Source organism: Pogona vitticeps, chromosome 4 (genome assembly GCF_051106095.1).
Source record: "Pogona vitticeps strain Pit_001003342236 chromosome 4, PviZW2.1, whole genome shotgun sequence".
Lineage (NCBI taxonomy): Eukaryota > Metazoa > Chordata > Lepidosauria > Squamata > Agamidae > Pogona > Pogona vitticeps.
The window spans coordinates 205372558-205444646 of NC_135786.1; the positions used below are offsets into that span (position 1 = coordinate 205372558).

At 40.5% G+C, this 72089-nt stretch overlaps 1 protein-coding gene across 4 annotated transcripts; it reads right to left on the reverse strand.

Moving 5' to 3' along the window:
* Nucleotides 1–24337: 24337 nt before the first annotated feature.
* PEX2 (peroxisomal biogenesis factor 2) lies at nucleotides 24338–47965 on the reverse strand. Of its 4 annotated transcripts, none has more exons than XM_020787568.3 (3): nucleotides 37081–47965; nucleotides 26508–26663; nucleotides 24338–25478 (listed from the first exon to the last, which is right to left on the reverse strand). In XM_020787568.3, the coding sequence occupies exon 3, from the start codon at nucleotides 25459–25461 to the stop codon at nucleotides 24544–24546; it is 918 nt and encodes a 305-aa protein (XP_020643227.2). In that variant the 5' UTR covers nucleotides 25462–25478; nucleotides 26508–26663; nucleotides 37081–47965; the 3' UTR covers nucleotides 24338–24543. The 4 variants fall into 4 exon arrangements, with proteins under 4 accessions (XP_020643227.2, XP_020643228.2, XP_020643229.2 ...); XM_020787569.3 differs by having other exon boundaries at nucleotides 37068–47965; XM_020787570.3 differs by lacking the exon at nucleotides 26508–26663.
* Between the last annotated feature and the right edge of the window lie 24124 nt (nucleotides 47966–72089).

A 72089-nucleotide genomic window follows, 5' to 3' on the forward strand; every position in this document is an offset into this window, starting at 1 on the left:
GCTCCAGAAAACACAGTAGGTCTTATTTTCAGGGGATGTTTTTTTTCTTATGTACAACAACCTTTGTTGTTGTTTAGTTGTTAAGTCATGTTAGACTCTTCGTGACCCCATGGACCAGAGCACGCCAGGCCCTCCTGTCTTCCACTGCCTCCCAGAGTCTGGTCAAATTCATGTTCGTAGCTTTGATGACACTGTCCAACCATCTCGTCCTCTGTCATTCCCTTCTCCTCTTGTCCTCACACTTTCCCAACATCAATGTCTTTTCCAGGGAGTCTTCTCTTCTCAGGAGATGGCCAAAGTATTGGAGCCTCACCTTCAGGATCTGTCCTTCTAGTGAGCACTCAGGGTTGATTTCCTTCAAAATGGATAGGTTTGTTCTCTTTGCAGTCCAGGGGACTCTCAAGAGTCTCCTCCAGCACCATAATTCAAAAGCATCAATTCTTCAGCAGTCTGCCTTCTTTGGTCCAGCTCTCACTTCCATACATCACTACTGGAAAAACCATAGCTTTGACTATGCAGACCTTTCTTGGCAAGGTGATGTCTCTGCTTTTTAAGATTCTGTCTAGGTTTGTCATTGCTTTCCTCCCAAGAAGCAGGTGTCTTTTAATTTCGTGGCTGCTGTCACCATCTGCAGTAAATGATCTACATTTATTCAAATACAGTCATGTCATCTTCTGGTTGGTGCAGAATGCTGCACAATGGTGGAGGGTGGGGTTTTACTCAACTAAGGCCTATTTTTGGGGTAGGGCTTATATTACAAGCATCATGAAAAATCATATGAGGACTTATTTTCAGGTTAGGTCTTATTTTCAGGGAAACAGGGTAATAGAATCACACCCTAAATATTAAACATATTTGAGCAAAATCTATGTAAACAGCATCACAGCAGATAGGAATTGGAAGGAGAGTTCCACATTTTCTTCAGTATTAAAGATCTAAGGGGGCAGATATCCATGGCCTTCTAAAAGGAGTTTTGTTGAATAGATTATTTTTTCTTAGATGTGAGGCAATCAAGTAACCACTATCAGGGAAGTTCTGCTATTGGTAAGAGACCACTAAAAGACCTTTTGACCTGAAAACAGAGATATCTAAAACACTGTCAGATACTCCAGACCACATCGGGCTCTTCATGCCAGAAGCTTGAATCAGAAACTAATAACCAGCAGAATTATTTTTGTACTTCTACTGTGTATCATCTTGTCCAGACTTGTTTTCAAGGGTAGCCCCCATAAACTGCATCATAGTATTCAAGTGCTTTTACAAACATGCTGAAATATTCATTAGATCAAGATAGGATATCTCAGGGGCATCTTCCTATTTTTTAATTCATTGTTTCAAAACCAATACTCATATCACAAGCCAATAATTTGAACCACATCACTCTGTATGAAGAGAAAGAATGACAACTGGGTAGCAAATCACATGAACCATTTCCAATTATTGTCCAACTAGGCAGCGGAACAACCGCCATGTCAGCTCATCCATGTTGGTGTATTATTAACTCAGTAATGATGGGTGGCTTCTGCACTCAGTTGGGGGATACTACCTCCATCATTTCAAGGTGTGGTTCCCCCCAAATCCACTGAGAAAGACCTTCAGCTTATCTAGAAGCAAATTTTGAGACAGCTCTTCTTAAAATTAGCTTCCAATCAGCCACTGACAGATCATTTGTGGTGTCACAGAACATTCAGGAACAGTCTTGCTGTCCAGGAGTAAATTGTCACTGTACTGTCTACGCTTATTAAGATGAGATAGATAAAAATGATTATGATGACAGCTAGATTCCTGGTGTATTTTCTGCTTTGTCAGGAGTATTCATTTCCTGGTGGCTGGCTTTATTAGAGAATATCTGAATAGAGGTCTGTTTTGAAAAGCTTTTCAGTAGCCATGTCTGTCTGAATTGTGAAGGAGTATAGAGAAGTGTTGAGACTGAATGAAACATAAATGTTTCTTGAAATGTTGACCGGCTTTTGTTATTTACTGTTCATCATATGTGTTAAAGAGCACTAAAAGTACTTGATATTTTAAGCAAAACTAAAAATTGTCTGTGTCCAAAAGGCCCTACAGTCTGCTAATACACAAACTAAGTAATACAGTACTAAGAGGAATCTTCAACAAAATGGAGGCTCAAAAAACAATTAAGGTCCATTTCAATCAAATTTAATAAAACTGAGAAAGCAGATCTGGGGTACAGACAACCTTCCACACAGGGAATAATTTGTTTCCAAGCAGTTTTACTTTACAGCAGTGGCAGTCGAAAAAAAATGTATTAGAGGGAATGGGAGGCTTCTTCATAACCCCAAACCTCCATTGTTTTGTAATGAACAAACAGGGCCAGCCACTGAAAACTACGAGTTCCAGTGTTCTAGTCATAACACGGAGGTTCCTGAACAATGCAGCAGCAATTGTATTTCTCATCTCTAACATGCATTAGTTGCCAAGGGCATCCACAAGATTTTTTTTCCAAGGCCAAGTTACAATGTAGCATGTTAACATAATTTGCATCCATAGCAAACACTACCACAACATGGTGCATGTGCACATTAAAAGACTAAATAAACATGGGCTCCAGGAAGAACTACACACATGCACCTCCCCAAGCACTTACATTAGTTGCTCACCATGTAAACTCTTAGAAGATGAATAACAGTAGCACACACTGCTGACACTGGTGGCCGTGTAAAGACTCTTCATGTAATAAGGTCAGTCCATTGAGCAAATATTACATTGCAGCATCCCCAGAATAATTTTTCTCAGTGTATCAATGACAACATTGACATCAGCACTAAGGTCCATTGTCATGCTAGAAATACATGATTCAAACATGGTAAACCATACATTTTCCTAGATAGACCAGCCCTCCATCTGGACAATACCCCCTCTTCCAAGTTATGGTCAGAGACTTGCTGTACTGAAGCACACATAGATATTCCCTCCATTGACTCAAGTATGGTCTTGTATATTAACCATATTTCCCCTGGTCTTCCACTGTGCCTTGCTGAAAAATCAGTGAAATTTTCAAAAAATAAGACTGCTGGGCCAACTTGGAAGTCTGGAGGAAGGGACATTCTTTCTATATTTGGCAACCAATGCCTCCATTGCCTTCTGCTTGTCACAGCCCTAGTGACAAGTGATTTATGTGAAACATTTACAAGATGTGGGAGGCAAAATTGCAATACTACACAGGGAATGATGGAAACTAGCAAGGCTCTTGAGAAAGGATTGTTTTGGTAGATGGAGTGCCCATGAAAAATCAGTGTGTCAATGAAAATTCATCAGTCAGACCAACTTTTGCAGACTGTAACATTGTAAGGCCTCTCCTGCTCCACTATCAGTATGAATTGTTTTTCCCCTGGGTTACCAGCTGCATTTGATGAGCTCATCTTTCGAAAAAGTTGTTGAATGGAACCCATTATCCTTGAACAGTGGTTTTGTTGTCGAGACTGATAGGGGTTGGAGTACAGTAACATTTAGAGGAGCTTGGATTCTTCACTTCTGATATTCTATTAGACAATCCCATGATTGAATTTTAATTGAAGTGTGTGCTGCTACACATTGCCCTCCATAGTCCAAAGACTCTGTAACTCTCCTTTCCATGTAGAATGTAGCTTTTGGTAAACTAGGACAAAAGTTGAATTAAAATTTTGCACTCAGAAGAGTGAAGAGGTCCTTCAGTCTGCAGATGATCTCAAATCCTGCTAGTGAAAAATGCCAGAGGTGACTTCTACAAATTCCTACTCCATTTGCAGCCACTAAAGCCACCTTCACATAGCTCCAGAGCAAAGCTGGGAAATGTTACATAACTCCCACAATCTCTCAAGGAGAACAGCCATTGGTCAATTTGGCTGGGGGATTCTAAGAGTTGTAATTCACACATAACTGTCCATGCTGTGCTCCTGAAACATAATTTATTTCTTTTTGGAATTCTCATTAATGTCTCTTTTACACCACCACAGCTCTTTTAGAAACACTGTGAAGTCATTCTGTCTCACCAGAGTAGCTGTGCATTGGTTGCACTAAGATTTCTCCCTCCTGGAGATGAACCAACAAAGAGCTCCAAAACATACCTGGAATCCTGTGAAATGGCTTCCACATGCAGCAGGGTGATACAAGCTACACAACTGCATTTTCTCAATACTGAGTAGTTTCTAAATTAATATTCTACAGTAAACAACTTTGACCCAGTGTTACCATTTCCAGACATAAGATGAAATCCTGTAGTCATAACTGCACCTGCAGAATGTTGACATTACAGCAGAGAGTAGTATTGGTAACTAAAAATTTCTTGCTAATGTCCCATGTAATGCCTTTCATCACATGCAAGCCATGGGAACCATGAGACAGGAGGAGGAAGTTTTTAATCATAAAAAATCAATGAAGTTGGACAACATTACCACTTGGGGGAGATGGCTGGTAAAAGACTCTCCTGTCTTACAACTCCCACAGTTTCTGCATGATGAAGGCATTCCATGACAGAAAAGTCATGGAACAAAGCAGGAAGTTTTTAATTACTGAAAATCCCCCCATGCTAGAGACATCAACACTCTTCCACAGTAAGTGGAAGGAAGTTAAACAACAGGATTTCCACCAGTTTCTTACCTTGTGTATGTTTTAAAAATGAAACCAAGAGATGTGGACAGTGATTTTTTTCCCATTTCAATTCTTTCAAAAAATACCTCTTTTGTTTTTGTATTGTGTATGCATTGGTCCTTTATTTTACATGAAAGTGAAAGCCTCTTCTGGGTTTATCATCCATGAGTTTCCCCATTTATGTTTTCTGGCACTCAAAAAGCCCTACAGAACCCTTAAAAACTATCCCTAAAAACCAGAAGCAAGGGAATAGACAATCTACCCCAAAAGCAGGCAACAGTACTTGAGAAAGAAAAATTATCATAATATACAGGCATTAGTTTATATTTTCACATTCATCATCCAAACAAAGCTAGTCCTAAGCAAGGAGTAAAAGATACATCACTTGTCCACCAAACAATTAAAAAACCTCAAAAAATTGAAAACAAGTGTATGAGTGCCACCCACCCAACACAACAGACCCTGTGGGTGTGAACAGTGCAATGGGAAAAAAAGGAAAGGAAGCAGCCAACTAACTAGGCACTGCCTGCCTGGTATGCAGAGACACCGACTCACCAAAGCAACCGACTAAAACAACACCAAGAACAGGACAGAAATGCCTGAAATTGTGCCCAACCACTACCATCAATGACCACAGCCCAGTAGCACACTGGCAAAGTCACAAAGTCCGCCCTCCTCATACACAAAGAAAAGCCCAACCTTATAATACCAAACAAAACAGTCTCCCCGCCAAAAAAAGGTAAAGGTAAAGGTTCCCCTTGACAATTTTTGTCCAGTCGTGTTCGACTCTAGGGGGCGGTGCTCATCCCCGTTTCCAAGCCATAGAGCCAGCGTTTTGTCGGAAGACAATCTTCCGTGGTCACGTGGCCAGTGTGACTTAGAGACGGAACGCTGTTACCTTCCCACCGAAGTGGTCCCTATTTATCTACTTGCATTTGCATGCTTTCGAACCGCTAGGTTGGCGGGAGCTGGGACAAGCGACGGGAGCTCACTCCGTCACGTGGATTCGATCTTACGACTGCTTGGTCTTCTGACCCTGCAGCACAGGCTTCTGCGGTTTAGCCCGCAGCGCCACCACGTCCCTCCGCCAAAAAAAACCCTTCACCAAAATATATGCAATGAATTTTAAAAAAAAGAACAAATTTTAAAAATCAGTCAAAACACACACACACACACACACACACACACAAACACACACGGGGGGGGGGCAAAATAAAAAGCATTCATTCAGATCTTTCTCCCTAAAACCAAGAAAAGCAAGCAAGAACATAAAGGGGGAAAGTAATAAACACCAACCTCCAAAATAATACCACCTGATGTGGCAGCAGCAGAAATAATCCAAAAATAATTGAAAGAAAAGGAACAAAACAAACAAGCAAAATAAAAAAAAAAACCTGGAAGAGAGGGAAAGTCCTCAAAGAAACCAGGAGGAAAAAAAGATTCAAAAATGATCTCACAGAGGCCTGGGCAGGCTGGGCAGCAGCAAAAATAAACCAAAGAAATAGGGGGAAGCACCCACCAATTAAGGCAAAAGAGAGAGAACATTTTCAAAATGGGAGGACAGCAGACAGACAGGAAGAAAGGCAGCAATCCATGATGGAGTGCACTAGGAGTTCGATGCAAAGTAATCCCACAAGAAATGTCTGAAGCAAAGAGCACTCCTCACAGGATTCCAGGCCCTTTTACAGATTCAAAATTCTTTTTCCCTCCTCCAGACATTCTGGTTGGATGTAGACAGCTCACACAATGCTGCTGAATGAAGAATTTCTCAGGCAATTTGAGTTAACAAACTACGTATTGCAGAGTTTTGGTTAAATTTTTAAGTTCAATCCCTAACATTACAAGGATTTTGCAAGAAAAGATTCCTGCCTGAAACGTCTTGCCTTTTATATCTTAATTTCTTCACATCCATCTCACTTCCTGTGTATGGCTAGAGTAACATTCCCTTTCCATAGTTTGTACGGTAGCATCACAGCCATTTTTGCTGGACATACACTTAATTAAAAAGGCTGGATTTACACTGGGAAATATTTAATTAACTATTAGTTGCAGATATTAATGGAAACCCATTAGCTTAAATATGACATTATTGAAAGCCTTCAAGATAGATAGATATGGGAGAAGGCAACTGGTTTGTACCCAACCTTTTTAGGCCTATCTCCATAGACATTATAAGTTGCATACCAAGTCGTGCAAGTCAGCATGCAACAGATAATGTCTATAAGATTTCTTACCTTGAGGCAATTCACCACTTCTTCTTACTCAGCTTATGAAATGCAAGGGCAGAAACCACTGCTAGGCTTTCCTAGTACCTTAATTGTGCTTCATCCTCGCCCCTTCCTCCTTCAGCAGAACACCACACACACACACACACACACACACACACACACACACACACACACACACACACACACACACACACACACACACACACACACACACACACACACACACACACACACGAAGTTGGATGAGGAAAAGGGAGAAAAGCAAAGTTTGCCAAGCAGCCCAATAAGTGAGTTGCAGGATGCCTCCTTTTCTGGGTTTTAATTGACACCTTGCACATACATATGAAGACTGGGACATAGAAGCCAATCAACACCCAACCCAAGCTAATCAGGTAGATATGTAGGTAGGCAGGCAGTCAGGAAGGCAAAGAAGGAGAGGGTCTTGGATAAAGTGGGAGGTGGGATGAGATTCCTCCCCCCAACCAAAGGGGTAAGCAGTCTGAAGTAAGGGGTGAAGCACACACACACACCCTCCAAAGGCGACAGGATTACACTAGTGGTTGTCAGTGATGATTGATGGAATTTCCTAGTTCTGACAAGTGAATGAGGTGATAATGTGGCTTAGCATAGAGGAGGAATGGGCAATATGTTCATATGTTGTGTGAATGTACATCATTCCTCAACCAGAACTTGAAACAGTTACTTTTTAGACTATATATCCCAGAACCCCCCTGAATTCTTGCATGTGTAAGAAATAGGAGAAAATGGTGCCTGTTTACATATCTCCCTGAAGGTGAGTGTTTTGGCTGGACTCTTAGTACTGTGCAAAATGTTTGTTTGTTTGCTTTATTTGGATAACATTACTGTCTCTACAACTGAGCAAACATTTTAAGTTTAGCAAATGAACCTAGTTTTCAAGTACTTATCTTTGTTTTCATACATCCAAAGGCAAAACACTGATTTTTTAAAAAATAGTCTTGCTGTTTATAATTTTTTCATTGCTTCTTGATAAACACCCCATTAAATGGCTGCAACAAATAAATAAAATAAAATATTTATCTATTGAGAGTGCAAGCTTTGTTTTTGAAATTGATGAGGGATCTGTAATTAACAGGGAAGATCAAGTACATTTGCTTTAAGCAAAATAATTTGTAACTCTGAATTTATGCATTCTTTTATTGGCATTTGAAGCAATGTTTATTTTGGTTTTTATTTCAGTGATGTTTATTTATTTATTCCCTTGATTCTCATCCCTTGTGTCTTTCCCCCCCCCCTCTAACTGCCCTTCTTTCTTCTTAATAAAGCTGAAGACAAATTGGCTAAGAGACTGCCATTTGTACAGTGCACAGATTCATAATGCAAATATTACATTAATCACTTAACAGTTCAAAAACTAAGACAACAACTGGAGCACTGGGCACCTTCCCCCATCTCTCTCTCCACATTTAATACTATTCCAAACTACTATGCAAAAATGATTCAATTTTGTCAGATAAAAATGAACAGAGAAAAAGAGCTTGGGTAGATTTAACAGGTTTAATGTGACCAAAAGAAGCAGCTTGGAAGCACAAAAAGACTAGAACTGTTTTTATAATGAATCTTTTAAGTAAGTTCTCAGTAGCTCCTTCATCAGTACATGGTCTTAGATACACTGAAGAAAGTTCACAGAAGACATTTCCTGTCCCATTCTCTTCCTGTGGTTGTCCATGACCCCTGAAGATCTCTCTAGAAAATTCAGAGCCCACTTTTCAACAATCATGACTAGGGACTGGGAAACCAGATCCCCCAAAATAGATAGCTTCACCCTGGAAAGGGGAACAATTCCCTTCTCTTCCAGTAATTCCTATGCCCTATTCCATATTAATCAGAAAGGGCTCCTGATGGCCCCAAGATGGGTTTTTCAAAGGTACATGTAAATGAAGCCCGACACAGAACACAAGACAGGTTTATTCTGTGAACTTTCTTTACTACACATATCCTAAGATCCAAACCATCGGTTTGAAATTTTTAATTGATTAGTTAATTAGCCTGAGCAGTTTTTAAAAAGCAACCTTTCAGTCAGTGGAAATGTTGCACTGGTCAATTGGGCAAAAAGGGATTATACAAACTATAGGTGGCAGGCAGTATCATAGAAGAGGTATTCCCCTTCTCTCAAAGAGAAAGAATGCTTCTTCTAAGAGGATGCCTGCTGTTGACATAGAGTGATCATCTCAGACAAGTGTAGTATGCTCCTTGTTTAATGAATGTCTTTATGTGCATGACAGTGTAATTGATATAGTATATCACAGAAATGAGTGTATCCCCTCACATTTTATAAATATTTTAGTATATCTTTTCATATGACAACACTGAAGAAATGACACTTTGCTACAATGTAAAGCAGTGAGTATACTGCTTGTATAACAGTGTAAATGTGCTGTTAGCTTTGGGAAATAGATGTATGAGTGCTGCCAGCATTGCTGCAGAGGTTGAAGGGGTGGAGTGGGGGTCAGACTGTCAGTGTTCAGACCATACACCACAGGGGGTGGGGCGGGGATATTTACTTTAATAACCCTTCATGGGGGCAACTTCGTGCTTCATGAATCGTCAACTTTCGACAACTCACGAAGCGGGACGACTCGCTAAAATGGTGGGTCGTCCCCATCTCTGTTGGAAATTGTTCTTAAGATACTGGTATTCCATTCTCTAAAAATGGACTCATCTTGTAAAGCCAGCAGTACTTTAGAGAGAATTTCTGTATATTTACAAGAGAAAGGGAGAGCGACTGGGTGCAATCTAGTAGAGTCTTTATATTTAATTGCACAACTACAGTAGTGAACACCTCTTTGATGCCTACACTTGGAATTTTATGTATTATTTATTTATTTACTTATTTATTTATTTAAAATATTTTTATCCTGCTTTTCTCCTAAAAGTCTAAGTTTTCTTTTTTGGGAGCAGGGGAGCAGTAGCCATAAGATCCTCCAGTCCATACTATGACTGCACTGTGGTTGTTGTTGTTGTTGTTGTTGTTGTTGTTGTTGTTGTTGTTGTTGTTGTTGTTGTTGTTGTTGTTGTTGTTATTATTATTATTATTATTATTATTAATAATAATAATAATAATAATAATAATAATAATAATAATAATAATAATAATAATAATAATAATAATAATAATAATAATAATAATAATAATAATAATAATAATAATAATAATAATAATAATAATACCCCGCCTATCTGGGTGACTTGTCCACTCTTGGCATAGGCATTACTGTTCATTAGAAAGGAGAAGGAAACTATTATTGGTGAAGTCATGGTGAGGGCTCTTCTACTCTTAGGCTGAAAAGTTGTTCTGACTCAGTTTGCATTAAAGGACATCCATGTTTTTACAAAATGAGTTATAACGTTGCAATTACAATGGTGCCTTGACTTACGAACTTAATCAGTATTGGAACGGTGGGCCGTAAGTCAAAATGTTTGTAAGTCAAAGCACCGTTTCCCATAGGAATGCATTGAAAACCGATTAATCCATTATGGCTGAAGAAAAAAAATAAAACAAACAAACAAACAAAAAACCCTGCAAGTCCCATGCTGGGACTGCAAAATAATAATAATAATAAATAAATCACCAAAAACCAAACAAAGCACAGAAACATACCCCCCGAGCCCAAACCTACCCTCCAAAACACACCTAGAATAACTTTTTTTAAAAGAAAAAAAGCAGCACCTTACTGGTCCGAAGCCTCTCAGGGGTCCCCTGCTGCTGCTGATTGCCACCTTCAGAGGTCTCCCAGGGCTTCTCTGCCGCCATGGGAGACCTCCCAGGGGTCTCCCGCCACCGCCAGTTTTCAGGGGATCCCCAGGAGGTCTCCCATGGCAGCGATCAGCAGTGGCAGGGGACCCCCAGGAGGTTTCCCATGGTGGCGGGGAAGCTCTGGGAGACCTCCAAAGGCGGTGATCAGCGGTGGCGGGGGACCCCCAGGAGGTCTCCCATGGAGGTGGGGAATCCCGGGGAAACCTCCAAAGGTGGCGATCGATGGCGGCGCCGGAAGCCTGGGAGGCTGAGCCTCCTTTCCTTAACCGTTGGGGCGATAGAGCTACAAAGAACCAACGGTTAGGTTTTTTGAATTTCCCACCTTTTTTCCCTGCCTTTTTCCTTTCGCAGGTCAAAGCTCCGGCCGCAAGTCAACGCAAAATTATGCAGCCGGAGCTGTTCGTAAGTAAAAATGTTCATAGGTCAGGGCATTCATACGTCAAGGCACCACTGTATAGTTATATTTTAATCTTGCAAAATGAAACAAAACAATAATGACAAGGAGCCAAATTACTTGAAAATGCCTAGTACATCTTTCCACCCTGTTGGTGTGGATTTCCCCCTCTCCATCCACCCACATTGGCTCCAAGGACCTGAGCAGTTTGATCAGTCTGAAAACAGGAAGAATAAACCCAAGGAGCAGAGCAGGAAAACACTAACCAACCAACCAAAACCATGTTTTGTTCCTATCACAGATGGCTGCCACTTCTACCACTAGAGGTTAACATATTGTCTGTCTGTTTTTAATAGAAACATTCTTCATGCATTCTAACAAATCACATATCTTTAAATTCTGCATATAAAGTTGCAATTCCATCAAGGGCTTGTAATGACATTGATAAATGATGTCACTGAAACCCCTTGCTTGAAATACAGCTTTAATTATGGACACCTGGGTCCTTATTATTCCTTATATTATTTCTGTCATAGCACTATCTTGTCTTACTAGCTGGGCTCCATAGCAATTTGCTTTATCAGCAGCTCTAGTAATGCAGTCTAGGACAGCAGCCTTTTCCATGTTAATATGCTATGCCCAAGGTAATGCAGATTTGTAGGGTTTAAAAAATAATGCAGAGCTGAAACCGTAAATATCACATGTAAGTTGAAACTTTGCCAGATGCTCCCCTCGCCACCCCGACCCAATTGTTAGTGTATTGTTTCTGAAAACTAGTCATGGATGCTGTGAGCATGGACAAAGGAAGGAGGAACTAAAATTTCCTGCTCTTGCCCTTTACCAGTTCAAATCACTCCCCCAGCTAATTTCCTACTTGTTGGTGAAGATACTGAAATCCCATCAGTAGGCAGCAATAGGGGATCCAATTTTGAGCAGACAAGAAAGAGCTAAGCAACCCTCTCCTTAGAAAGAAAGAAAGAAAGAAAGAAAGAAAGAAAGAAAGAAAGAAAGAAAGAAAGAAAGAAAGAAAGAAAGAAAGAAAGAAAGAAAGAAAGAAAGAAAGTAAGTAAGTAAGTAAGTAAGTAAGTAAGTAAGTAAAAGAAAGAAAGAAAGAAAGAAAGAAAGAAAGAAAGAAAGAAAGAAAGAAAGAAAGAAAGAAAGAAAGAAAGAAAGAAAAAAAGAGAGAGAGAGAGAGAGATTTGAAATGCATCTTCTGGGGACTTCAAAGAGAGTGCAACACTTAATTCAAAATGATGCATTTCTAAGAAAGATTTGCATCCATTTTGAAAAAAGCAAAGGGAAAATTATGCATGCATTTCCATGCAAGGAGAGGGGAATCCTCACAAATTGATTAGATGAGGGGCATTATGGGAAATTAAAATGTAGCTAGATCTATCTGTCACTCTTTATATTGCTGGGCTAGCTTGCCCACCCCAAAGTAACAGGAGTAAAGAAATCATCAGGAGGGCCCTTGTTATAGGTGCCCAAGGGCTATAAGTACGGATTCTAGATGTGCATTTAGTCTAAGGAGAAGTATTGTGATTTGAAATATTTGTTAGACATGGAACTTGGATTTTTTTCCCAAATGACAACTTCCAGAAACATTCACCAGCATGGCCACTGGCTGTGCTAACTGGAGATTCTGGATGCTGTAGTCCAGAAAAGTAACTTGTCCAAGCTTCAGTCAGGTTGCTCTAAAATTGGGATGTTATCACTGATCACAAGAGAAAGATATACTAAGCTTATGATGGAACATTTAACATATTACATGCTGCACACTTAGGTCCATCCCTAAAAGTACAGTGGACCCTCGACTTACAGACGGCTCGACTTACAGACTTTTTGAGTTACAGACTTCTCTGGCCGCAAAATTTAGGTTCGACTTGCAGCCGGAGAATCGACCTACAGACCAGAATAAAACAAAATGGAACAAAAATGGAACAAAAACGGCCTGTTACGGGATTAATTGGTTTTCAATGCATTGTAGGTCAATGGAGACTCAACCTACAGACTTTTCGACCTGCAGCCACCGTTCCAATATGAATTAATTCCGTAAGTAGAGGGTCCACTGTATCTGAAAGTTAATTCATGGCAACTGGACTTCTTCCTTATTAAGTTGAAACGTTTCGCGACTCATCTGAACAGGGGTGGAGGCTTTAGACACAATCTGTCTCCTATTTATCATACTGCCCTTTCACCTGTCCCCAGAAAGATCAGGACCACACCCACCTGAAAACCCACTGTTCATTCAACACCCCCCCTCCCGTTCATTGTCCATCTAATGAGCCTATTCAGACCAGAAGGAAGTGAAGCCAGTGGGAAGGATATATCAGGAGTCTCCTACCAACTCTCCTCAGACTGAAGAAGCTATTTGGATGAGTAGTGAAACATTTTAACTTAATAAGGAAGAAGTCCAGTTGCCATGACTCATCTTCCAGATAACCTCACCTGTATGACTGAGAATCTTCACAGATATATCCCTAAAAGTAGTTTCTTTGCATACAGCAACAACTCTTTGGGTTGATCATGGGAGATGTTCTGCTTAAGCCTAGAATACTTTTGTAGGATACCAGTACACGTTTCTGCACTTACACTTTGGCTGTATAACTGAAAATCTGTGGCCATCTTCAGTTATTAGGATTTAGCATGTATGAACTCAGCTTCAGTTCCTGATTTGTTTACAAGCACAAAGTGTGAATTAGAGGTTGAAGTGAACTGGGGAAAAATTGAAGTTGATGGGATAGCTCAGTGAGTTATTTGGCTACCGAATCAGAGGTTGAGAGTTGAGTTCCACACTGTGCCTCCCAGATGAACAAGCCTGAGTAGCCTTGGAAAGCTGCACAATTCCAGGATGCCCCAAAAGAAAGGAATGGTAAACCACTTCTGAATAGTCTCTTCCTAGAAAACCCTGGAAAGGGTTACCATAAGTCAGAATTAATGGCACACAATTATTATTTTAGTCCAGTCATTAGCATGGTTGACCCTTGTTCTGTCCAGGAATAATGATAATACAAGGTAATACCTGAAAACTATTATTGTACTACTAGAGTTGTTATTTCTTGTGGCAGTTCTACAATGAAGGAGAGGTACCTGTAAGTGGTTAAAAACTATCAGTATGAAATGCCCTGGAAATAACTATTTATAAAGGTAGATAAGAGTGTTTGCACACACCGGAGCACATATAAAGATAACCATGAGGTAAGCTGTGAATTCTATAAACAAGATTTCTTACGTATGAACCTCCTGCAATTCTTCAAAATTTACAGAACCTCTTTGAACACAGATTCTTGTGGGATTGAAAAATACCCCAAGTGTAATTTTCAGTACACTATAGTTAAAAGTGCCTACAGTACTGATACAAGTGAAATTCTTATGATAGGAGACCCAGCAATCAAAGAGGCTGCAATGTGGACGGAAATCATATACTGCAGAGATGGGTTTGAATATAGTGTAAATAGAATTCAGCGCTGTAATAGTTCTGCCAGCAGGCCTATCTGTGGACAACTGTAGCTCTATCATACCTCCTTCAAATCACTGAAATGCTATGGTCTGCTGAGGATACCGTAACTCCAGTCACACTGAGGTCAAAGCTGGGGGTGGGGGAACTAAGGTGTGGAGCTGGAGAAATATAGCTTTGTTCAATTCCCATGTGGCCAAGATGCCAGATGATTTGTAGGATATTTGAATGCACACTAAAAGCACATTAGATGAGTTAAGTGCAACATAACTAGAAAAAGATGAGCAAAGTGAGATCATGTGAATGTCTGGTGATTCTTTTAAATCCTCTTTCCCCCAGGTAGGAAACAGGGTGATGTCAAGTGAAAATCTGTTCTTTTTCATGCCATATGAAGTTCACTTAACTACTAGCTTGAATAAATGGAGCTAGATTACTGCTTATGAGCCTGCAAATGCTAAGACATCATTGAGCTTGACATTTTTTTAAGGATGAGCTAGGCCATCAAGTTCCATGTTACCATGGTTCTGAAGAGATGTTAGAAAAAGTAGATACATGGATTTAGATAATGGTAATTAGTAAGATGTTCACAACTCAGATTCAGAGCAAGTCTTAAAATTACTAGGGAATTATCCTTTCACTCCTAGGTCAGTAGTTCAAATGTATGCAGGAAGAGCAGTAATGGAAAAGTGGTGTCTGTTATTTTGCCATTAAGAGACCCAATAGATAATAATCTATTCCACCTTTTTTAGGTGTTTACATACAACAAAACCCAACTAAAAAGCATTTGGGTAGCTACTCCCTTGCTATATATTATGAAAATAGGTATGGTTAAGAACAATTCCCTGCAGTCATTCTCAGTCTGAGAGATGATTTCTCCCAGTTGTAGTTCTAAGGAGAAATAAGCCCATGTTTTGGACCATTTGTGGCACAGTTTGGTGCAAGCTGTTTTTCCAGTCATCAGATAATGTACAAAATATTACAAACCTGCGTGATCCTGCTCCATTCCAAAGCCAGATCGTTTTGGTCCAACAGCTGGGCTAATCTTTTTTTCCCAGCTGGGCTGAAGTGATTCCTGTATGCACAGAAGGGTCACATCTAGGGAGATCATGCTCAGAAAAGTGACTCTTTCTAGCACCATCAGATGCAATACCAGACCACCATCTGATCACATCCTAGGGTGCAATCCTTAAAATAACCAAGCAAAAATACTTTCAATAATAGTGCAATTTGGGAGATGAGGAGACTCTGTGGAAGTCAAACCTTCTTATGCTCTGCTGGGCCTTCAAAAGAGCAAAAGCATTGGCTGGAGCTTTGCTTCTGCCCCCTTTGTCTCTGTCCACAGGCACTGCAGGATTGTCCTAAAGTAATGGAAACTTTCAACAAGAAACCTTAGTCACTCTACTGGCTAGAATCTCATGTTATTTTACAGTAATCCTCTCCCTCTTGTGTTCTGACATCTTGCCCTGAGATCCCATTGTGGCCAGGAAGACATCCCCAGTGCTCGTAGCTTTCCTCTTCACTCCTTGCTTCACTCAAAGGATTGCTCAGGCTCGCATACACCCCGCATTGCCATGGCAACAGAGTGGACCAATAGGACATGTGCCTCTTCAGCTTCTGGCCACACCAAAGAAAGAAAGACCAGAGGTGCAATTATTATGCCCACCAGTAAGTCTGTGGAAGTGAGAAGGCAGTCACTATGTGCTGCATTATTATTATTATTATTATTATTTTCTTTTTGACAAGGAGAGATCACCTGAAGGAAGGCTGTTCTGTGCACTCTTCATTCCTTCCTCACATTTGTAACTGCTTTCCTTCACTTGACACCTCCCTGCTTCTTCCAGCCTTTGCCTTGCCTTGCCTCATATCCCCAGGCCCTTCCTTCATTTTTTTTTCTGTTACCCCTCCCCTAGCTTTCCACTCTAAACTTTGTATCAGTCCAAACATCCTACCTTTCATGGCAAGGCTATTACATCATGGTACTTTACTGGCCACCCTCCCCCCACAACGTCCTCGTAATATTCTTTATTCCTCTCTTGACTGGCTCTTGTTCTCAATCCATTTCCAAATTTCACATTCAATTCCAGTTGGTCAAGTCCTGAAGGCATTCAATAAAATCACATTTAAGCTAATGAATTTCCATTAATATCTGCAAGTGGAAATTAATTTAATGTTTTAAAGTGTAAATTACTTCCAGGCTCTTTTAATAAATGTATGTTCAGCAGGAGTGGCAGTGATCCCGGTGCGCAAACCATGGCAGGAAATTTTCGTCTGGATATATACAGAAAGTGAGAAGGATGCGAAGAACCAAGCCTTTTCATGCATGCTCAGTTCCTATATCAACAGTCTTATTCTATACCACAAGTAGGGGCAACTTCCTCAAGTTAGGGGCCCGTATGGAAGAACCTGCCAACCACTGGGGATGGCACGGGCACTACATGTGCTACCACTGCTGCCATTTGGTGGTGGTGGCTGATCCGGACACACTACAGCACTCAAGGCCTAATTTCAACAGGAGCAGCCTGAAATTAGGAAAAGCAGGAAAAGCAGAAACAGCAGGAAAAGCAGAAACAGCATGCATGTGAGACATATTGAGCCACAACAGAAATCAGATTTTTTTTTTTAAAAAAAAAAGGGACACAGGATATGGTTAGTGCATTTTCAGAAAGGTGTTTGTGTCGAACAGATAATATTATTCTGACCAGTTATGAGGAGATTTGGCATCTGCCTTTTAGGCTATCTGGGGAGAGGGCCTGTGTGTTCCTGCTGCCATCAATTTCAGTAGTTTGAGCAGTGTTGTGGAGGCAAACCATGATTTTAGTTCTTGCCTCCCCCTTTTTTCCTGCATGCTCTGCCCACTCCCCTACAACACTTCTAAATGTAATTAAAAAGGTAAATTAAAGAAGCCTTTGCCAGATGCCCTTCTCTACTAGGCTACACTAAATGAGGCAAGTGGTTGATGCCCACCTCCTGCTTACATTATGATATGTTTGGTTCCAGGTGGATTTTCTTCTACTTCTCTTTTCTCCTGAGCATTTAATGAGTGCTGTGTTTTTTTAGGTGGTGTTGAAAATTCATAGTATTTTATTCTAGAATCTTAGAACTGCAGCGCTGGAAGGTATCCTATGGATCATCGAGTCCAACTGCTGCCAAGGAGGCACAGTGGAGAATCGTACTCCCAACCTTTGTCTCCATGACCAGAGACCTAAACCACTGAGCTAACCAGCAATTCCTAATAGTGTTTTCAGTTTTGGCTCTCTCACCTGTTGTGGTTTCATCTTCATGGTTTTATTTATTCTGTTTTTCTGTTTCTTGTTCAATTGTCATTGTTTTGTTGCTACTTTATTTTTTGTTTTCATATGAAAAGTATCTAGAGAAACTTTGGTTGTTGAGTGGCTTAAAGTGTACAAATAAAGAACTACACAAACAAATCTGTTTAACCCAGTGCACCCTCACACACAGAGGATCTCCACTTTGTTAAGGATGGGAATCAGATATTAGAAACTGTTTATGAGAAATTTAATTCTTCGCCATATTAATCCAGTATCAATCAAGAATTCACAAAGACCTCTCAGGAGCTCATATGAACAGAAACCCTTTGGGTTATATCCTAAAGCATCAATGTTAATAATAATTTTAAAATTTAATTTTGAGATCTAGAAACCCTTGTATTTGGCCAGACATTGCAGATTTTTGTTTCTCTCTCCCAACACCGGTCACTCTCCAGTGCCCTTCCTTCTACAGGACTGGAAAGCTCACCTGTTATTCAGATTTCACTGTTCTTGAGATTCCACAGCACAACTCAGGGTGTCATCCTATACTTATGCACCTGGAAGGAAGCCCAATTTAATTCAGCACCAGGAGTGCACACTTCCGAAAAGACAGTCTATGACCCTCCAGGCAAATGTGAATTACAAGTGGAAGGGATAAGACGGCAGTTTGAGATTAATAGACGAAGAGTCAAGGAATACCTTACTAATTTAATTGAGTTCAAATCCCCAAATGAACTACATCCAAAAGTATAGAAGGAAATGGTTGAAGAACTCTCAGAACAACTTTCCATTATTTTCTTGAAGTGTGAGATGATTGGAGGAAGGCTAATGTTATCCCTATATTCAAAAAGGACAAAAAAGAGGAACCTGGCAAATGTATATCAGTCAGTCTGATATCAGTCCCAGGAAAATTGTCACTCTGCAAGCATCTTGAAAACAATGCAGTAAAAACTAGAAGTCAATATGGATTTGTCAAGAACAAATCCTGCCAGGGTAATCTGATCTCATTTTTTGATTCAGTAACTGCCCTGATAGACAGAGGGAATGCTGCAGGCATAGTGTATCTTGACTTCAGCAAAGTTTTTGACAAAGTGCCCCATGATATTCTGATTAGCAAGATACCTAGGTGTGGGCTGGATAGAACAACTGTCAGGTGGATACACAGTTGGCTACAGAATCATACTCAGAGGGTGATATTTAATGGCTTCTTCTGAAACTGGGTGGCAATAACAAGTGGGGTACACAAAGCTCAGTCTGGGGCCTGGTGCTCTTAAACATTTTTCTTAATGAGTTGGATGAGAGAGTGCAGGGAATACTTATCAAATTTTCAGATGGCACAAAATTGACTAATACCATGGAAGACAGAAACAAAATTCAAAAATATTTTGATACGCTTGAGGACAGGACAATAGAATGAAACAGGGACAAGTAAAAAGTTTGACACCTAGGAAAAATAAATCAAATGCAGAGTTTAAAAATGTGGCATGTTTGGCACAGTTATACTATGAATGGAAAGGATCTTGAAATTTTAAATCACAAGCTGAATATGAGCTAACAAGTGTGATGCAGCTGCAAAAAAGGCCAGTGCTGTTTTAGACTGCATTAACAGAAGTATAGTCTCCAAATCCTATGAAGTATTAGTTCCCCTCTATTTGGAACTGGTTTGGTCTCATCTTGAGTACTGTGTCCAGTTATGGTCACTGCACTTTAAGAAGAATGTCACCAAATTGGAACAAGTTCATAGGAAGGCAACAAGGATGAGCAGGGGCTGGAAACCAAGCCTTGTGAGGAAAGACTGAAAGAACTGTGTATGTTTAGCCTTCAGAAAAGAGCACTGTGAGGAGATACCGTATGATAGCACTTTTCAAATACTTAAAAGATACAGAGGAAGGGTAGAATCTCTTCTTGATCATTCCAGCATGCAGAACATGTAATAATGGACTCAAGTTACAGGAAGCTAGATTTCAGTTGAATACCAGGAAAAACTTTCGAACTGCTACAGCAGCGCAACCATGGAACCAATTACCTTGGGAGGTAGTGAGTGTACCAACTTTGGTGGCATTCAAGAGAAAACTAGACAACCATCCGTCATATATACTTTGATTTGGATTTATGTATTGAGCAGGGGTTTGGAGCTGATTGGCCTTTCAATGGAGCCCTTTCAACTCCATTGATTGACTGACTGACTGACTGACTGACTGATTGATTGATTGATTGATTGATTGACTGACTGAATTTGTACACTGCCCGTTTAGTCAACTGACTACTCTGGGCGGCTAACAACGTATAAAATAAATAATTTAAAATATAAGAACAAGTAATGCCTCTAAAGACAAAAACTCAAGATGGAGGAACAAAATAAATTATCCTAGATTCTATGATTCCGAGAGAAATACAGACATATTACAGTGTGAGTGGACCGCAAGATATTTTGCACTTCTACTGATTTATTAATTGGATCAATATATGGCAGTCATATTGCTTTATGATTATTTCAGAGGGGCGGACCTCATGAATCAGCAAAAGATATTCAATCCTATTCAAAAGTTTAAGTGTGCACAGACACATCTTGGCACATACATGCCTTCGAAAAGCCCTGTATTGCTTGCACTGGGATTGGTTGATATGACTCTAACATTCAAGAAGAATTAAAATTACAGAACATCTGCAATGAAATTGGTTTTCTGCGGAAAATAGATGAATCACTTACTGCCAATGACTGGAAGGAAAAATACTCATTTATGACCTTATGTAATGAATTTATATGAGGTGAAAACATCACACGCACACACGCACACGCACACATAGAACACTATCTGCTACCAAACACCCAAACAGACATGTTACTGTTATAATGACATTAACATTTTCCATCCACCCTTGTTATGATTATATCGGGTGGTACAAAAAGGAGCATAAGCCACATTCCAGCTCAAAGAGAAAAGCAGTTAGGCATGCATATTTTTTAAGTTTCAAAATGTTTTTTTTCCCTGCTGGAAAAAAAGGTGAGCTGGACAGGAGGGGGACTAAAGCATTCCAAAAGAATGAAGTATCATTTCTCAGCAATTTCTCAAAATCAAAAGCCAACAGTTTAAACAGTTGAAAAGCTCTCTGCAATCATATGTATGAAACAAATTCTGCATGAATCTTTTCTTTCTTTCTTTCTTTCTTTCTTTCTTTCTTTCTTTCTTTCTTTCTTTCTTTCTTTCTTTCTTTCTTTCTTTCTTTCTTTCTTTCTTTCTTTCTTTCTTCAACTTCTGTAATACCCCATTAGTATTATCACTTTACTGGCTTTCACAACATATAGGAAAACTGGTTTTCAGGTAGATGGCCTTAAGCCTGAAGGTCCTTAACACTTATGGACCCATGCTCCTATTTGGAAGATGTATCCATCACCTCCTCAGTGCCATATGCCAAATTCACAGTGATTTTCAACTGAAAGAGCTGATATTCAGATACCCCCCTTTTTTGAACATAACAAAATAACCCTTGCAATGTCAGCCATAACAGAGCTGTAGCTGTTAACAGTTGAAACAACTTCATTCTCTCTAAAGATGGCACAACTTTAAAGAGGAGCAGAAATTAACTCATGTTCTTGCTTGTGGCTAAGGTGGGGAGACAGTAGCACTGTGCCAAGCTGACGGTTGAACTAATGATTACAACAGCTTAATTACTCTCAGTATGCTTAATATCAACCCCCTACGGATTCCTGTCAAGAGTGCAAACTGTAATTCTAAACCTCATTTGCCAATTGCTTGGGGAAAATTAATTCACTTAGGTTGTGAGGTGTATGTACATAATGCAGACTTTCTAACTTTCTCACTTTTGAACTTTTCATTTTCCACATTGGATTTTTGTTTATGCACTTTCTTTCTGGAAGAAAATAAGACTACTGAAATCAAAGTCCTTCTGATGTACTGAACGACATATCCCACCATCCTAGCAAAGGATGGTCAATGGTCATGCTAGCTGGGGATGGTGGCAGTAATATTGCAATGCCTCTTGTGTGCGTAAAGGCAAAGGCCACCTATATGATGATGTGGGTGTCGTATCCACCCATGCATTGAGTGCACACTACAGCTCAGTTATCTGCATTGATGCATGGATGCCTTTGTGATGGTGTCTTAAAAGTTCTCTCCATGACACCATGCTACAATTCAGCCTGCGTGTTACGTATTTCAACATAAGGCAGCATTGCCCCACAGCTCCCTGGTGTTTGCTATACATCTATCAGCATTGTGACACTAGAGAATTATGTCATGGCAGACAGATTTGAGGAGACTCCAAAATATTTGTGAATCAGCATGATATAGACATATGGCTAACCCAATTACAATGTACTCAAGTCTCTGCAGCATTATCTGGCAAGTAAAAGCATAATGGGGGCTACCACATAATGGCCAAAATCCTGTTGCATAGCACAGTAAATTGTTCTAGGACTTTTTATGCTGAAGTAAATCACAGTTAGAAGAGGCTCCTTTGAATCAATGCAACTGATGGAAAGCCGACTCATCAAAAACAAAGCAAAACAAACACACACAAAAACCACCCACCAGGTAAAACAGTGTTTTGGCTTTAATTTGGCTGAAATTGGCTGTTCCTAGTGGTTTAATTCAATTTTCATCCCATCTCCGATGGAGGCTGGCCATGCTTCTGTTACCCTGCTGATTTTCTCCTGCTAAACAGAAACTCTTCGAGTTTCAAATGAAGACAGAAAGGGGGAGAGGAAGGGGGGAAATCAGATTGCTGGCCGTCTTTTGTTTAGAGAGATGGATCATAAATTCCAAACCAGTGTCTCTTGCAGACTGCAAACCACAGCTATCTCCATCTAAGAAGCTGTGCCTGACCCCCAACAGCAGCCATGAAACTTTTGGTACTTTGATAAACATATTATTTTGGAATTGCTCATGAGAACTTGGTGCAGAGCCTAAGAAAAGTAAATTATCATTGAAAGCTCACTCTATTTTTTTGTTTTATTTTCTTAAAGTTCCAATCAAGGTATCACCTATTCCTGCATTTGTATTGTTTTGAGGATCATACGGCTTTATCCTGATTTTTCTTTCTTTCTTCAAAATCCCATTATTCTTATGGTCCTCATAGGAATAATGGAGTTTTTGTGAGTTAGCTTCTCCATAAATTGCATTGATTCAAAGCAGCCTACGCTGTGACTTACTTTAGCATAAACAGTTGTAGTTAGAATAAGCCCATTTGAATCAATGCAACATACCAAATCCCCATTGTTTCAATGGGCCTGCTCTAGTGTGGTTTCCTATGCAAAACAACTGGATTTTGGCCATTTTGTGACAAGTTTATTCTTACAATATTTTGTTGTACCCATTATATTCTACATTGATGGGTACACATCCTGGGTGGTCTCATCGTAAGGTATAAAGCATTCACAAGTGATTTACTGTTGCCTATGTCTGTGCAGTACTTAGGTAAGTTAGCTTATGTGTCCCTATCAGTATCTACAACCAAAGTTGGACATTTGCCATTATCCAAGGACTGCACCAAGTTGAGAATGACATCTCCCCCCCCCCCCTCCACTGTATAATACTCCTAATATGGCTGGAACTGACTGCAACTTACCCTAGTGTGTAATCAAAATGTTATCTCAAACTTGTCTGACATGGGATCTGCTTCTATGAGGCACTGCTCCACACAAGCATAAGCCATGTGCTTCAATAGAAGGGTGCATGTGCTAAATGACCGGTAGCTGTTTTGTCTACCAAGATTAGGAAGCATGAGGAAATCTACATCACCTGGTATGAAACCTGCTACTCCCGAGTCTACAATGGTAAGCCCTATTTGAAATTTGCTTTAAGCAAGAAAGCCTGGCCCATACATTTGGCTGTGATTTGAGGAACTATACTGTTTTTCCACATTGCCTCCAGCTCTGTAAGATTCAGCCAGATGAAGAGTTCTGCAGAACTCAAAAGCTACCACCTGTTTGTGAGATTTTAGTGGTCTAATACAGTGGGCCCCAACTTTTTTCCCAACCGTGGACTGGTTGAGGGGGCAGGGTTGTGTGCACGGGGGCCTGTCCCACTCATGGGTGGGCCTGGCAAACTCACGCACATGCATGTGGGGGCGTAGCATGCTCGTGTGGGGTGCAGTGTGGTCATAAGGTCGGCATGGCATGTTTGCACACATGGCCTGGTGCCCTCACAGGGGCACTTGTGGGAGGGGGAGATGATCTGTGTCTGCGGGCCGGTCCTGCCTAGGCCACAGACCGATGCCAGGTTGTGGACCAGGGGTTGAGGACCCCTGGTCTAATAGACGTATCACACCCTTTTGTTTTCCAATTGTCAATGAAAAACTGTCAGTATCACCTTCCACTACTGCTGCCATCCAGTAGCTGGCCTTCAATAATTTCTCTACTACATCAACACTGAAATGACCAATTCTCTGATGATGATGCAACCATTACTTCCAGGAGAGCATCATGTTGTTGTAAGTCAGAAGCAATTTGATAGCACAAAACTCCACCACCCATGTTTGGCTGTCACACTTGTCAATCAAGCTTCAGCCACTTTCAAACAGGTTCACTTTTAATGCCTTTTGTTATTGCAGCATAAATAAAATGGGACAAAATAACCATGATTTCATTTAAAACTTATATTTTTATTACACTTTTATCCTTATTTCTTTAGAGTTGCTAAGCATTTATATAGCAAGGAAAACACAAAAAAGCACAAACTAAACCAACAGAAAGAAAAAGGTCCAAATAATTATAGCTAAAGATGAATTTAAACATTACTATAGATGGACAGATCTCACATGTTACACTTTTCAAAACCTCTGACAGTCTACTGTGTATGTACCTCCTCCATTTCTATCTTATATTTTAAAGGCTGCAGATCTTGCACTTCTATGCCACATTTAGGACATGTAAAATACATATCAAGCAAATAGTTACTTTTAATACAATAATAACAAAAAACATGTGAACAGCCTATGGTATGAGGCATAGTAGGCCATTCCCCACAGAGAGAACATTCCTTATAACATATCACTGAAGTATTTTCATTCCTGGCACATCCTGCCACAGGTAAAGACCAAGAAGCAACTCTGAGTTTGAGTTTTTGTATATTAATAAGTGGTAAAAGAAAAATCAGAAATTCTGCAAATCCATGCCATAAGAGTTCCCTGTTCATGTACTCAAATCCAATATGACGAACTCCTTGTGGCTGGCAGAACACTGATCTGATTCGTAAAATACGTTCCGTGAGAGTTGCAAACTTTCCTTTCTGAAGGAAAATCAGGAAGTTCAGCAACTCTCCAAGTTTGAGGAACCCGACTACTAAGTTAATAAAATACTTAGTCTTTTGGAATGACTCCAGTGGCCGGTTACTGAATAAATCATAACACCTTTCTTCTACCCATTTTCCACCAGTGGTGCAAATCAGATACCATAACTTCTGTTGTTTGCTCAATGTCTGATATGTATCCACCTGGGATAAGTCATTACTATACTGGATGTTCAGAATAGCTTGCCCCACTGTTGCATTCTTGGAATAGATGGTGAATCTCCACAAAAAGAGCCAGAGAAATGCTTTAACTTCTGGTTCAAAGTGAGCCAAGAGTCCAGGTTTAAATCCATGAAAACAGCGAGTACACTGGGACCAGACCAGCTGCTCCAGAGCTTTGTTCAGTTCAAGCGCATCAAGCTGACTTACTCTAAGCACTGGGGTCACTTTCTTGCTGTCATCATCCCGGGATGCCATGGTCAACAAAGAGCTTTCTGTGATAAAGAATACTATTATCAACATAATTTCTACTACATTTTGAGGATTTAAAAGTAATTATTCTGTTCACCTTAATAACAACTAGGCACGTCAGAACATTTCAGAGGAAATCAAGATGAAAGAATGTCACTTACCCAGTCAGTCATAGCAAGCAGAGATTTAAACCTAAATGATTTTACCTGTGCCTACCAGTTTATATATTTACCTTTTAAAAGAGTGGCACTCATAATAGTCTTTATTGGTGATAGTAACCTGACAACTGAAAGTCAATCTGTACTCTGTCAATGTGGTTATAACATGCAGAACATCCCCCCCTCAAACAATATTTTATTTTAAAATGTATCATTTGCTATTCAAATTATTTTGCAGGGGGAAAAAGGTGGTGGCTTACTCCAACTTTAAAAAATAAAATACCACTTCAGTGTTCTACATGTTATGTGTTAGGTTTCCATGTCTACAGCTGAATTAATAATCAAATATGAAAATTAAGAAGCTGCTAAAAAGAGAGAACATTAGTAACTTTCGAGAATTTAAATGTGACTTAACTAAATCAAGCATATAAGCCAAAGTTGCTGCCCTGCAAGCAACTATTAAAGAATGTTCATTGGCTGTGGGCAGGGAAGGATGGCATAGGGAGGTAACCAGGTGGTCAACTTTCCTATCTTAGATAAAGACTTCCCACATCTATTTCATTTATTAAGAACCCCTGTTCATTCCAATGATTCTGAAGCTTTCTGGCCACTAATGGTACTCCGCACAATCTGTGAGCCCAAGCAATTCTTCCTGTTCTAAGGGACAATTTGTTAACCCTAGGAAAACTGTTTTTGAAGCAACATCTTCCTTTTTCATCAGTCTGCTCATTCAAGACACACTGCTAATTGTGTCAAGGAATTCAAGGGTTCTCTGTAACATACATTGAGAACTAGAGGATTTAAGACAGCTGGGCTGTACTGTGCCAAACAATGGATTAGTTTCTTTCAAAACGTAACAGTATTGTACTTTAGTAATTACGTGATAGATCTTGCCTGTATCAGCTGGAAAGATGTATCAGGTGTTGGGCAGCTTGTACCCTTGCAGTATTCTGGCGTAGCCTTTTAACACTTCTTTAGAAGTTACACATTTCAGGCAGTTGTGTCCCACTTTCTCTTTCTGTTCAAGTACAACTCCCTGCTGTCATTCACCTATCAGTTCCAATACAGTATGGGATATGTGTTAATATATGTAATATTAGCAGGAATTTAGCAACTCCAGTAGCTTAGTCAGATCACTGATAATTAGATTGTCAAATCAAAGCTCTATGAATTATTGTCAATAATAATATTCTCCAAAAGCCACAATCAAGCAAAATATGAATTCATAATTGAAATATTATAGATTTTAAACAAAATGTTAGTGTATTTAAGGTACGAATTATAGATCACATGATCTAGGTCTTAAATTTATTTTAAATATTGTTAACCAGTGTTTTAACGTAACATCACATTGCTTTCTCTTTCAGACAATAAAGTGTAATTCATTTTTTCTATATGTTTAATAGTTCTATTACATAAACTAATATAGCATCCATTTTTATTTTAATTAAACTAGGAGTGTTTAATTTTAAGAAAACTTGCAAGAAAACAAACAGTGGGATATCACCAATAAAATAGGTATTTGTTCTGATATACTTTAGCATTGCTTACTGAGTATTGTACAAATTATGAATGAATATATTTTATTTAGAAATGCATTATTGACAGAAATCTATCAATAGTAAAGTGGCCATTGTCAAGGGCCTGTCAATATTAATGTAATTATGATTAAGAGGATAACATGGATTTTAGCTTTAATACCAAATAACATCTCCTACATTGCTGCTATCAATATAAGCATTATTGACCTGTTCTGAGGCTCAGAAGTAGATGTATTACCATTAGGCATATTTGTCAATGCATTCTGCCTACAAAAATTCTACATTTAAATTTACAGGCTTGTAAACTTTGGCAGCAGAAATGTATGTGTCTGAGCAATCTCTAGGGTGTCATTCCTTCTCCCCCATAATTCTGCTACAATAAACTAATTTATGTCAATTCGATGTCATTGCCACCTCACTCCCATTCTTTTTTAAAGCATAATTAGCAGAAAACAAATGACATTTTCCTAATGGAGGGTCATAGACACTCATACTTATGTAAGCTGGCCTTGCATATCTTCAGAATCTAAAGCTCAAGCAAAAAAGATAACAATGTCTAAACCCCTAACATAAGAAGCACAGCTACTGAAATCCATTAATTGCATTCATGGTTTATGCAACATCTTATTAGTGAAACTCTCCATAAACAACACTGCAACTCATTCAAAGTTCTTATTATCCAAGTGCCTGCCTTCCTAAGGCCATTTACATCAATGTGATTCTGTTGTAATATGCAAGCGATAATCAGTAATCACTCATCACAGTAAAAATTGTTTCCAGCTGCCAATCAATGCCACCACATATCCTGCTGGTCACACTGTCTTGCAGAAACATTTCTAGAATCTGGACACCGTAGTTAGAAAGTTTAGGAATATAACAGTCTTCTAGCAACCTTGAAGATTAACAAATCTATTTGGCATAAGCTTTCACAGATTATAGCCCACTTCTTCAGATATAGTTAGAAACACAGTGTCACTTTACAGCATGACCTATTTCTATGTCAGCTCTGCTTGCCCAGAATATGGCAGTACTAGTTGTTTTTCAAATCAAGATTAACATAAATATTAGTACAGTGGTGCCCCGCTTAACGATTACCCCGCTCCATGATGAATCTGCTCCACAACGATGTTTTTGTGATTGCTTTTGCGATCGCAAAACAATGTTTTAATAGGAAAAATAGCTTGACAATGATCGGTTCCCTGCTTCGGGAACCGATTTTTCGCTTTACGCCGATCTAAAAACAGCTGATCGTCGGGTTTCAAAATGGCCACCTGCTGTGCAAAATGGCTCCCCGCTGTTTTCAAGACTGCTTTTTCACTTTACAAGCACCAGAAAATGGTCGCTGGACAATCAGGTATTTCACCCATTAGAACGGATTAACCGGTTTCTAATGCATTCTAATGGGCTTTTTACTTTCGCTTGACGACGATTTCATTCTATAGTGATTTTGCTGGAACGGATTATCGTCGTCAAGCGGGCCACCACTGTACATATTTAGTGGACACAGACACTAAACCTCGGTTCAGGGCAACACATCAGATCTTCCTATCATAGGCAGTGGCAAATAAGATGCAGGGAGTGGAGTTTAGAATGCTTATTTTCCAGTAAATGAAGTCCAGTTCTACATGAGAGGAGTACAGGCATAATTTTGATATTAAACAAAGATTAATATTGTAAATAGACTATATGCACCTTGTGGAGGAAAGAATAAAACTGTATGCATTTTTTGTGGAGCCAGGTGTAAAATACTTGAATTGTTACAACTCGATAACCCAAGTTAACAAGCTTGGGGAGGGGCTCAGAAAACCACTTGCATCATACGGTCCATCTCAGACCTGGCTTATAGGCTAGCCACAGTGTTATATTCCTCACCTCCTGCCTTGGTCCACTACTGGGAAACAAGGAGATGTGTTCCATTGATTTCAATGGCCTACTTTCTCTAGTGGGTACCCAGGCTGAGAAGACAGGACAACCCAGGATGTGGCACCACAGTAAAGCAGACAGGGAGAAACTGGTGGCCACAAAGGCCACCAGGCAACTCCATGCACGAACCAAAGTAAGAACAGTGGACTGTTAAGTATTGCCTTGGCGGGAAATTCAAATTTCTAACAGTAGGTGGCGACGAGGCTGCTTCTTTGTAGCTCTTTTGCCTCAGCAGTTAGAGAGTGTGCGATCGGAGAAGGCTGCCTGGTAAGGTAAGGTGCTCTTTTTTGCTTTTTAAAAACTGTTCTGGGTGTTTTTGCAGCATGGTTTTGGGCTGGAGGGGTTATGTTTCTGTGCTGTGATGGGTCTTGGGGGGTTTGTTTTTTGTTTTCCCCCATTTCTGATGGGTCTTGGGGGTTTGGTTGCTTTTTGGAGTGTTTTCCCCCCATTTCTGATGGGTCTTGCGGGTTTGTTTGTTGGTCTTTGCTTTTTCCCCATTTCTGATCTGTCTTGCATGCTTCGCTTGCTTTTTGCATTGCTCTTTCCCCATTTCCAATCTGTCTTTCATGCTTCATTTGCTTTTTCAATTGCTTTCCCCCCATTTCTGATCTGTCTTGCATGCTTCGCTTGCTTTTTGAATTGCTCTTTCCTTATTTTTGATCTGTCTTGCATGCTTCGTTTGCTTTTTGCATTGGTTTCCCCCATTTCCATCTGTCTCGCATGCTCTGCTTGCTTTTCTCACCCCCCCCCCTTCGGCCAGAAGGGATTAATCACGTTTCCGATGGGTGTGATTTTTTCCCTTCGGCCAGAACGGATTAATTGCATTTCAATGGGAAATGGTGCTTCGATTTACGCCCATCTTCCGGAACAGATTAAGTTCGTAAGTCAAGGCACCACCGTATAGAAAAATCCCTGAATTATGGTATTCAACATGAAGACTCAGGAGTGCAGTTTAACAAATGTTGAAGTAGCTTCAGAGATTTACCTTATTTGTAGTCTTAAAATGTATTGGATACTGTTTACATGTCTCTCAATAAGCATTCTAAGAAGTGTAGATCCTATGGCTAAAGGTTAGACCTATGACCTCTGCTGAAAAAAAATCCATACTCATCACCATACTCTGAACAAAGCAAAAAAAAAATTGAACACAAATATTGTTCTTACTATTCATGGCAAACTGCACTTTTATGGAAGATGATGGATAAATATTCCTAGTTCCTTATGTGAATAATTTCATTGAATGTTGAAGTTTGATTAAACCTCCACAGGAATTTAATCAGATACAAGAAAGTACAGAAACAGATGGAAGGAAATACATTTAATAAGCAAATGGACCTAATCCTGTAGCTCCAGTTGTCCACAATGTTCCACATAAATTGAGACTTTGATTCTGTGGAATAATGTTTTGACATTTAAATCTAAGAGAACTCATTGTATGATTGCATACAGTGCTCTTGATCATCCAATTATAATGAACTCAACTACCAAAACCACATCACCCTATATTTTATGCACTCCATAAAAACAGATTCTATAGTAATGCGTGTCAATGAAACAGTTGTTAGCCCATGCTCGCTGTCTTTCTTCACACCCATATACATGCACATGTGTGATTCTAATGACCTAACAGTATTTTGATTCAGACATAGAGATGTGCACAAAATTACTTAACTTTTGTGACTGACACAACATAAGAAAGATGTTCTCACCCCCCCCCCTTTTTTAATAAGGATAACAGGGCTTATGGGAGGCTTATATTGTACACTTTTTAGCTCACTCAAATCTTTATCTTAAGGAAATAATTTAAGGGAAGTACCATGGGCTTTGAAAGGAAATTAAAATGTGCCTACTAATGTAGCATTAATTTCCTTATAGCATTTTTGCTTGGATCAAGACTGAGCACTGTGCAGTGGGCATGCTTGGAATATGTTATTTCAAACTGGTATTTCCTTTCTTGCATATGTTACCACATTTAACGGTTCTGAGATATTCCTTCTGAGAAATGAATGAAACAGGTGTGCAACATACACACATATATGAAGACCAGCTCTTTGGGTATCACTGAGTTTTCAGAATGTATGCGTGTGTTAATGGTGCATCCTAGTAAACAATATGCAGTGGAATACTAATTTTCCACACTATAACTAGATATATAAAGTTCTATTCAACACATGAATGAGGCATCCACTTTATTGTTTATCACCACTAACATCAATAAAGGCTCCTGCTAAGGTTTCTGTTTGGATGTACTGGGGGAAAACCAGTCTTACAAACATCCTTTTGCCTTCCTCAGCCAACTCTCCCAGATCCACACTGGACCATCCAGAGTCAATGGTGACTCTAATCAACCTGAGTGCTTGTTCACAAGGGGATGGCACACACCCATTTCTCCCAGCCTGTGTCTGCTCAATAGAACTGGACTGTGTAAGAAGTCCCTCAAATGGCCTCATGGCTATTGCTCAACTCACTTTTTGTATATCTACTGTGACATTCTTAAACATGATCTGAATCTGTGAGTATAGTTCTCACCTTCACTTACTGGCTTTTTGCTATAAACAAGACTTCAAAACAACAACAACAACAACAGTGATCTCTTATGGACATTCACTAAAAGAAAGAAAAATCTTTGACAACACAATCCCATGCATCTCTACTAAAAGTCCCAATGATCTGTACATATCCACTGAGGTCCCAAAGAGTTCATGAAGTATACTCCTATGTAAGTGGGTTTACGATGGTAGCCTAAACAGCTGTTAAATTCTTCTTCCTCGTGTATCCCAACTTTCTTCAGATTAGAAGCAGAAAATCAACTTCCTCATAGTTATTTTGGTGCGAGGTAAAACAGTTCTTCTCCAAAGTTTTCAAAAATCTGTGGTATCAATATTTAGAACAAATGTATCTGATTTTTTTTAGTTAGGGTTTATTTTAGTTATTTTATACCAGAATTTTTAATGCCCTGTTCTTTTATGATGTTTTCCAATTGTTTCCAATGCTTCCACTGCTCCTTTAGGATGGTGGAAAAAAAATACAGACATACTGCTAATACCTCAGTCCAAGACTTTGGAGAACTCCTCCCAACAGTTTCACGGAGATGTTCAAAAGCATGGGGGTCAAGACAGAACTGTTGAGTTTATACAAAGGGGTAGAACAGTGTTACCTTCTGAGTTTATCCTGTTCCTCAAAGCACTGGAGCCAAGAAAAAACTTCTGCCAACACGTCCCACCTCAGTATGCAGAAAAAACTAGAAGTTATGGTATCAAATAGGACTGAGAACATCAGAAAAACCAATATGGTCAAATTCACTGTGATCCACACATTCACAAGTGATCTATCAAGGTGGCCAAGACAATTTCTACTTAAAGCCAGAATGGATCAGATTCAATGTCTTCCAAGACTGCTAGAGGTAACATGATGCTTTAAAATTTGACCGGAATCCAAGTGGTAGTTCCAGCTATGTTATATCCAATGAATCAATGGACTTTACTGTGCTGACTGACCATACCACAGGTGATTCAATGGGTCTCATCTGATGGAGGCAGCAATTAGATTTAGGCATTTGCTCATGAAAGATAAATTTGAAAAAGGGTAATCACTGCTAATATAGCAGAATCTAGAATGTTCGTCTTCAGTAATGATTTCACTATAATGATATCAAAGAGCAAAGTATCTTTCACTAAGCAACTCCATGCAAATTTCTGAGATATTGCAGGACTCCTTGAAAGCAAAATTCTTTGTGAATATGAACATCAACCATTGTGACGTTTGCCCCTCGAGGCCCCTGTTTGTCTTCCAAACACAGAGCACACAAAGGCAAACCAAACAACTTTTCACGTGCTGCCACCAGTTGATCACTAAATCAATGTACTTTACTTAGGAAAGATGAAGGTCCATCCAGTTTTCACTTTTTCTTAAAACAGACTTATTAATTACAGATGTTTCTTTAATAATTCATAAGTATTTACTTCAGGTTCATCAAGCATCAATCTTCTATTTAAATCTCACAGGTTATTATTCACCCCTTAGACTAATCACACCTCAAATCTCCCAACTCTCTCTCTCTCTCTCTCTCTAACTCTGACTGAACTCTTGACTGACTCCTCCTCTCAGGCTCTGCCTTTTAACCTCTCTCTCGGCTCGGCCTCTCCACCTCATCAGCATAAAATATGAATAATACATGACTTATTTAGCATAATAAGGGTGAACGCTACATACCTCCCCCCTTAAATATGTTTGTTTGGGAGGGGAAACACATTTTCCATCACAAACAAACATGCATCATTGCATGAAACTTTACTTACCATCTGGCACACTTCTGTAAGCAATACCACATTTATGATAACAATCACAATACCTTTTTACACTAAACATTCCACTACAATTCAATAATATTCTTTACCTTATCATTTACACTGAGGTATTAGCAGCATGTTTATATCACAATCAGGAAACTTTTACATAGATAATTAACCACTAAAATAATAGTCAATTCCGATTTATTTTAAAAGTCCTTGCATCCTTCACGTTTCTGTTCATCAATTCAATTTTTCAATTATTCAATTTTTCACCACTATTTACCAACAGAACATTTATTCGTCGTCGTTTAGTCGTATCTGACTCTTTGTGACCCCATGGACCAAAGCACGCCAGGCCCTCCTATCTTCCACTGCCTCCTGGAGATGTGTCAAATTCATGTTGGTTGCTTCAATGACACAGTCCAACCATCTCATCCTCTGTCGTCCCCTTCTCCTCTTGCCTTCACACTTTCCCAACATCAAGGTCTTTTCCAAGGAGTCTTCTCTTCTCATGAGATGGCCAAAGTACTGGAGCCTCAGCTTCAGGATCTGTCCTTCCAGTGAGCACTCAGGGTTGATTTATTTATTTATTTATTTGATTTATACCCTGCCTATCTGGTCGGTGAGGACCACTCTAGGCGGCTAGAGAATTTCCTTTAGAATTGATAGGTTTGTTCTCCTTGCAGTCCAGGGGACTCTCAAGAGCCTCCTCCAGCACCACAATTTAAAGGCATCAATTCTTCGGCGGTCAGTTTTCTTTACGGTCCAGCTCTCACTTCCATACATCACGACAGGAAAAACCATAGCTGTGACTATTCGGATTTTTGTTGGCAAGGTGATGTCTCTGCTTTTCAAGATGCTATCAAGGTTTGTCATCGCTTTCCTCCCAAGAAGCAGGCTTCTTTTAATTTCGTGTCTGCTGTGTCCATCTGCAGTGATCATGGAGCCCAAGAAAGTAAAATCTGTCACTGCCTCCATATCTTCCCCTTCTATTTGCCAGGAGGTGATGGGACCAGTGGCCATGATCTTAGTTTTTTTGATGTTGAGTTTCAGACCGTTTTTCACACTCTCCTCTTTCACCCTCATTACAAGGTTCTTTAATTCCTCCTCATTTTCTGCCATCAGAGTGGTATCATCAGCATATCGGAGGTTGTTAATATTTCTTCCGGCAATCTTAATTCCGGTTTCGGATTCTTCCAGTCCAGCCTTCCGCATGATGTATTCTGCATATAAGTTAAATAAGCCGGGGGACAATATACAGCCTTGTCATACTCCTTTCCCAATTCTGAACCAATCAGTTCTTCCATATCCAGTTCTAACTGTTGCTTCCTGTCCCACATATAGGCTTCTCAGGAGATAGATAAGGTGGTCAGGCACTCCCATTTCTTTAAGGACTTGCCATAGTTTGCTGTGGTCCACACAGTCAAAGGCTTTTGCATAGTCAATGAAGCAGAAGTAGATATTTTTCTGGAACTCTCTGGCTTTCTCCATAATCCAGCTGTGGCGTTCACCCTCGTGCCCCTTGCTTGACCGTCAAGCCTCAGAGCACATGAAGGCAAACAATCCCCTCTTTTACACTGCTGCCACCAGGTGATCACTAAATCAACATAACTTCAGGAAGATTCAGGTCCACACTTCAAGGTCTTTTAAATAGAACTTTTGTTTATTGATTACAGAAACTTAAACTGATTCACGAAGTTCTTCTGTAGGTAAAGTTATTATTAATAACAACCTTCTATTAGATAATACACTCATAATTCTAATCACTCCTCAGAATTGCCCAAACTCCACACTCTATCCCCTTCTCTCACACTCCACTCTTACTGACCGACTCTGTTACTCTTACTGACTTATAGCCTCTCTTGGCTCCGCCTCTCAGCAACATGAATATGCATGAACCATTACATAACAAAACATGAACCATTGACCTAAAAAATGGGGAACGCTACACATGCCCTTCAATATGTACCAGTGCTTAATTTCATGTAAAAAATGCTTTAAAAACATGTTTTGGAACTTACACTCCCAGGTCTCTAAGTGTTATTATTTATGCATATAGGCGGGTAACCTTGGGAGAAAGGTGCAAGGGAAGGTGCTTGCCTCTTTCAGCCCTGAACTCTAATTTTATTCCTTGTCAAGGACAGAGATAAACACACAACCAGATAGTAAGGAAAACGGCTTCTTTATCTAGGTCCTTCCTTCTTGTATTTTTTTAAATGTTGTTCAATCCACATAAACTTTTTTTTAGCTTCTTGATGTCTCTTGTGATCTGCATTAGTGCATTTCAAACTTTGAGGAGTTTCCACCTACTTTTTTTCTAGGCTTCCAAGTATCACTGCATGTGATGTTATGGATTAACGGATAGGCACATACCCACAAGGAAAATGTGCCATTCTACTGTACTAGTGTTGGTATACGCATAGCATAATCTCACATGCAACGATGTAGCTTTGTCCCACTCTGGCAAAGTTCATGTGGATGTTCTTCAGCATGTGTACAGGCTTCTAAACATAAAGAAGATTATTCTCCAGCAGTAATGGTGGACTGTTATTAAATTCCGTTCCCAGCATTTCTCACCAGTAGCCAAACTGCCTCGGATTGATGGAAGTTGCTGTGCAAGAGCGTCAAAGGGACTGTACTTTGTTCACCCGTCTTGTATAACCCCGCTTATGGTAACTGTTGTTATATTAAACAATACAAGCTTCCTAGGCAGCAATGATGCAGATATCTCATACCGCACCTCAAAAGGCCTGCCTAAGAAGAATCTCATCTATTGCTTTACTGTTTTCTGAGCCATTTCAGTTGGTCTTGGCCTTCCAAATCTTTTCAACTTTGATTCTCAGACTATTGATGTACTACCTTGGACTCTGGAATTTGAAATGCAAAACCCCAGAAGGGGCAATGGTTGAAGATAATCACACCAAACTGAAATCTCAACACAGTGATAGATATATAACTGTTTAAAATAACATGTTCAACAACTGTTGCTAATTCCCTCATCCGTCAAAACTATCATATGTCCCTAAGGTGTGTAGCGGTTAATGCCAGGCTTAAACTAATGAAGTCCTGTTTCAGTTTCCCTTCCCTACTTCGTGGCTGACTTTGCGTCAATGTCTAACTCACAATCCTAGCCTGCTTCACAGAGGAAAAGTGATGGTGACAATGGTAAAGGATCATGCTTATCGCCATCTACATTGTGCTTAAGCGCTTTGATGAAAGGTGATAGTAGAAAGGTCGAGCCATCAATACAACAGCAGCTACACTGCAGGCAAAAGTTCAACAGGTAAGGAGGTCGTCCTTCACCCCTGGTCATGCAGAGGTTGTGGACTTCAATTCCCAGTATCCTTGACGGCTGCTATCCACGCATCTGGAGCCGTCTGAAGCAAATGTATAAAACAGGTGGAGGAGCAGGAACTGAGGACCATTGAGGAAAGGCTTTTTCTAAATTATTATTTTAAAAAGAGGAGAGAGCCCTCTTGTCACGCTTATGCTCGTTAAAAATTTTGGGAAGGGGAGGCACCCTGTCCACACCAGAAAGAAAGAAAGGGGGGGGGGGGTCTTGTCTGGTTCTCGGGCACAACCAGACCCGTCGTCCCGTGAAACGTGAACTGCGACTAGAGGCGCCGTCCTCTCACTCTCTCGCTGTCCCACCGGGCCCGCCCCCCCGCCGCCCCCCCCCCCTCAGCCCTCTCTCTCACCTCATATACTGACCTGCCGCTCTTTTCCTGAGCGGGGGGGGCTACTCCGGGTGGCATAACCTCCCTCTCCCCCGTCGTGCGCGGCCCAGAAAGGGGCGGGGAAAGCGGCGAGAAGAAATTGGGTGACCCGGATTTCACATCGAACACAGAGTTCTCCCTCTGAGATGCCTAGAGAGGCCGAGCTTGATTTCCCCCCCCCCCGCCCATCTCATCTCTACGGCGCTGCATTATTACCACTGCTAGGGGAACCGACAAGCTTACATCTGATAAGAAACAGGAAGAACTAGTGAGAGTCCTTGCAATTTCCTAGAGCGGCCGCTCGTGGCGTGTCAGCTTCTCTTTTTTTTCACGTTGGCCCATAGAGATAGGAAATGAAAATTACAAATGTTAGAAATACCTGGTTTAAAGTGCGTTTGTTTTCTTCCAGGGTGGAATTGAGAGCCGATCACAGAACTATTGGAGAAAACCAGGATTTTATCAAAGTTTTGATCGAGGAAAGAACACCCCAAAAGGAACAGTAAATCTCATTTGGCGCGTTATATCTAACTTGCTCATTTTCCAGTAGAGAAATGAGATTGGGGTTTTCAAGCCTTTGCAGAGGCAACGTGTCTAAGCCGCTCAGTGGACCTTTTCGTATGATTAAGTTAACGATGTTGGTATTGCTACTGGAGTGCTCATTTTAATAGACATTTGACACAAGCCCAATATTAAATATAGACTCCAATGCAAGGTCGTTGTATATTCTTCTCTAAGCCCCTGTCAGACCAGCTGTCTGGATACAATACCAGTGGGCCGCATAAAGTAGCCGTTTTTAGCCTTTAGAGCTCTTTTCAATCGCTAGTAAAATAGTGTTCTTGTTTTTCCATTTTTTTCCCTATAGGCAACACTCGCGCCCCGAAGAACGGCTATTTTTTTAAAAAAGAGTATAATCCCGGAAATTGCCTAAACAAGTCGTAAAATAAGATAGTGTCTATCCTTCTTATATCTGCGGATTTGGTACGGCTCTTGGAGTGCTCAGAAGATGCTACGATGCCACGCGCCTTCAGCTGCTTGACGAACATATCCAGCGTCCAATCATATGGAAAGGAAGCCCGAGGGGTTTTAACCAATGAGGTGTGAGCGCAGAAAAGGTTTCGGAACAGCAGCTTCTGTTTAGGAAGGAGGGGGTGGGGAGAGAGGGGGCGTTTTCCGAGCTTACCTGAAAAACCCTGACAAAAAGAGAGGGCTCAAAAGTGAGCATAGAGGTTGGCATTCAGCGACCCAATCTCCTTGTTGGGTGATTCTCTCTTGGCGGGGAAGGATAACACCAGGAGACACTTAAGAGTTGTATTATCCCTGAACGTGGATATTCTGTTTGAGCCATAACAATAAATAAGAGCAATAGGTAGAGCTCTGGCCCATGAATTTATCCCCCTCTTCATTTTTAAGGCATCGGAATTAGCATCTATTACCATATCCGGCGGGTGTTTTTTTTTAAATCAATAAAAAAAATAGGCACGCACTGTGAAAGGTTCATTGTCTTCCCTGAATATTTTGCCAATGTGCTTAATTTTGTGATCTCAAGTTACAATAGGAAGAGTATGTGTGCTTTCGTACACTGTATGATGCTTAATATCATGTACTATTTGTTTCAGCTGTTGAGTGCTCAACCTGTGCTGGCAACTTTGACACCTGGCGTCAAGATATCTTTTTTTCTCATCTCCCACTCTCTTTTTAAAAAAAGCAAACCCTTTAACTCTTTCCTTTTTAGCTGGCGCCATTTCTTCCTTTCCTTGGTAAACTGCTTCAGTTCAGTCTTACAGTGCAGGTGAAGAAGTGGAAGGTAACTTCATGATATCTCATACTCAATTTTTCTTTTTGGTTTTAAAAGTGCCACAGGCTTCTATTTTTGTTTTCTTTTTTGTTTTGTTTTCAACCCAGTTACTGATTCCCAGTGTGGTGTAGTGGATAGAGTGATGGACTAGGACTCTGGAGAGCAGGAATCGCTATTCTTTGTTGGAGGGTTCTAAACAGATAAGACAGGCCTCCATCATAGCTGGTTTAGCTTTGGATTCCTGCATCAGCAGGGGATGTGATTACTTGAAGCTTGAAGTCCTTTGTTGTTGTTTGTGACCCCATGGACCAGAGCATGCCAGGTCCTCCTGTCTTCCACTGCCTCCCAGAGTTGGGTCAAATTCATGTTGGTCGCTCTGATGACACTGTCCAACCATCTCGTCGTCTGTTGTCCCCTTCTCCTCTTACCTTCACATTTTTGCAACATCAGGGTCTTTTCTCATGAGATGGCCAAAGTATTGAAGCTTCAGCTTCAGGATCTGTCCTTCCAGTGAGCACTCAGGGTTGAAGTCCTTTACAGTGAGCTAAAATATGCCACTATTTTTGGGGCCCAGTCTTTTGTCTTTGGTTGTATGCACTTTTATGTTTCCAAGATGTTCTCTGAAATTGAATTTGATCCTTGGGATAAAAGAGGCTTCCTGCCCTTGTAGTAGGGTGTACTGCTGAGCAGATGTACACAGGATTTCACTATTCATGTACAGTATTTCCACAAAAGGACACTTTCCATCACTTTTCTTCCCAGTCTGCCTCCCCACCCCCACCCCGCCTAAGTCTTAACTTTCCTATCTGTGGTTTGATAGTAGATGCTATCTGGACGAGACCATCTTCCTTTAAAAACTCTCACCAACAGCATTACAGTACATTCAGCAGACACTGTTTCCCTCACCACAGCAATAGCATATACAGTTCCACATCTGGGTCTCTTGTTGGGAGAAATGTGGCATATAAATAAAACTAAAAATAAAAAATCTGTGGAATGTCAGTTCTCCTGAACAGATAGATAGTTGTGTACAGAGTGCTGTTATCCTACTCATGTTAATACTTTATGCTGTCAGCATTTTGCGTTATTGAAATTCCTGCATTTACCTTTCCTCTCTTGCCTTAAATGCTTGAATCTGATGAGATTACCTTCTCCTTGATAAGTGTATTAGTGTTATTTATTTATTTATTTTTTAAAGTGTAGGATTATTTTTAACTATCAACAGATTTTCCTTTTTTTAAAAAATGAAGAACTTTGGAAAATGCATCTTTTAAAGTTTTGTCAGAGGAAAGGTATGTATAGAATGTACATTTGAAAAGCTGCAAAAATGGAGCAAGATAACAGTTGAACAAGATAGAAAACCATCTTTCCTCTCTGTATATTTTGAAACTTGACAATTCACTGTCACTTTTCGTCTAGCCTGTTGGCTAAGGTGGATGGTTTCCCCCCACTGTTTCTTTCCATCTCTCCAGGTGCCTTTTCAGTTGCTGAGGCTAGCTAGCTAGCTAGCTAGCTAGCTAGCTAGCTAGCTATTTATTTATTTATTTATTTATTTATTTATTTATTTATTTATTTATTTATTTATTTTATACCCTGCCTATCTGGTCGGTGAGGACCACTCTAGGTGGCTAACAACAGTAAAATGATACAATAAAAAAATATAAATAAACAATTCTAATTAATAAAAACACTACAATACATTACACGAAACACAAAACAAAACAGTAAAGAGGAAAGAGGGAGGTCAAGAGGAATGTGATGGAAAGGCCTGCCCAAACATCCATGTCTTCAGTTGCTTCTTAAAGATACTCAGTGAGGGAGACCCGCGAATCTCAGGAGGGAGATTGTTCCAGAGGCGAGGAGCCACCGCCGAGAAGGCCTGATTTCTTGTCTTTTCCTTCCGGGCCTCCCTCGGCGTTAGGCTCCTCAGCCTCACCTCCTGGCTCGCACGAGTGACACGGGTAGATCTTGATGGGAGAAGGCGTTCCGCCAAGTATCGAGGCCCTAAACCGTTAGCTACCAACACAACACTTTTCTACATATCTCTTGTTACATATATTAGTTCTCTATTAAGGCCCAGCCAATCTCTGATGTTGCTCATCCAAGTAATTGATCTTCTACATGTACCATCGATTTCCCCACCATCACTGTACAAATACAGTAGGAGAGAATATGTTCCCAACAAACACATGAACTACATAATTAACCTTAACAAAACAAAAATTACTGTGAAAGCAAAAGATGGTAGAAGTAGGCTGAGGCAAATAATTGAAAATGCATGAATTCACACCACAGTGATATCCTTAGAGGTAAACAGATTATAACAACAGATGGGTATGAACTGGTATTTTGGCAGTCTGTAATGGTTAGTTTTTTCAGACAGACAGGTGTTATGTGGGTGCCCTGGCTCTCCGGCCTCCTTGTGAAGGGGTTCGCAACCTCCCTCTGGCGGTCCCTCATTTTCGGCGGGAAATAATAACGGCTTAGTCTTTATAACTTTCAAACTATTAACTTTATTCTCCCCAATGTCCACCAGCACTTCACTTGTAGGTATCGACGGTTCCAACTTGGGCAACAGGCCACTGGTATCATCAACATAACTTTTATCATAGTCCCATGGACTCAACGGGGTTGTGTTCCACGCCATCCCTTGTCCTCCAGTCGCGGGGGTGGGGCACTCCTGATTGCACAAATACTCCCACAGCGTGAGTGTCTCACCCATCCCCTTTCATCGGGACCCTCAGGAAATGGACAATGGGTTTCTCCCCACTCATGCCACAGCTCAGCTTCTCTTGGTGCCACTATGACAGTCCACTCGTGGGTTACCACTCTTCTTGATCTTTCGGTCTCACTCTCCGGATTCGGTAGGAGTCCTCCCACTTTCAGGTTAGGAAAGTCCCTTAAGAGTCCTTGAGTGTGTACCCTTTCAAACGCCTTCTTTCTTTCCTCTTGCTTCTTTCATATTCTTCCACCACAGTACTAAACCACACCACTCCTTCCTCGCTTTTATCCTCTTCCCATGCTGACATCTCCTGCTCCGCCCACTCCCCTTCTACCAAACAAACCTCCGTCTTTCCCGCCTTCTCCTCAGCCTTCAAATCTCCCGCCCTTTCCTCTACAGATCCTGTCATCTCCTGATGTTCCCCCTTTTTCATCTGTTCCTCCGGCTTGACAGCCAAGGACGGCACACTCTTCGCCTCTGCTCCTTCACACTCCTTCAGTGGGTGCCCACTCAGAGGAGGAGGTGAAGCAGGGAAGCCTGGGATGCTGCCTCTGAGTGAGTGCCCTCCAGAGGAGGCAAGGCAGAGCAGGTAATCTGGGGCTCCCACGGAATATCTGTGTATCTGAAGAACAAACCATTACAAATCACCAAACCAGTGACTTATGCTCATCTCTATAGCACTTTTCACTGTGCCCTGGACCTTTCCACCACTGTACTCTTTTTGATGTTCATCACAGAATCACTGTTAGAAGAAGTAGAAAGTATCAAAACTGAGATCCTTTATTTTCCTGTGAAAACAATGGATGTATTGCATTTAGATTATTTATATTGTACTCTGCTTGCAGCAGTGAAGTGTTTGGCACTGACTGATTTGGTGTGGTTGGTCTGAAATGTACAGTTGCTCGGAACAAAGAAAATTACAGTCTGCTTTTTGAGAGGGAAGGGAATGTTTGGCTGAGGTTAAACCTTCACACATGAAATGGCGGAGAATGGGCAGGAGTGTTGGGATATAAGGAAATCAGGGCACAGGGAATTGAGAGGCATAGAAGCTGAAGAAAGTGCAGGTTTGATAATGGATTGAGAAAGAGCATTCTGAATGGGTATGTGAAAAACCAGTCTTGAAGAAAAGGGCGAAAACGAGAGTGAGTTAGAGAGAGGCCTTGAAGAAACTGCGCAGCAATGATAATCACAAGGAGCAGGAGGCTTGTAGCTATACGCTCGTACTTTAAGCCTGTTGATAAATGGAGTTGAAATGTGTTTTTCTGAAAACTGAGCAAAGTGAGGATCTCTCCAACACACCTGAAAACTAAAGCTCTTTGTTAATATGACATTTTTCCTTGAGAGAGTTGGAGAGTGTTTTTACCAGTGGCATCAGAAATATCCCTGAGGAGTCCGTACCTGTCATGAAATCCAAAGGAGATTCAGATGCAGAACCTGTCCCTCAGCTCAAAATCCCTGTCACAATTTGATATCTCTTCTGTTTTAAATAGCATTTGGTTAAAAGCAGCATTTTTTTCTGAACTGCCAGTACTGTATTAAGTACAGGAACATGCATGTCAGAGAAACAACTGACATCTTGGACCAGCAACCAGGCTATAACCCTGGACCATTTGCTGCAAGTTGTTAACTGCTATAAACTCTTTGTTGACGAAAACCTGTGAACAAACCTGCATTTCATAATTCTACACTTGCATTAATATAAAAATATGATTACAATGCATTCATACAGTTTTAACAATCTCCAGGCCTATTCCCTCTTGTGCTTGTATAGAAACTCATTTTCATAAACATTTTTGGAGCACATGACCTTGAGTATGACCCTGAAGATTAATAGATATGTTGTACTGGCTCTAATTGGCCTGTTCGCCCCTTGATACGTAGACATGATTCACATTAAAGCTAATGGGGACTATGTGTATGCCTAAAGGTTAAGAAATACTTTGAAAGACTCTATTACAGTGTGTGGTATTAATGACGTCCTAATTGCAGAGGTGCTGTACTGTAAGCTTAGGAAAGAAAAAGAAAGAATAATGGGAGGGAGTGGGTAGAATTTATGTCTGCACAAATCTCAGTGTACCCACCATGTAAAATTCACGTCATGGCGTTTGAATCCAAAGATTTACTTGGTAACTCTGCATGCCTGTCACTTTCTCAATGTCTTTTGTTACTTGTACAAGACATTAGGTTAGGCCAATCTGAATACTGTATACAGTACTGTGCTATTCTAACTGGACATTTTTATTCATTTCCTTCATTTGCATAGGTGATACTGTTGCAGAGAGCAGCTGCTACTCCTTCCTACCCTGTTAGGATATCTAGGCAGATAGGATCCTTGTAGGGTAGATGGAGATTTAGAAGAAATGAGGCAAGACTGAAAGAACTGGTTATGTTTAGCCTTGAGAAAAGAAAATTGAGGGGTAACACTTTTCAAATACTTGAAAGGTGGTCATATGGAGGAGGGTCAGGATCTGTTCTTGATCATTTAAGAGTACAGGACATGCAACAATGGGCTCAAGCAATAGGAAGCCAGATTTAGACTGAATATCAGGAAAAACTTCTTAACAATTAGAGCAGTACTACAATGGAACTGTCACACACCACCAGTTCCCCCGTTTGTTCTTCCACACAACCCAGGTTCACTTTTGGGTATGACATTTACTTTCCAACCCTTTCCGCTGCCACCAGAGGCCTTATTCCTCACTCTATCAAATATGACTCTTAAATCAGTGTTATTTCATAAAACAATGTTTATTTAAGTGTTTATAAGTTAATCATATAAAGTAAATCATGGATGGTCTTATTTTATTCATTCAATAAACTGTGCTTTTATAACATTTATATTTGCTTATTTACAATCATGTTAATCAAGGTATGTATTCATTTCTTATCTTATTCTCTCTCTCTCTATTCTTCTCTAACACAAGACTTGTCCTAACTGCCTAAACTGCTTCTGATATCCTTAACTGAACTCCCTAACTCAAACTCATATCCCTAACTCTAACTCTTACTGATCTTTAACTGTCTTTCATTCCCTTTATATTTCCTTAGTTCCGCCTCTTCTGTTCAACCATTGGCTCCTGAATCAGGGTTCCATTGTGATGGACAGGAGTGGTTACTGACCTGTCTGTCACAGAAACCAATTGCTTTGGGAGGTGGTGAGTTCTCCAACACTGGAGGCACTCCAGAGAAAATTGGACAGTCATCTGCTTTGATTTGGATTCCTGCATTGAGCAAGCAATTGGACTTGATGCCATTATAGGTCCTTTCCAACTCAATTATTCTATGATTCTATGGAGCTGATCAAAATATTCTCTCTGTGTACTTTCCTTAATTCACTTTTATTACTGCCTCATAGTTCAGTGGGTTATGTGCGCTCCATGTTCCACTCTGGCTTTCCTCCACTTTGTAATGTGGGTAATTTCTTAACGAATTGAGAACCAATACACTTGCAATCAGCTTGTCACAGGTGTCAGTTCTGTTTCTCCATATGTGTTGTCCTCCCACATACACCCTTGACTAGAACAACATTTAAGCATCAAGAGTTTTCATATTCAGTATGTGCAAACACTTGGGCCACCTCTTACCTTAAGGATACAGGTGACAGAAGCGAAAAGAAGCTAATGGCAGCATGCACATATACATCTTTCTGTTCCAAGTCTGGAACAGAAATGGAACAATGGTGGATTGCTCACATAACAGTGCAGTTCCACAAACTACTCTGGGTATTTTGGAACACACACATCCAGAAGAAATGTCAGTGGAAAGAATGTTATAACAATTGCTAGTTCAGATGACTTTCCAACTTTTTCATCGTCCTGTTCAGTATTATTTCTGGAGTTAAGTTTTCAGGGTAAGTAGTCATTCCTCAGATGCCCAAAGGGATCACATTGGAAGTAAATCGATGTTACACAGAGAAATGAAACTTGGACACAAAAAGAGAATAATTGTCTGCCTCGTCTGCCCAGAAACACAGTAAATTAGTCTTGTAGTTATTCAGGTTGAAACAATTTGGTTCTAAGTATGGACTTGGGGTTTATTATAAATTTAGTATCTTTATATCCATGTCTCAGGTTCTAAGAAGGTTCTAAGATCATCATGTGTGGTGTGCTGGCATGTGGACAGGCCTTAATTGGTCAAGCTTTGTCCTGTCCTGACAATATGGGCAGTGTTAGCAAAGTCTCAACCAGCTGTGGTGAATGGAGGGAAATGCAGGAAGAGCATCTAAGGAAACCTTTTATTGGAGCATGTGCTGAAAATAAATCCGTCTCATAACAGTTTCTGACGGAGGCATGCTGATTAATGCAAGCAATAACGAAACCTGTTTGTATTTATTTTGTTCATTATTTTTATGTCCCATTCTGTTTTTCTCACAAGGAGCTCAAAAAATATATGGTCCTCTTTTTTATTCTCACGGCAGCCCTGTGGGGTAGGTTGCGTATAGGAAGAATGACTGAGAAGAAACTTGAACCTGACTTTTCTCCAACCTAGTCCAATACTGTAAAAGTTGTTGTTGTCCACCCTCTTCTTTCTAAATAACACAGAACCTAGATCTAACACCTATCTTTTTTTAGTCAGGCAAATTCACACATGAGAAAAGTCTGTAGTAATTTACCACCCACAGTTACAAAAGTGTCATAGAAATTTGTAGTTCCACTTCCTCCCCCACCTCATTTGGGTTCATGTAAGAGCTCTCTAGTCTCTTTGCTTTTTCATTATTGTTAAAAAAATTACTCTTGTCTTTGTGTAGGTCAAGCCCTTTTGTTAATTACATCAAGCCAGATTTCCACTGAGACTCCAGCAGTAGTTCTGTCAGCATGTGATCTGTCAAGGCCCCATGAAACCTTCTTCAATAGCTTTTGTAAGTTTAGTGCTTTCGCTGTAGACTTTCTTGTTGTACAAAAGGAGAGCTACTGCGTTCTGTTTTGATCAAAGTCCTATTCATATGAGTCTTATCTTTTAATTTAGTCCAATTTCTGTTCTTTTTCACATTTAGGAAGATGCCTCATCTGTTAAGGAAAGTAATGTGATCAGGAATTCAGGTGTTTATCTTTCTTTCATGTTAAGAAATGATAAGTCAAATGTGAAACTGACTTCACTGAAATATGCCAAAGCAACGTATAATCAATGCTTTCAGAAGTTGATATCATGGCATGGTAATTTTGGAGAAATTTCTTTCTTCATTGTTTCTGGAAACTGCAGAAGGATTGTGGCTAATTTTAGAAATCTGTTTGTCTTGCATTCTTTGTATGGCTTAATTTTCTTGCTGTGGATCTTTTTCTGTCTCCTGATAATTTAAGCAAGACATTGTGAAAGGGATAAAGATACCAAATTTATGGCATTATTATCTCTAAAAATGATTTTACAATGAAGGAGTGAACTTTAACAGCTGTCTCATTTCACTACGTCCATTTGCTGAACAACAGCCATTTGGCATTTTTTTTAGAAAGGTGGGAGAACAAACTGATTTGTCTGGTTTGAGGTCTCTGTGTATGCTTACTAAAGTGGTGGTTTTCCCTACTGCCCAGTATGTTATTAAAGCTGCCACCTGTAATAGCAATGGAAGTGGGGGATTCCATTTCCCCTCTACTTTGTGTTAAATTTGAAAACTGAAATCGGTCCTGCACTAGATGTGGCAGCATTAATTCAGTCCGGGGGAGCGGGTAGAGGAGAAAAAAGGAAGTTCACAGATTGCACCTGCGGAAGTGGCAGGTTTTAGAAAACATCAGAAGAAAAAAAGCATACAGAAGTATCAATTTTCTTAAATACACCCCCCCCCCAAAAAAAACATGACAACCTAAGAGGTCTTCTCTCGTACCTTCGTCCACAGCTAATGAAAAGTCATACAAGTACTGAACCTAGCATAATATTGTGGTTGTGGTTGTTGTGTTTAAAAGTCGAGGACTTCAGCCATCTCGGGATGAGCTGCATTGCTCACCCAGCCTGGAAATAAAGAGATGACACAGGTTGTTGGGTTAAACCTGGGCCACAACTTTATTAACTACTTAAATTGAAACCCCAATCAACAAGAGGGCCTACCATAGTGCGATCTATCTGGAAATCCGGTGTAGTATTTACCTCTGGATTCAAAAGCAGGGTGAGTTCCTATTTCTGTGTTCTAACCAGCATGTGTTCATTTATAAGGGTATCCCCAGTGCCACAACCCACCGAGCCTTGTGACCCTAGGTGAACTGCAGCCTGAGAGCCCCTTAATAAAACTCCAGCTCCCGTCGGAGCCCTGTCGTCTATCAAAAAGGGGGATATGATGTTTTGCACCATGTGACTTACCAGGAACTTCCTAAAAGCTCATCTCCTCACACTACTTGCCACGGCATGGGGCTATTCATATGCCCCAAGCACGCCAACACAGCCAAAAACGTCAGCCCCAAGGCCCCCTTGTAGATCGTGTAAGAAAAGCTCTAAACCTGCATCAGATAAGTGACCCTGTCACTCCTATATAGATTTGGGCGATGGACTCTTATGTTGGGGTGTCTCAAGACTGACCCCAACCCAGCCAGCATAGCTCTGGACAGCTCTCAGTTAACACCATGCCGTGCCCAGTCAATGTACCTTGGGTCACAATTTGCCCACCATATCAGCCTTGGTATAATGTTTGACCAAACCAACTTCACTGCTGCTAATTTGGCCTTTGTAACGTGGAACTCATTAATCACCTGCAAAATAAGTGACTTGCCCGTTCTTTGAACCAAGTCATTTCCACCCAGGTGAACAACTATTACATCTGGAGGTAACGTCGGAGAACCCTGGGACACCAGTTCCATGAACTCGCCCTAGAGCATACCTCTCTGGCTCCTCCATTCCAACATGGCCTGTGCACCCAGGCCTAAATTACGGCCCCAACCAGACCGCAAAGCGTACTTCTCCACCCAATATATGTAATTGTGGCCATACAAAACCACTCTCAACCAGGCCTCTGCCAACTGGAAGCCTGAAAAAGAAAACAAAAAACCAACATCTATTGCGGAAGAGAACACAAATAGGTCTTGAACTTGTAGGAAAACCACCGCCCCATCTCCCTGGGGAATCATGTTATTAACTGATTCACCAGCTGGATAGGACAAATGATGAATAAGTCGAAACTCACCCTGGGCCTTTTTGGGGACCACTCCCAATGGGGAAGCTCAGAAATTTGGTACAGGTGACTCAGAAAAAGGACCAGCCACCCGCCCTTCTGAAACTTCTTTGCTATTTTTCCCTAACTACATCTTCCATACCCCTTACAGATTTCAAATTGTTTGCCATTGTAGACACTCTAACACCCTGCACTGAGATCCGGAATCCAAAAGTAAATCCATCTTGTAAATAACGGGCAGCCTCACAGTCTGGATATGACAGCAGCACATCAGCTAATACAGATATATTAATTGGGCTGCGGCCCTTTTGAAGCAGGCGATGAACCTGGTGGCTGTTGCTTGGGGCTACCCCCTTCCCTGTTACCGCCTGATCCTGGGCATCCTCTGAAACAATTAGCTGACCCATGGGGCACTCCACAAATAGTACATTGGTGCCTGAATCTGCACTGCTTTGGGGCACAGGAGCCTTTGGCATTGAATTCCCAGCAGACCAGGAGGGGTTGAACCACCTGGCCCGCCGAAGTGTGGGTAGTATTATTAGTGTTGGACCTTTGAATCAAATGACCACTATCAAAACAATCCCCCAGTGCAGGAGGAGAAGGAGTAATCAACTGCAGCCACAAGCCATGATGATGCATGTCCCAGCGCACCTCAGGGTGTATTGCTGCTTTCATGTGGAACCTCTGATCGTAGAGCAATCACCCATGTCCTGGGAAGTCTATGTAAGCCCTGTATATTATGTCAATGTACTGGATCAAAGCAAAAGCCCTTGACTATTGTCCTGGCGTAGATCAAAAAGCCTGGGAGCCAGTTAGCCCAGGATCTCTCTGGCTTCTTTTTCTTGAATTTCTCTTTCTCTCTATCCTCCTCTCTGTCACCTTTTACCTTTTCAACCTCTCTATTCAGCAAGTGAAATACATCTACATATTTGCCTCTCTAGATCTTCTCTATAGTAGCTGGGAGAAGGTGATCGCCCAAAGGCAGAGATTGGTCCCCGTATGGAAGGAACCTCTGAGGCACAGAATTGTATCCTGTGTTAGGTATTACTGGGTGACTTGGTTGACAAAGACCTTCAAAGAACCCTGGCACATGACTGGGTGAGGGCCACTGGGGATAAGGGGCTGTCCATGGATTCATAGCCAGTATAGACACTCCCACCGCAGGTGGCACCGCAGCACTGCTACTAGCTGTTAAACCATGTGTCATCTGAGATACTGCTGGAGGGCTAACATCCCCCTTAGGCCACATCCCTACCACTCTTGTTGTGCTAGGTGTACGTGCAAACTCACCTGGTGCTGACAGTATGTGCACTGTAGCATTGAAGGAGGTCCCAGATACCTGAAGGCCAGACCCTGCCAAAGCACCGTCAACCTCAATCTGCCTGCTGGTCTGAATTCCTTCATCCTGGCAACTCCACTCCTCTTCACCGGTTCCATCCTCTGAGTACTCTGGGTTTCCTGGAGATCAAGCCCCGCACCTACGCCCATGCGATGTTGAGTGGAGTGACGGCTGCTGCTCCCTCCCTCTGCCGAAGACGTTCCTGCTGAACCAGCACACTCCTTTTCTAAAAGAATAATGTGTGACAACATTATGTCACCCAAGTGCCGCAACCCTGCCATTCTACCCACCTTGGACTCCCTACGAGACCTTCTAGGTGTAGCCGTACCCTTGGCACTCTGAGCCTTCACCCTTTTCCTTTCTAATTCACTTAATTTCACCAGAATAGCACTATAGTCTGGCCAGTCTTTATGCTGCAATGAAGAGAGCTCAGGAGGTGGTCTTGCAGCAGCCCTGCGCTTAACAGGCTGCCTGCCTTTCCCTGAATTTTGCCCCTTTTTCAGCCCCATGCTGGGACACTGCCAAACTGGATATGCACAGCAATGTTTCCAAGCTGCAATAAAGACTACTACCAACCAATATAACATTTTAATGAATTATATATCAAAAATATATAATGACACAAGCAGCCTGATAACCAATTAACCCTCCTAAATTATTTCAAGGCAACTTGCACCAACCCCCCCTTCCTAAAGTGGCTTTACCAGTGCCAGGCAGCTAGTGAGCTCTCCTGCCTCGGTGAGGATTCGAACACAAAACCCCTAGCACTAAGTGCTGCCTGGTTAATTATTTATTATTATTTAATTATTATTTATTATTATATATATTTTTTTAAAAAAAATTCAAATCAAATCAAGGGCAAAGGAGGAGGAGGGAGTCCCAATAAATCTCCTTAACAAGGAGGAAAAAAAGCAAACAAACTGCATGTGTGACCCAAAGATCTGATCTTCCTGCAGCAGCCACGTGCAGGGAAAATGAAAGCACTTGTACAGAGCTGCTCGCCTTTTCCTGCTTGGCCGATCGAAGAAAGAGGCTGGGCAGGAGAGACGCTAAGCCTTAAAGCTCCGTCCCTCCTCCCCTCGGAGAAAGCAGCAGCATCGCCTGCGATACCAATCTCCAAGCAGGTAAGCAAAGCGTCCCTGCTGTGGCAGCCATGCACCCGGTGGAGCGATCATTCTAGAAAGCTGAAGGAAATGCTGTCTTGCACCTATCAAGATAAAGTATGCAATCTAAATTCCTCTATTGCAGTTTGATATGTGGAAATGTATTCATGGGTTTCATTGGTGCTTATTCTCAGTCAGTGTACATAGACCTGAAGCACTGATTCTCAAAGGCAGAGGTGGGCAGAGTGTACTCCTCCAGATGTTGGACCTCAATTCCTATCCGCCCTATTCAGCATCACCATGGGTGTAGAAATCTGGGAGTTGCAGTTCAGTAATATCTGGAGGATGGCACCTTACTTGCCCCTGCCATAGACTGAACCCCTGCTAAGTCAAGTGTGGCAGCACCATGGAGAGCGCCAAGTGAACATTTTCTACTGAAGTCTAGTAGTGCCTTGAAGCCCTTTATGCTACTACCGCTTCCTTGAGGCTGCAGAACCATAAAGAGACAGCTTTTGGTTTGAAACTTAATGCTCCTACTCTGAAATAGTTTCTTCCAGGCTTTTTGCTTGTTCTGAGAAATTAACAAGAGGATTCATAAGAGGAAGTGAGTTTCTTGGAGGACAGGTGCACGTTTATTTATTTATTTATTTATTTATTTATTTATTTATTTATTTATTTATTTATTTATTTATTTATTTATTTATTTATTTATTTATTTATTTATTTATTTATTTATTTATATTTATATTTATATTTATATTTATATTTATATTCCACTTTTCATCCAGGCAACTCAACAGGGTACATGTGTCTTTTTCTGCCCACATTAGCCCTACAAGAACCTGCTGAGATGTCAAGCTGAGAAAGTGTAAGTGGCTTGAGGTCAATCAGTATGCTTCATGGATAAGTGTGCATTTGAACCTGTGTGTCTTGAGTCCTAGTACAGCATTCTAACCACTATGCTGCAGTGGCTCCAGAGGTTCTGATCCAGAGATCTTCACTCAAGGATCCTTCACGGAACAGACTGAGGCCTCCATGCTGCATGCTTAGGATGTTGCAGTCTAGGTCATCAGAATATACATCTCCTATGTTGCTGGTCAGATGGATCTGATGGTCAACCTCTCATCCAGAGTTGAAATCAGAGCTTAGGTGTTATTCAGAGTCACACCAGATATTATCATGATTTAAAAACCCTAATGATCTTTCAAAAATATCTGTACACAATAAATGAAGTATGTAAGGAAAATGTCATAAAATATGGCACAGTCCCAGATTTGCGGTAATAGGAATTATAGTTGATATTAGCATGAAAGCTAGCATTTATTTTTAAATTTGCTAGAGGAGGGAGAACAGATCTTATTATAATAGCTTTCTTGCTCAGTTGTGGAGTTTGCATGGGTAGCTTCTTATCTTTCTTGTTTGTTGCCCGCATGGGCTATGATGCTTTACTGTTGGGCTCCATCATGTTTGCAGAACAGTGGCTCCCTGACAAACTACAATTTTTCTAATAAGCATATACTTGGTTTAGTTTTTTTCTGTTCTTGTTGCAGCCAGCTAAGGAGAGAGAGTAGCTTCTAACAGTATGTCTTTGGCTACAGTGTTTCCCCCAAAATAAGATAGGGTCTTATATTAATTTTTGCTCCAAAAACGTATTAGGGCTTATTTTCAGGGTATATTTTATTTCACAGTCATGTCATCTTCTGGTTGCTGCACAATGGTGGAGGGTGGGAGTTCACTTAACTAGGGCTTATTTTTGGGGTAGAGCTTATATTACGAGCATCCTGAAAAATCATACTAGGGCTTATTTTCAGGTTAGGTCTTATTTTTGGGGAAACAGGCTAGCTTGCAATCTCAGAAGTCTTGGTTAATAAGGGAAGTGCATCTTGGTAAGCATGAACTACATTCAAATGAGATGAGATCAAAGACAATTTGATGGCCAAAACACAGAAGCCTCAGCATAGTGTTGTCCAGCAAGATCTGTGACACTGTGTTGGAATTAACTTGTCACTAGGCAATCAAGTGGACAGTTTTTCCATTGGTTAATGGTATATTATATGTACAACCCAAATGCAGGCAACTGTTGCTGTTGTTTCTGCTGTCTGCCATGGTGGCCTGGTACACTATCTCTTGGGAGTTAAGTAAGCCTTCTGGGAATGTTTACGACTTCCCATCATCAAGAACATGAACATGGGAAGTGATATGGTTCAACTCAACTTGAACAGCCAGGGCTCACTCTACCATTGAGCAGAGCTAGTCAGTTGCTTTAAGCTTCTCCAATGTTTTTTCTGTGCTTCTGGGACATTCCTCTCTCTTGGAAAACAAAACTCTGCATTCCACACAATTTATCCCACATCATATACACCAGATGATCACCTTCACATGTAGTTGAAGATCCTTCATTATCACCACGGTGAAGGGAAAGTTCAACCACCTGTCTAGTCAGCTTCTGCATGTAGAAGGAGGGAGGAACTATCTTGTCCTTTGACAGCAAAATGGACCAAGCTCCTTTTTTCTGGGAGTTCCCATCTGCCTCTCTTGTGCACATGTGCATACATAGACAACAATGTGCCCAAAAGCTGATGTCAGCCCTTCCCACTTATTTCTAGTATGGTTCCTGCCACTCCATTAGACAAGCCACCTGAACTGACAGGGAACTGGGATGGTTGCAGTTTCTCCATTCTCCAACACCTGCCAGCTGTAACTGTGCATTGTCTATAGAAAGAATGAGGGAGACAGACTTGGAACATAAGGATCCTCTTCTGCCTCAATCATCTGCCATATGTCTCTAATACCACAGGTGTTCTGCTAGTGCATTTATAACCCCTAATGCAAAAATATTTTTCTAATTGCATGTAATTGGTATATGATTAAGATAAATGGTTGGAGGTAGAGCGGAGGAAAGCTCTTTTGTGATTCCGGCTTTGGCTGCATCTTGGATCAGATTGATACCACATCAGAACAATGTTTTATAGCCTCTGCCAATTTAGTAATCAAATTTGATGTTAGAGCTGTACAGAACTACACCTTTGATTGACAGAAAGGGCTGTTATATATGGATGTGATGTGCTATTCATGTATAACAAGATCTGTGAGTGACAGTTTAACAATGGTACAATTTTTACCTTATATACTGTAAATGATTCTTATTGTAGTACAGGCAGTTCTGCACAATTCCGTATTATGTACAGACTGCACTTCTCCCCTTCCTATCTTATCTCACCCACAGTTAATTTTGGTAAGAGTTAAAAGAGATCTTAATTAAGCAAATATTATATCAATCAATCTTATAGTGCTAAGCAATGTCATGTGTTACTCCTTTTGCAAGTGGCAGGATGAAAATTTTGAGGGACTGAATGCCTAGCAAAGAAAAGTGACCTACTTCGAGATTTTAAGTAAAACATTTTAGAAAAGTTTTTTTCCTGGCTTGCAGTCATTTGCACCATTGTTAGTGCATTTTTAATTTTTAACGTATGTTACACAAAAAGAATTCCTTTGATCCAGGCATAGATGTTTGCGGTCCAAGTAATTTCTAGAGGTGTTGGAAAAGTTCTAGCTCAGAAGATAAATCCAAAGGCTCAAAGGAAAAGTGTATTTTACACTTCCCAGCAAATTTGGCCCACTCCAAATGGAAGCAACATTTTTGTACAGATCTGTTAGCAACTAACCAGCCTGCCTGTTCATTGCTTTGTTCGATTGATTGTCCTTAGTGGGTCTCTTCACTAGACCTGGTTCTCTTCAGCTTTAACCTCCAGAGGGCATGGCCTTTTCAATTCACTATAGCATTTATCCAATCACCTTATCTCCCATGCCCTTCTTTCTTAGCTAAGCATTTTCCAGTGCTAATTTGGAGTGTTTGGTATGAGTTAAGCTGTTTAGCTACACACGTAGCAATTTATGTCTACTGAAATCAGAATAGTCCCTGCAGAGAATAATTTCCTATCCCTTTCCCATCATTTGACCACGAAGCCCTTTAGGGGAAAAATGCCTAATGAAATTGAATTGTTTAGTAAAATTCAACAATGTAACCCTGAGAGGATTCATGGATGGAAAAGAGAAGGCAAATCTATTCACCATGGAGGAAACACAGAGGGAGGCCTTCTATGTATCATGTAATTCTATTCTGTTGGGTGTAATGGCCAGCACTGCTTTATTATATGGAGTATGTCAACAACAGCAGAATGCGAGGTGCCATTCCAGTCTTTTGGTTTCAATTCTGCAATGCCTCAGCTAGTATGGCCAATGGTCAGGAATTACAGGAGCTCAGATCCAAAATCATCTAGAGAGCATTGTGTTGCCTACCCTTCTAACAGGGCAAAACAAAAAGGCTGCAGGATCAAAAGATTAAGAGGAAGGGACTGATTATCCCCCTCAGTCTTGGGAGTTTGTTTTTTTTGTTTTTTGTTTGTTTGTTTTTTTTGTTTTTAGGAAGAAGAAAGTTTTAGCTTATTTCCAGATTAGTTCAAAGAGCTGTCAGGTTTCAACAGCTGAGCAAGGAGACACCCCCATCCTGCCTCATTGCCGGAATGGTCTGCTGCATGGGGAGGCAGGGAAGAGCTGGCCAGGCTGCTTCTGCAATTGGTGTGATGACAAGGATGGGCATGTATGCCACATGGCGAACTGTGAGGGGACCAGCTGGTTTGAGGGGGGAGGGACTGGATTTCCACAGCATCTGGGTGTACAGTATTTGAAACCCCAGGGATACGAATACAAATACCCCATGTCTAATCAAAATTGAATCCGAGAATATAGCAGAGAATTGATAGACAACAGCCATGAGTGAAACACCTGGCAAAAAGAAAATGGTTTAATATTCTAAACATCTAAAATAAAAATTGGAAACTTGTGGCTCAAAACCAAATCCATTTTATCAGTCCACCATGTCTAGTTTGCAGGTCTCAAACTAGGCCACTCCTCAAAGCCCCACCCACAAAATGATGTATGAATCTGAAAGCAGGCAGTGGAGTCATCTTGAAGAAACATTCCTGGAGGCTCTTTATAGTCCTTCTGCTGGTTGCAAAGCCTCTTTTATTAAGCCAGGCATCTGGAAGAGCACCTCATAATGGTTGACCACTAGGAATGCAAAAACTTCATTAATTCCCCCCCCCTCACACTTCAGGGTGAAAAATGACTTCAATCTAGTGTGATGCCTGTGGTAGTTTCGAGGTTCTTCTCCCTGTTGCAACACCAGAAACACACTCTGGAGATTTTCCCAGCCCTGTGAAGCAAGTTTCTACAGCTCATGGGAGGCGTTGCTCCAGGAGGCGAGGGCATTGCCCACTTACCACTCTTGCATGCAGAAAGTGCCTTCTCAGATAGAACAACAGCGTTGAATACTGACTCTTTATGTTTTTTGTGTTATGAATAACACCACTGTTCAATGTAAAGGTGCCTCATTATAAATATATTTAAAAGGTGTAGCCAGTGACCCACTTTAAAGTGGAGCTGAGAAAGATCAATCGGAGTGTATTCTTACGACGCTTTTAAAGGTTGAATGTGAGCCTTTCCACAGCTGCTCATTTTGTTAGTGGACTTCCTCGTCTCGGCCAAGCCATACTTCAAAACACTGATATCACACAGTACCTTGAGTTCTGCTTTGAATAGATGGCACTCCTTTGGAAAGGACCTGCATTCTTTTCCTTGCCTTTGATATCAGTGTATTAGGACTTGCTAGCATTTTGAAGAGTTATTTTTAAAAATCCCGTTGTCGTCTTTGTACATTTCTGAGGATGTTGTAACTCAAATGTAAAACTCATTCATGCACAGCTGTGGCAGCAAAAATAACTTGTCTCAGGCCAGTTGGATCCTTGTTGAGATTCCCATGGTGGCATGTTACAAAGCATTGTGGGTTTTTTCCCCCCTCACACAGAAATTTATACTAATTTGGCTGTGATGATGCAAAAGGATATTTTTATTTTCTTTCACCTTTTTTACCGTTCTGTATTTAGAAACCAAATATACCCGGTTTTCATGTCTTACAAAAAGCTGCAAATGTGAGAGTTCTGCTGGATCTGTTCAAAAGCCTATGAATCCAGTATTCTTTTCATAAGGAGGCCAACCTAATCTCTATGGGAAACCCAAGGTTGGGTGTGAGTGCGTTTCCCCTCATACTTCTTAGCAATAGGCATTCAGGAGCATGATGCCTCTGACAATGGAGGCAATATATAGCCGCCTAGAGTGGTCTTAAGTGACCAGATAGGAGGGATATAAATTAAATAAATAAATAAAAATAGCTGCAGTGTAGCCACACGTAGCTTTATCTGCTGTTAATCTTTTTTTTTTTAAAGCCATCCAAATTGCTGGTCAGGACTCTATCTTAGAACAGTGATGGCCACAACATAACTATACAGTGTTTGAAATAGTACTTCCTTTTATCTGTCTGGAACTTCCCACTATAAAACATCATAAAATGGCCCTGACGTTTAAGAGCATAGGCAGCCGCCTTACACCCTTGGTCCATGTACCCGTGAATAGCTGATGCTAACTGGTAGGACCTGCCCAGGCAGAATTCTTTCATAACCCTAACTGGAGATGGCAGGGTTTGGAGACCTATTACCTTCTGCATGCAAAAGTATTCCCTAACACTGAACCATGACCCTTCGCCTAATATTATCAGAGAGAAAAAAGAAAAACTGCTTCCTATCCACTTTCTCCAAGTCATACATAACTTTAGAATGGTGCTTAGCAAAGGTGTGTGTATTTATTTTTAATTATAATCCCTGGAATCCACCAGTCAGCATTGCCACTGGAGCAATGTGTCAAATTCATGTTGGTTGCTTCAATGACGCTGTCCAACCATCTCATCCTCTGTCGTCCCCTTCTCCTCCTGCCTTCACACTTTCCCAACATCAGCGTCTTTTCCAGGGAGTCTTCTCAAACTGTTGTTGTTGCTTAGTCGTTAATTCGAGTCCGACTCTTCGTGACCCCATGGACCAGAGCACGCCAGGCCCTCCTGTCTTCCACTGCCTCCCGTAGTTGTGTCAAATTCATGTTGGTTGCTTCGCAGACACTGTCCAGCCATCTCATCCTTGGTCGTCCCCTTCTCCTCTTGCCTTCACACTTTCCCAACATCAAGGTCTTTTCCAAGGAGTCTTCTCTTTTCATGAGATGGCTAAAGTACTGGAGCCACAGCTTCAGTATCTGTCCTTCTAGTGAGCACTCAGGGTTGATTTCCTTTAGAATGGATAGGTTTGTTCTCCTTGCAGTCCAGGGGACTCTCAAGAGCCTTCTCCAGCACCACAATTCAAAGGCATCAATTAGTAGCCTTAAAAAATGATTTTTTAAAAAATAAAAAGCTGTGGATTTTTTCAGTATGGATGGGTTGTATGAAATAAAGGCTAACTAGAAAGCAGATCAGAGATGGGTTTTCAAGGGAGGCAACTACACCCTGGCAGTGAGTGATGTCGGGAACACCTGGGCCCTTGTTCTGTAAATGTAGAGAATGAAACAGCCTTTGGTAATGGTCAATATCCTATGTAACTAGCTACAAGAAGCATGCTGCTGTGTAACAGGTTATTTTCAAACTCAGCCTTGCAAAATTGAGGACAAGAATGGTGATGTACCTGCTGTTTTTCTTATTCATGTTTGGGGTTTGTGTATTTTATGTGTATTAATATGTACTTGGATGTGGAACTCACTGACTGGGTAGGAGTTTGTTTGTACTGCAAGTGTATTTCAACAGATAACGGACCCCACTAAGTTGAACTTTGGGATGAGTAGGCCCACTTCTTCCTTCCAATTGTTATTGTTTTGGTTGTGGGGGTTTTTTTTTGGAACATATTATAATTGCTGTTACTCCCCAGATTCCAGACAGGAAAGCAAACCTAACAGGCTTAGATAGCCAAGGGCCAGCTGAGCTGACCATAAGCTAGCTATGCTGCATTCAAACCCTTCTCAGCCTAGAGATGTTAAAAGTTATTTAGGACTAATCTCATCCTAACCTAAATTTTTGCTGCCACAATTGCTATGTCCCTGGGGTTGGAAGAATTTGGATCAGAGAAAACTTCTCCATCACTCTGCCCCTTCTTCATCCCCCTTTTGCCCTGTTTGTTGGCAGGTCTTACCCAACAATATAGTTCTTCTGGCACTTTTGTTTGCCAGCAGATCTTTAGACTAGCCAGCAGAAGGAGATATCCAGTCTGTTCCTAACTCACAGCATCTGGTCTTTCTTTGAGTTAAGATTGTATTGCCTTCTGTTTCTATGGAATGAAGACCTTGATCCTTCATTTCCTATCCTTGTATTGCTGCATTGTTTTGTGACAACATCATTGCTCTTTGGGGAAACAGATGCTTAATCTGTTCTAATTTCTGTGTTTTGTTTTGTTTTGTTTTGTTTTCAAAAGACTGTGTTGCATTAATATCGATCAGAAATTTTATAGGCCTAGGATGTAAATTAAATATTGGAAGCATAACTCCAGAAATATGGCTAGATTTAACCAACAAACCAATCCTCAAGTTGTAATGCAGAAAAACAAAAGAGAATATTAAACAAATATCTCACAATAACTGTAAATGCTTAAACTATTTCTATTTTTTAAAGCAACTCTCAGTACAAAATCAAGAAAACAATTAACTGAAGGCAGGAAAGTCCAACTCTGTTGAAAGAATACTGTAGCTATAAGACTCTGTTGTTTAGGTATAGAACTGCTGCACTCAATATTACCTGCCACATATCACTTCTAGAGGTGTCTGACTTCCCAAGTGTTAAAGGTTGATGAGTTGATAAGGCCCTGAATCCATTATTACACATAAGAATGTGTGGCAGAGAAAAATGCCACATTTACATTAATATTAATGGCCAAGCAACCATGTGGGAGAAAAACATACTGGCTAGAATCCTACTAGTTATGTCTGTTTTAATCTTCATGTTTCAAAATCTTTTGCAAGCTGCCTCAGGTCTCTCTACTGCAACAAGAGGAAGGTATTAAATAAATGCATAAGTAAATAAATGAATAAAGTCTGACAGGTGAAATGTATTAATATCAGTAGGAGAATGGACAATTTTTATGTAGCTGCTCATGAATTCTATGTTCCATCCTCGGTGATGCATATTAATGATTTCTTAGTTTGAACATTTAGTATTCACACTGAAACAGATGGTGCAGGTAGTACTGAAAAGTCTCCAAGAGCTAGGAAACAATTTTGAAAGGCTGGGAAAGAGCCCTAGTCCCTTTGAAATTCTCTAAAGCCACTGCCAATCAGAACTGACAATGCTGGGCTAGATGAACCAATGGTATGAGCTTACATAAAGCAGGTTCCTAATGCTCACTGGAAGGACAGATCTTGAAGCTGAGGATCCAATACTTTGGCCATCTCATGAGAAGACTCCCTGGAAAAGACCCTGATGTTGGGAAAGTGTGAGGGCAAGAGGAGAAGGGGATGACAGAGGATGAGATGGTTGGACTGTGTCATCAAAGCTACCAACATGAATTTGACCCAACTCCGGGAGGCAGTGGAAGACAGGAGGGCTGGCGTGCTCTGGTCCATGGGGTCACGAAGAGTCGGACAACGACTAAACAACACAAATGTTCCTGAAAATGTCTATCTAATTGAGACACAAATACAATGAATGAGCCATCTTTAAAATGCAGATGTAACACAGTATCATCAAGTACAAATATTGAGACCTACCTGCTTTGCTGTGCTTTCATACATATCCAGAATGTCACACTGAAAATAAGGCCTTACAAAGTGGAGCATGTCAAATACTAAAGCCAGTTTAACGTAGATTGTTCCTTGTGAACATGTAGTGACATTATATTTAAATATTCTCTTTCTGACTCATCCTTTCTAATCCATTGTGGCTCCATTGCTGGGTGCTAATTTTTCCAAATAATTCCTGTAGCACCAAAGAGCCTGAAGAAAGAGAATGCAGACCATACTGTACCTCGCAGTGAAGAAATTGCATGACACTTTGCAGGCAAAATTGCTTGGATCCACTCTGACTTGGATGCTGTAGTCGACACGCGTCCTGTGAATCTGTCTATAGCCCTTGTTTGCTCCTTGTTGATGGATGAGTTTCGCTTTCTGTATCCTGGATGATGTGGACAGGACCCTTGAAGAGGTGAAGCGCACCACAGGTCTGGTGGACCCTTGCCCTTCCTGGCTTATAAAAGCAGCCCAAAAGGAATTGGTTGAGTGGGTAGGAGGAGTGAATGCCCTTTTGTAGCAGGGTAGGATCCTGCATGCTTAAAGGGGCAGTCGTAAGACCACTGTTGAAAAAGCCCTCCTTGGATCCCACAGTACTGGATACTTACCGGCCAGTCTCAACTGAATTTTTTGCCTGGGGCCCTCCGCCTCATATAGAAACATTGTGCCAGGCCAGGAAGCACTGGCAGCCAGGGAAGCTGCAGGGAGGGGGGTAGTAAGAGGTTGAATAGAAAATAGAAATGCAGCACCTTTCACCACCTTGCAATGTTAAATTAAGCTCAACAGTTAAACAAAATAAATTCTAAAGGATGGCTGAGAATCAGGCAGAAAAACTGAATGTTTTGTTGCAGGGAAATGAACCTTCGGGGAAACAGGATGGCATACTTTGACATAGCATAGATATACTGTGTGTGTGTGTGTGTGTGTGTGTGTGTGTGTGTGTGTGTGTGTGTGTGTGTACACACACACTTGTTCTTCATATTGGGCTGAAGAACTTACAAGGAAGGAGGCATATTCTAAGCATTTGCAGCCGAGGCAAATCTATCAGCAATAACCTATGTAAGAAGTGTTGAATTCTTAAGAATGGCAGCATATGCTGAGCTAAAGTTTTTCAGAAAACAATTATCTGAGAAATACTTTGGTATTTTCTTTTTATTACTCTCTTTGAAATAAGGCCAATTATTGTTGTACTTGTCTTGATGTTTTGTTCTATATTCCCAGGGACTTTTTCTGATTTTCAACTGTGTAATAGGAGAGCCACTATTGCCCTATTTAGATATTATGATGCATGTGGGAAATTCACGTGAAAAGATGGAGTCCTTTTCACTGCCCTCCTTTGTTGTAGCTTGTATTGCTCTCCTGTGGGTGTAGGAGGATGGAGTCTGTAGAGCTTTCTCTCTCTTCGGGGGCTTTCCCTGTGAATCAGTGTCCAAGAACACAAGAGTCCTGTTTTGTTGTGTGAAGCAAAGGATCTCTGATTCAGGTTCTCTTTCTCCATGTATAGGAGAACCATAAATCCAGAGATGGAGCAAAGAGGGTGTGAATGTGCTCCTCTTCGTACGAGCTGACTACAAGCATAATCATGCCTGAGGAGATCTTGAATTGTGGCTCCTTTTCTCACTTCAGGTATAGGATCAGAAGCTGAGGTCATGTATGATAAGGCCAACAGCTTGGAAAAGGTATGATGAGAACAACAACTTGGTAAGCTCAGTTAGGTCCAATGGGCAGCTCCTTCACATACTAGGATAATCCCAATTTCCTCATCTGCAACTTCTAACATTAGGACTTGGTATGAAATGTACATTTCATTGAACCAAATACAGCACTGAAGAGTTGAAATCATGGCCTAATAGAGTATATAATTAATTTCTCATGTATTTGTGGAACAGGCCATAATATGCTGTTCTCTATTATTCATTCATTCATTCATTCATTCATTCATTCATTCATTCATTCATTCATTTTATTTTATTTTATTTATATACTGTCCAATTAGTGGATTCTCTCTATTCTAGGTAGTGTAATAACAACCACCCAGTTCATTCCCATAATAACATAATAACACAGTCAAAATGGTTCTATAACTGACTCGAGTGTGGTAATCTACAGAAAATCTAAAGATGCAACATTAAAATTAAGACCAATTAAGGGTATGATGTACTTAAAGGCTGACTCAAATAATTCTGTCTAGAGCAATTTTTTGAATATTGGGAAAGATGAAACTTGGTACACCTCAGCTGGCAGTTTGTTCCACAAAGTGGGGGCTATTGTTACTTTCTAGCTTCCCCCAGTGTAGCCACCCTTAGCATGTTCATTTTTATTCAAGAAGAAGAAGAAGAAGAAAGAACATCCCCAACACTGGACAATAGGGAAAAAGATTTTAGTCATTTTTTTCTTTTAAGGTTTTTTCAAGAAGTCACCACACATCCAGTTTTTATCTTTAATTCAGAATCATAAGCAGAATCTCAGCTTCAAGAACTACTCATTGAATAGCTTTGAATGTGGCATAAGTAATTAGCTAGAAATGAGAACTTGAAAGAGACTGGTCATCAGTTTCTATTGTGTATCCCTTTGGCCTGTGCTTGCTTTTATGAGAACTTAGGTAAATAGTCTCTGGTGGATGTCCTTTTCCATCTTGAGATTTGGTGGGCATGCCTGCACTGGATTATGATAGCAACGGTGTGAGAAGGGATATTCACTAGACACATCTGTATTTCCCACAATACCTCAGAGTAAAACTATACCAGAGTCATTAAAATAACAAAAAGATTTTTCAGAGTGCTAGGGTAGGATTTTTTTTTTTAATGACCTTAGTGAGACCTGCAGAACTTCTTCAAACGTCTTTAAAATTACTTCTACATTTCTCATGGGAGAACCAACACTTTTAAGGAATGGAGGTTTGGCAGTATTTTGGTTCTTTGGATGGCAAGAGTTTTAAAATGATTGCTCACAAAAACCTGTTTATTCTTAATGAGCTTTTTATATCCTGGCCCTCATTAATATATCATAATAAAGGAACTCATCAATAACTGTTGATGTAGAAAAAGCTAAAAACAAAAGGAAATGCCTTGGGGGGGATACTGAACTGCTTATTTAATCCAGAATTTATACAAATGGGGCCCTTACAGAGTTGTTTTTTTTTCTTTTAAAAAAAATCAGATTAAACAAATGTACCTTGCTACAGGGAAGGTTTTTCTAATGCAGGAAAATATTGTTCCCTATGGAGGAAGTTTGTCTAGATCAGACCCAATGTAAATGAAAAATCTTCATAAGCATAATGAGTTGGGGGATCTCATATAATGGTAGCTTCTCACAAAACCAGATGCATATTGGCTTATTGCCATTTTTTTCTGAAAAAAATCCCCCACATAAAATAAAAGAGCAATCTGATTTGTGATAAAAGTTAGACAATTAGGATTTTCAGAAAATGAACACCAAAATATACTATTCTGCTATAAAAATGCTGGGAATGATTAGGAATGCAAATTTCCAAAGGACTATACTTGCAATTGCATGTGTTGCTACCAGCATATTCATATTTGATGTTTAGCAAAACGGAAGCTTGGTCTGCTCTGGGCAAAGTGCCACATTAATGCTTGTTAGTTTCTCATTATCTCCCTGGTGCTGTGAGACGTTCTGTAGTTACTCATAACTTGTAATGAAGTGCTAAAATATTTGCTGCAGAGAAATTGTGAAATTGCTGTGCTTCTAAGTACTGACACAGTCTGTAGCTCTGTTGAAATACAGGCATGTTGAACACATAAATTGATGTTTCCTTGTAACAGCGCATCTTTCATTGTATACTGTTGCTGATTTAGGACTGATATACTTTGTTGTGCTATTTTTATTGCATTACCCATCTTTACATCAAACATAGGTAGGCCCTGTCAGGGCCCCTCTTATTGTATTACTTTTAATTGCCCAGAGGTAACAGCAGTGACTGTAAGAATTACTTTTTTAAACATTGCTTGTTTTTCAGCTACATCTTGCATAATCCCCAACCTGGCATGTTGACTGGGAAATGTGGAAAAGTCACATTTCCAAGCCTTCTAAGCATAGTCATCAGAAGTGAACATTGTTTAATGTATGTACAGATTCTTAGGTTTCTAAAAAAAATTGCAGCCTCCTGTTCAAGTTAAAACAAATTAGCATATTGATTGTTGCTAATCAGAATTAATATATTGATGATTGCCTTACCTGACATTGCGTGTCACATACAAACATTGAGCAAAGAGTTCATAGTTACTTTCCTGTCATATGGAATAAATGCATCACCTTTACTGACAGTTGAATAAGTTTCTATTGTATGCAAGCAATTACTTCTAAGGATGTATTCTGCAAGACATTAAGTAGGATATTATAGACGAGAACATTAGAATCCCCATAGTTTCTTAAATTAAGGGACTCCAGCATCCATGTAGAGGCTGCCCTGTTAGGAGCAGCTCAGGATGTGTGGCTTTCATGGGAACTAGGGGCACAACCTAGTTGTTATCTGATCCCACTGATTCTGCAAGGCATACCTTACACCTGGTCTTCTGAAGTGAATGGGATCCTCATGATCTGGGTGTGGAGGAAAGTTCCATCCTGCTATTTTCACAGATACATCAGTACCTGGTGGAGTCAGACCTATTGGGATTTAAAATCTCTGCAGGAGTGGGATGCTAAATGTTCCACCACAGGTTTTCTGACAGCACTTGAGGATGTTCTTGCCCTTCAATAGGCAATTCTATCAGTATTCTAACTGATCCTTAGAAAGGGAACATCACACATCATTCCTGGGCATTCTCTCTCAATGAGCAGAGGTAAACAAGCTCTCTGATTTTCTTGGCTATGGTACAAATAACAGAACTGTGACTAGAATAACAGTGGAAAAAATTGATAGTGAATCTGACTGAGTATGGGTAGGAGCCTATTTGATGCCAGCTGCATAGTAGTGATGGCAGTGAACAAACTGCTCTTCTCCACCCCTGCAGGGTTATCTGACAAGTACTATTCTGAGTGGTCAAAGAACTTCCATGTAGTGAACAATTTACCTTGACACTGGGGAAAAAACAATAACCACCACTCTGATCAATTCTCACCTGGACACCAAACTTTAAACAGGGTCAGCTGGTATAAATTAGGCTGTTGCTTTTCTGGTAGAAACAGATGATTCTCAGTTTTTACAATGGACAGGGTCCTTGGAAAAGTGAACCTTGTAGTGCATCTGTCTGACTACTACATTACCTAAATGTAATCTGGAGAGGAGGAGTATTTAATGTTGAAGGCCTGTTCCAAATTTTTAGATCACCATCTTGATATTGCAGACAGTGTCTACGTTCAGATGCAACAATGAGCCAGGATTCCTGACTTATTGATAGTGGGTAGTGTACTCTGTTGCTCCTACTTTGCTGTTCCTGAAAGGGGATTCTGATAAATAAGTCATGGCTTCTCTGTCCATCACTTGTTTAGCATGATGTCTGAATCTGGAATCCTGGCTCCTCTATCCCAAACCAAACCAAAACTGGAACCCAGGAGCAAACCATTATTGCATCTGAATGCAGCCCACAATTACTTGAAGCACTTCGTGCATGAGAAGCCAAGTAGGAGCTGTGATGGAGTGGAAGCAGTGTGGGATATGTTTTCAGAGAAATGTAAAATGGAGTCAGACAGGTTCTGTGTGAAGATGATTTAAGAGACATTGGAATGTGTTTTTTCTAAGTGCTATGAGAGTGTTTTTCTGAAGACCAGTACAGCATGGTTTGAGATAAAGCTGAAGGTCGAACAAAGAGGCCCGTAGAAGACTGAACATTCCGAGCTAAATGGAGAAGAGATAAAACACCTGGATTTCCATGGGAATTGAGGGCAGAGGAAGGTGTTACTGCCCCTTGAGGCTAATTGGTTAACAGCCACAAAGTATCAAGAAGAAGGGAGGAGTTAGAGAATGTAGAAAATGGATGATGGGTTATGTGGGAAAAGTTTGATTCCATGATGATTGGAGAGAGAAAGAACTTGATGGTTTGAGTATGTGGCTTGAAGGAGAGAGAATGAAAGTAAAGAGAAAGAAGGAGGTGGGGCTAGCCAATCTTAGCCCAGCTTAGTAGTGTTTTTTTATTTTAATGGGGAATAATTATTTTTCTTAACTGTAATAATCTTTGAATATGTTCCTTATACTAAAGCTTGAGCAATATAAACTGGTTCTATGAAACTCTATTTTTCTAATAAAAATAATTATAAAAATTCTTACAAAAGGATTGGTCTCTTGAACAACAGGGTCTGGCTAAATCCAGGGAAGTGGAGAGAGCCACAAACTAGCTATCTTTAAGAGTCCTACCTAACTGAGCTGTTGTGAGTTCTAAGGAATCACAAAGCCCATGTGTCTGTACTTGCAAAGGACTGGGTAAAAGTGAAGTGTTCTTTTACGGTCAGACTTGTTCAAGGGGATTACGCTACACATTGCTGAGGTCTTTGGACTTGCCTCAGCGCAGAGGTGGTAGGTAAGTGGCCTGTCAAACTCTCTGACTGAGTGCTAAGCGCTCCTTAGGGAGGCTTGGGCACCACAGGAGCAATGAAGCAATGTTATTTCTGATCAATATGGGAGGGCATCAGAAAGTATGCACATATTGCAATATCCAAATGTGTCCACTGAGCTTCAGTGTGTGAACCATCTTCCATAGAAACTACAAAATATTTGTGACAGCCTCAGATAGGTTCACTTCTTTTGACTCATTAATATCTCCTGTTCACTTCCTTAATTAGTAGCAGAATTTAGCAAATTGTCCCAACTATTGCAGCGGTAAAAGCTACATGTGAAAGTAAAACGGGAATGGTGGAATGATATTTTAGAGAGTACAGTAGAAGTCAAATAATGGTGTTATATACATTTGTTTACAGGGTGGATTGAGGACTGTTAACTTTGGGTACCTGATCTTGTACCCTATATATGTGTTAAACTAATGGTTAGAACCTTTTCCAACACATACGAATCCAAGCACTAACACAAAACATTTCAGTGACATTGCTGTTCAGAAAAGAGGAAACAATTTTATAGTATTGCTGGAATTCCATTATTTAAGAAATAACAACTGCTGTATGTAAAGTATTCAGTATCTTTTAAAAGTTTAAGATCATAAATCTGAGTGTGTAGAAAGCTCTGGAGCAAAAAATAATAATAATTCTTATTTACCACCTATTCTGGTTTATTTATTTATTTCCTGAAAGGATTCTTCTAATGTCTGGTCCAGGAGCCTGTGACTTAATCATTAGATTTATATTTCCTGTCTGTAGAGTGCTGAGAGGTCAGTGAAATCAGAAAACATTGCCTTTGGCCATCCATTATGAGTCACAGACCTGGCCTACTTTGTTGAAAGCAAGTATCAGGCTATCTAAGAGGTATTTCTTTAAAAGCTGGGGTGCTTACTTTGCTTCCCTTATAGTCAGTCGAAGAAAATCTCCCAAGAATTTGAAGCTTCTTAGCAATTTGCTGAGACAGCAAGTGATCTGAATGACCTTGGCCTTCCATTTTGCCAACTCTTTTGAAGAAAAGCTGGTGCTTTTTTGTTCAAGCAATGAGCACCAGGATAAAAAGCTGTATTTTTAAAAGATGTTTTGGAATAATTTGCTTCTATGTCAATTTAAAGTTTAAAAGAAGAAGAGGGGGTGTTACTTATTAATTAGAAGAGATACATTAATCAGTGAGGATGTCAGTCATTAGGCATTAGGCACAAGATGTGAGGTAAGCTGTTTTTGCCTGTTTTACCTATTGAATTTATATATATTCCAAGCTTTATCTAACCTAATTTCTTGACCTCTGCACCAGTTATTAATTGTGCCAGCTTATTCTTGGTATATTTTCTTCATCCAGAGCTTATAAAAGTTACTTTTTGGGTTGCTATTCCCAGAAGGGCATGGCTATTCTGGGTGGAGGTTTCTGGAAGTTGTAGCACTTAAAGAAGTATCTTTCTGAAACCTTCTGCCAATCATATGTTTACGGAGTGCAGATCATTGCCAAGCAACAAGAAGAGACAAGCTGGGATGAGATAAACCTAACAATAACATACATTGGCTTTTACTTAAACCAAATGTGTGAAATGTCCCTTAGGCTTTCTAAAATCAATGGAATTTGTACCCATGTAAGATGTGTAAACTAAATTCCTAATCTAGATGATAAGTAGTAGTAGTAGTAGTAATACTTTATTACGGTCAACGACCAGTAAAACCAAAACAGCATAAAATAGATACATACAATTATTGTTTCGGGCAGGATAATAAAATTCAATTAAAACATAATAAAACAACCCCCTTCTTTCCAATTAATAACATCATATATCCTTAATATTGGTAAAACTTCAGGCAATGTCATATTAAAAACATATTATTCATCTAAAATCACCTACCCAAACATCTGTTTAGGAACAACCATTGCTGCAGCACAGAATTTGGCCACTTGTCTTGTGATATAAGGGGTGTTGTCTGAGAGTAGCCACTGCACATAATCCTCCTGTGATCTCCCAGGAGATTTACAGATAATGGGTGATAAAAGCTCTATACGGAGATCCCAATAGCAAGAACAGAAAAGAACATGACCAACTGATTCAGCCTTATCATTATTGCAAGGGCAGAGACAATCTGATGCCGGCAAACCTCGAAATCTTCCCTCCAGAAGCTTAGAAGGAAAGACACTGAGCCTAGCTAGTGTGAAAGCCCTAATGGCTTTAGATGACATAGTGCTGGCTAAATACGAGGATGTGGTAAAAGAAGATTTCTTAAGAAAGTTATATTTCCCTAACTGGCCAACATGGTCCTGTAAAAGCAAAGCAAAGCAAAGTGTGCTGCTTATATACCGCCCCATAGCGCTTCAAGCACTCTCTGGGTGGTTTACAATTTAATTATACAGGCTACACATTGCCCCCCCAACGAGCTGGGTACTCATTTTACCGACCTCGGAAGGATGGAAGGCTGAGTCAACCTTGAGCCGGCTACCTGGGATTTGAACCCCAGGTCGTGAGCACAGTTTTAGCTGCAGTACAGCAGTTTAACCACTGCGCCACGAGGTTCCTGTAGTTCAATGTCCCATACCCTTAACTTCACCGCTTTAATGGCATCCTATAAGTATACTGGGAGAAAAGCCAATTTTTGATATCTCTTCAGTTATATGCGTCTTCCACTCCGACTGAAAGGAGTCTAGTAGGATCAGTGGGGCCAAGCCTTCCAATGAGAAAATCAGTTTAAGTCAGTATTTCAGCATAAGGACTTTAGCCCGTGCTTTAATGGATATTAGCCCAACCTCTAAACGAAGAGCCACATTGAAAGTACAAGGTGGAACTCCAAGAATGGGTCTCGCAAATTTGGTCTGAACAATTTCCAGAGGTCGTAGATTAGTGTATGCAAATAGTTGAGAACCATAAAGCATTTGTGATATAATCCTGGCCTTAAAAAGTTGTATTACCGATGGTACATGTTTACCCCCAACAGTATGAAAAAATCTTGTTACTGCCCCAGTATTTTTCTGGGCACTCATAGCTGCGTGGTTTACATGAGTAAGCCAGGATCCTGAAGAATGAAAAACTATGCCAAGGTATTTATAGCATGCTACTTGCTCTATAGGGTGTCCAAATCTAGATGATAAGGTTATATAGTTATAATGTGGAACTATACTGATTTAGATTTAGCAGGTGCAGAAAACTGCTGAGAATCCACTTTGGCCATTGTATAACTTGTATGGCTTCAAGATGAAATAGGCAAATTAGCAATTTCTTGGAAAATGCCAAGAAAAAATAGTGAAGAACAGTACTGGATTGCATTTTGCTCACTCCCGCACCTCAGGTTTAAATACTTGTTTCTATTTATCTTTTATTTAATTACCCAGTAGCTACACAAAGGTCACAATCCACTGTTCATCCATTCCAGCTGAGAACATGCAACTTATATATGAGCCCCATCCCCTCGTGGCCTCTTCCAATGGGCAAATCCTTGGAATTACATTTCATCCCCAAAAGAGACAAATTGCACTCCTGGAAGTCTTTCGGATGTGATTTGCCATTTAAATGCCATTCACCACCACCACCCAACCTCTTTTTGGCCAAAAAAGAGAAGGCTTTTTAAAATGCTTGAAGGGACTTTTCTGACCTGAAACATGCCAAATCCGTGTATGTGAAAAATATCATCTTAATGGCAAATTAAGGTGATAGCACCTGGCCAAAGCACCTAAAGGTTTTTTGTTGTTATTGTTTGTCAGTATTTTAAAAGCTGGTGGTCGGACTGTAGCCCAATAACATCTGGGGAAAGCAAAAAATGGACCTCAGACCCGCAAACATTTCTCGACTTGTCTGATGTACTAAAATTCAAATAGGAGGTGTCCCTTTCCAATTTCTTTTGTCCAAAAAATTGGAGATCCATCAGGTCTTTAAAAAAATTAAAAGGGGACAGGACATTTGAGCCATCACTGAATTACAGAAGGTTCTAGATTCAATACCTATATCTTGCAATGGGAGCTGAGAAAGATTCCTGTCTTTTAGGAGATGTAATCAGTGTTGGACACGATGGACAAGTTTCCCATCTGCTAATATGCACTTTATAATCTCATGTTCTGCAAGGCTCATGCAGGGGGAGAGATACGCAATTTCCTGGCTATTTTAAACCTGACTTAATGAGTGACATGTGTCAATCTCTCTCACCATTAGTTTCTAGCAATTACAATAGCAAATGACATGCCTATTGAGCTTCGCCAATGAATCCTTGCCACATGAGTATTCAGCAATGTAGTTTCTCACCTTAGAGATTGTCCTGTTGAGCCATCTGAACCCCATAGTATCAGTTGCTTCCCTGAGGGTTGGCTGCATTCGTGGACAGAAGGGTGGCTACCAGCACTGAGAATAGATAGGTAACAGCTGTACAATAGGCTGATATCAGAAAGACAGAGACTTTGGCTAGATACAGACAATAGTCAGGTTGTCACTAACTCCAAGTATAAGTGAACAACTTGTTCTGATTAGCTCCAGAGCACAACTGATGTCTTATAGCTAACAACAGTTCTTGGCGATGATAGCAAGAGTTTTACAGAATGGTGCAGTTCTATAAACACAAAATTTCTACAGTGGTGCCTTGACTTACGACCATAATCTGTTCCAGAAGATGGATGTAACTTGAAATGATCGTAAGTTGAAGCACCATTTCCCATAGGAATGATTGAAATTTAATTAATCCGTTCCGGCCGAAGAAAAATTCACCAAAAAAATTCACTGCAAGACTCATTGGAAACATGATTAATCCCTTCCAGCCGAAGTGTGGGGGGGAAGCAATCAAGCGTGCAAGACCCATTGGAAATGCACA

What these genes read in the sequence shown, in the direction of transcription:
- PEX2 (XM_020787570.3), bottom strand. Translation starts at nt 25,461, where the DNA reads ATGGCATCCCGGGATGATGACAGCAAGAAAGTGACCCCAGTGCTTAGA.